Genomic DNA, 72,089 nt, shown 5'->3' with positions numbered 1-72,089 from the left:
TGCCACCGCCGTTAGTTACTTTACCCAGTCGTGACTCCTTAGGTTTTACCTACTGCGCTAGCCTCCACAAGAATTCTTGCTTCTACCGCCAGTGATAGTAGATCTGTTCTTGAGCCTATTCATCTTCTCCAATCTTTGGCTTGAATCCCTAAAACCTGGCGGCGCCCTCTTCGCTACAGACTCAGAGCCCCCGAGTGCATGTGTGGGAAGAGATCTTTGAACTTCCGCATGGCAACCAAGAAGTCGACCGGAAAGGGGAAGGAGAAGGAGGCGGCGACCGGCGAGGAGCAGAGCCCCGTCGTTGGATGACTGGTGGCTAGCAAGTAAGTGCACCAAATCTGACATTCACTCTCTTGTTGATGAATGTCTTCTGCAACACCAAGAGACTATCAAGCGGCGCTCTGCTTTAGGTCACACTCGTCCGTTCCAAGAAACGAATGAGATAGTTCTCTTTACTTATTTTGTTGAATGCAGATTTGAAATTCCAACATCAGATTTCTTCTGTGACCTTCTTTTTCACTGGGGGATTCAAGCGCATCACTTGACCCCAAACTTCATCCTTCACATTTCTATTTTCGTCCATTTGTGCGAAGCTTTCCTGGGGATCAAACACCATTTTAATCTTTTCAAATACTTCTTCCACCTCAAGCCCCAACCCAGCAAGAAAGATATAGCAGCGGTAGGAGGCGTTGGTATTCAATTGTGCCTGTAACACCCCAGTGTTAATCGCGATGCTAATCATGTGCTTAACCCGTTAATCATGGACTTAAGCTCATCGTTAGCGCTAATCAAGTTCGCATAGTGTTCCTCAACTTAGCTGTGTTCGATCTCGTTTTTCTCCATGATCCGAGCCTCAAATCAAGTTCTGCCCAAAAGCAAAGTTGTAGACCTTCTCTTCCTCTACAACTTTTATTTTGGCCGAATTTCAAGTTCCTTTACAAAATTTTGAGTTTTACCCGGTCAAAATCTAGTCAAAATCGTTTAAACGCATCACTGTGCTTCTCTGTTCTCTACTGTGCCCGACGCCCATACCGCGACCGGCGATCGCCGGCGACCTCCACGCGTCAGCCATCGCGGCGATCCTCATCCTACGTGCGTGCCGCTCTTATCAACTTCCCGCGCCGTCCCTATCCATTCCCCCTCCCTTCTTCTTCCTCCTCGGGCTCACACGTGGCAGAGCACGAGCTGAGCCCGCCGCCGGCGCCCTCCGGCCACCCCTCGCCGTCCTGCCCTGATTCCCCACGCCCCAGCCTCCCTAGCCACACCCCAAAGCTCCACCACCCCTTCTCGAGTTCGATTGAGCCGCACCCTGGCCGAATCGGCCTCCAGACCGCCGGCCGCCATTGCCATCTACACTGAAGCTCTGCCCTCGCCGTCGATCTCCTAACTCCGGCCACCCTCCGTCCAAATCGAGCCCGCGGTGAGCTTGGACACGATGCCCTCATCCTCCCCAACCCCTTTCCCTTCGGGTTCTTGCGCTTCCGGCGCTAGAAGACCGCCATGCCGCCGTCGACCCGACCTGCTCCCGCCGCCACACGCCGCGGGTAGAGCCCGCGCGGCACAGGGCCGCGCCACCGCACACGCCGGCACCGCCCGGCCGCGCTGGTGCTCGTCCTGCCCCACACCGCCGATGCCTGGCCCTGCGCTGGCCGGAGTGGCCGCGCCACCATGCGCCACCGCAAGCCACCACCGCCCCTGCCCCGCGCGTGCCCCGGGCCACCCCACGTGTGCCCTGCTCGGCCGCCGGGCGCCCCCGCTCCTCCGGCCCGCCCTGGCCGCGGTCGGCCATTCCGCGTCGCCGGCCGGCCAACATCGGGGGGGGGGGAGAGCCGCACCGCCGCCGCGCCAGCCATGGCTGGCCACGCGCGCGTGCGCGAGCAGAGAGCAGGGGAGGGGCTGGGGGCTGGGCTCCTACTAACATGTGGGGCCCGGCTGTCAGCCCTATTTAGGTTTTGATTTTCAAAAATCTTTTATTTCGGTTAAGTTTTCTAAATACATAATAAATCATAGAAAAATGCTAAAAATGTAAACTAAATTTTGTTAGGTTGCTTAAGCCTAGATCTTCAGAGGAAAAATACTCATGCATGTGAAATATCAATTTTACCCCTGCTAAAATTTGGTTTGTGCTTAAGCTAGTTTATTTTGTATCTGTTGTTCTCTTTGTCTAAAAATCCTGAAAATTTTGTGGTAGCCTACTCTTTGCATGTGTATTTCACTAAAAAAAATTTAGATGCATATCCTATGTGCATGTTGTGGATCTATTATTGTTTGATTTCCATCCTACAGCAAAAATAAATGTTTCCGGTCATCGATAAATGTTGATAAATTTTTTGTTACACTCTTTACCAATATCATATCATGCTAGTTAATTTTTGTTACTAAAACATGGCTGCAAGTTAAGTTTTTATATTTGTTTAGTTCCCAGTTATAGCTTTCACTTTCCAAAAGCTTTGCTAAGCAATTACTTTCTGCATGATTCAATCCATCAAGTTATGTCATTTCTGGGTGAATCCTTTTAACTCTTTTTGACTAGACAGGTTTGGCTAATTCTTAATTGGTGAGTGCTTGCAATGATTTGATTTAAATTAACTTGTATGTCATGATGGGGTTAATCTAATTACTTCATGTTATCAATAAATGCTGGAAAATCATGGTTGCTTGTTAAATTCAACAATTTGTGTTAGTCCTGTATAAATTATGTTGAACTCTTGAAAACTAGCTCATGGGTTGCTTTTATTTAATCTACTTTTGTGACTTGCTAGTTAAATAAATTGTCCTAATTGTTCTTTCTTGCTTTATATCTTTCCTTAATCTTTTCTAAGCAAGCTAGTAATGCTTTTTAGTAGGAAACACTTCAGGCTAAAATACTTAATGAACTATCATATTGTAGCACCAACTCGTTTTTGCCTTTTAAGTTTGTTTGTGGTGCTTACTCGATAAATGATTGCCCAGTCATGTTTTTCTTCTTAATCGTATTGCCTTGCGTTGCATCATGAACACTCATGTATCAGGGTTGTTTTCCTGAAGTTCATGTACTTGCATTGTTGCCTATCATTTAGGTATGGTAGACGTACAACGTGTGGATGTGGAGCACGTGCTGACGGAACTGAACCACAAGACGGTGTTGGGTGGACGTGTCCTGAAGAGTGAAGGACCCGCTGGAGCAACTGAAGACCCGGCTTAAGGTCGGAAGGGCCCAAGGCCTTGTTAGTACTAACATTAGCTTAGTGTTACTCCCAGGCAAGCCCCGGAGCATGACCCCTAATTTGAGTATTCAATGGTTTATCTATGTATTTGTGCATTAAGTTTTCTAGGAGTTAAATGACACCATAGATGCATGATCCCTAGGTTTCCTCAGTTACTCTACTAGTGTGCAGGCCGTTAGTACTGCCATGCTTAATTAGGACTCGGTAGAAGTCGAGTGATTCCTGTCACTCGCGAACTATAGGTCCTTGTTACTTCTGGCAAAGTACTTGAGAATGAATCAATGAGGAAAGAGAAATGGAGACCATACGGAGATGAAATTTGTTATAGATATGAAATGGATGGAAAGTAAGCCTCCGCCTGTGTCAATTGAGGACCGTACCATTGTTGGCACATTGATCGAGGATTGAACAGTACTAACCACATGCCGGAAGTAGGAGGTAGTCGAAACCGGTAAGCTGTAGACCTGGTTTACAACGATAGCTTGAACTGCGACCTGCTACTCTGGGAGTGGAATGATGATGGGTGTTGGAGTGTATGTCGCCTCCGGGTACTCTGGAAGTTCATCAAGAGGGGCCCTTCACCCGGGTTTTGGCAGGCGTGGTTTAGGTGTCGTGGTAATGACGAGAACAGTTGATGCGTGTGACCCGGCGTGGTTTGCATGTGTCGTGTGAGTTAGGTCCACCTTGAAAGGTTAAATCGGATCGATTCGCTGTGACTCGCGGTTATGAGAACCTTGATCTCTCTGTCACATCGTAGTAAACAAGTGGAACGAGAATGGCAATGTGATGCGATATGTTTAGTGTACTCTTGGAAAATATAATGTGATATACCATGTTTGCTCTAGATGTTTATGCAAACCTAGTGATGTTTGTACATTAAACTTGAGCTAAAATATTGAAAGTTAGGATCCACTATTAGTCGGTTTCCAGCAAAAATAAACTCCAGAGCAAAAAAAAAGCTGAGCATATCTAGATAGTGGACTAAGTATACCCATGGTCGGGTAAGCCTTGCTGAGTATTAGTATACTCAGGGTTTGTTATTATCCTGTGTTTAGGTGTCTGCTGCTGGTTGGAGCTAACCAGGATTCACATCGGTGGGCTCGATGTGACATCCTCACGTCATCGTAGTTATCGTTGTTTTTCTAAACTAAACTTCTATTTAATTTTTGCTGCATTTTGAACTCTGATATATTACGTAAACTTGTTTGTAAAACTCCGCATTGTAAATTAAATTTGAGAACTTTTGTCTGCTTGTAATCATCTGTGCTCGTCTTCGTGCGTGACTTCCAGTGTTTTTCGATCCTCAACCCGACAGACGACCGGATTACACCGTTTTAAGTGTGTGGTAGCTTGATTAACCATTAAGATGATTGTTAGCGCACTTAAGCCAGTTTAATTTGGGCGGTTCTGCTACAGCTGGTATCAGAGCTGAAACACACTGGGGATGATTACTTGCATGCTAAATTTGGTTGAAAACTAACTTTTAGTTTGCAAAATTGTCGGTTTTGAAAATCTGACGCTAGTTATGCTAAGGAATAAGATAGATAGCTCGTATGCCCGATCTAGGTTTTATTAGTCATGGTGGCATCTATGTATCTATTTTATTCCAGCATTTCCAGCACTTTACTTTCTGTTAAAACTTACTTTCTTGCACACAACTAGTATTTAATATTTTGCAACGACGCACTTATGCTCAGGTGAGCAAGGTAAGCATTCTTGGTAGTCCTTTAGAATAGGCCACGTGTTTCATACGTGCGCAGGTCCCATATGATGAGCATACAAGGAGGTGATAAGGCTCAATTCAAATGAGCCTGTCGCTATCTGCCGCCTGATATGGAGTGTGGATTTCCTACCGTGTGATTGTAATCACGACCATCTCGTAAGTCAATGTTACGAGATGTAGACCTATCATGCGGTTGGCCCTGTCATGCGGTTGGCCATGACCGTGTACCTTGGGACACGTTTACCCTTAGATGTCCCGTAAGGCGAGTGTATGGGAAGTGAATATGTTATTATGACATATGCAGCGCTGCCCATTCAGCGTCAAATGTTTGGGTGCCATCTCTATAGTGGGTGGTAATGTATGTGTGAATATGTGAGATACTGCATATGCATTACCCGTGTGGCGTAGGACACATGGGGGCCGTTCGTGTGTGCTGGCACGAAGGGTCCAGACGTGGATATATCTTGTGTTCTTCTGTAGGTACCCTAACCACGTTACGTAAGTTATGAACATAAGAACGACTAGTATATAGGGAGAGTACGTATGTGCCACCAATTGTCCCTGTATGCCTAGTTTTGGCAATTGTTTGGGTGAGAAACGAATAGAACATGCATGCATCATGTTGTCTTGGTTTGGTTGATCGCCTTGCTTGTTACGTCGTTTTACTAAAATGTGTTGCTTTTACATGAATGCCTGCTTAGTTTTTGGTGCGATTAGTACTGGGGCTAACATATACTCTGCTAAACTTTGGGCTGAGAAGATCTCTTGCAAGTCAGTGGCTTGGGTCTTACGGGAACCTTACATTTCAGCTTGTCTATTCCGATCAAACTTTTGATCAAAGCCTTGAATCTATTCTAGCAAAAGCATTGTTGCTTTTCTCTTTAGTAACTAACCCTTGATGTTTGTCACAAAAACTCTTGAATCCATCGTTCAATGATCATTCTATGCTCTCGTGATGTTGTAACTTATGTTGCTGGCTATTTTGATTCCAACATCTGAAAACTCGTACCTTCAGTTAATTTTTTGGTAAACTAAAAAGTTTCATGGCAATAATAACTTTTTGAATACAATCATTGCAACAATCATGCATCACATATTTTCACGTCAATGTTCAGTGCATAGTGTCGTATCATCATCAGGAATCCGTAGACTGACTAATGGGTATGCGTCCAAGTATAACATCATGGGTTGTCTTCGGTTCCCTCTAACCTATCTTATTGTGGCTGGCACTATTGGGTTGTTGCTCTTGATTTCTTTTGTGGTGGTGTTTATTCATGTGACCATGATGCCGCGACGGAACCTAGAACCTCATGTGCGCTGCAGCCACATGATTGAGCCACTAGGAGCGCGCTGGTGTCTCGGTATATGTGACCTACCTCACCTCAATTCCTTCTTGTGCAACCCTTACTAGTGTCCTAACTTCTAATACTTACTCAAGGGTATAGGGTTAACGCGAGGTTAGTCAAGAGGGAACGGTCATAAGGCGCGTGCTGCATTGTGTGCCTCATAAACTCATGTGTGTATGAATCATACTTTATGCATCTCACACGTGTGTCAAACACGAGCATCATCATCCTTGCATCATGGTGTATGCATCATTGAATCAGCATCATGACAATTGCATTGTGTCATATGCACCATTTCAGTTTGCGCATGGAACATCCCATCATTGCATTGCACCACCATTGCAATCCTACATCTCATGGGTGCATCAATATCATGGTTATCGAGCATTTGCACTCTGAGTTGGAATATTTTGTCATTATCCCTTGATTACATTGGCATAACTAAGCATGTTTTATAACTAGCATCGTGCAACTCATTAGATAATAAATCCTGAGCAAGGATGTTCCACAAAATTCCTCTTAAATCATTCTTCCACACTATCCTCACTTGTTATCCATAAGCCTTGAGATGAATCTCACCAACAATTGTTCTCACGTGGTGATCTCAGCTCTATGCAAACTTGGCCACCCTGTTTCATCACCATTCCTTGTTTGGTTTAACTTTTCTTTGGGGTTGTTGACGCTCCTTAGCGCCCCCGATTTATATACCGCAAGCGCACGGTTTCGTGTAGCTTTTCCCTTAGAGTATTCCCCCAAGGTTTATCAATCCATGGAACCAAAGAGACAAGAAACAATGTACTAGCATAGAGATTCCTTTGTGTTGATGTGGTGAAAACGAATATAATCTACTAAAAACACGACAAACACCGAAGGTAGCAAGAGAAAATTAGAGATAACCAATCTAGATCACCTAGATCATGCATATGTTGTAGTTCCAGCTAGATGAAGTGAAGTAAGGTAGATGTGAATCTCAATGAAAAGCCTCTTTAAACCCAAAATCTCCAATCCGATCCCTCGATACTCCGCCTACTCTGTGGAGACGGCCTGTCACGACGCCCCCCTTTTGAACGAAATACCCTGAAGCAAGTCGAACCCCCTTTGGTAGTTCCGTCATGAACCTCTAGCCACCATGACTACAAGATCATGCTAAGCGATCTATCTCGATAATAGATCTATGATGAAGCAAACCCAAAGAAAAGAACGAAATCGAAAGAGAGAACATGGTCGCTAAACATTCGGAATCACAAATAACTTCACCATGAATGATAGTACATCACAAGATCACAACCGGGGCCCTACCTTGATCTTGATTATCCTAGCTCCAGAACTCCGATGTGGTCTTCCTTGCATGGTTCCCACATCGGCTAGGGCGAACCCTAGACAACTAGCACGACCCTCGGCTCTCCGAGAGGTGTCCCTCTATCTTCTCTGCTCCTTGACATCGTCTCCCGAATTGATCTCTGCGTGAACTTTGGGGAGGGGTCTTTAAATAGCCTCAGGGAACCCTCGGTCAAAGAGGAGGTCAAACCGACCTAAAAAAGGGCTGGGCCGGCCGGCCTGGGTCTTTCCTTCGCCGGCTCGTGTTCATGTTTCTCCCCAAGTCTCCTGGAATCTTCTAGAGTTTATGTCTTTCACGATTGCACCCCATTAGATGTCGTTATCTTCGAGATTTCTTCGAGGAGAAGGAAAGGATGGAAAATCCTTCCTTAAATATCTCTTTGCTTTGCTTAGCCCCGAAGTATCTTGATCTTATCTTGTGGGCTTTGTCTTTTGGGCTTCATTGGAGGCTGGATGTGCATGAACGGGCCTCTAATCATCATGGCCTTCGGTCCTTTGTTCGGGCTTTGGCCTTTGTCTTTCTTCGTGTCATCGCGTGATCGTGGGCCTCGCCATTTCATGCTCCAAAATTGGTCAAAAACCTGAAAAACGAAGTACCTCCAAAATATATGTGCAAACGCGAAAACGACCAATAATTGGGCCGAGGTTAGGACGGTTAGTGATTTTGATATTAAATTCATGCCATTATCAAAGCTAAACAGGGGATAAAATGGATACTTAAGGAGCGCCAACATTCCCCCCATGCTTAAACCTTGCTCGTCCTCGAGTAAGTCTTTGATAAAAATCAACGCTGCCTTTCAGTGTCCTATCCCTGCACTCGATCATACACGATAAAACACAATGCTCCCAAAAATATTTTGCGGTTAATAGTTCAAGTTGTAACCAGCTTTTTCAATGTGGAAGGTAGATACAAGTTAAATGCTTCCCCACAATTATTAAGCACATGCTCTCAAAATTAAACAAGTCTCAGAATTAAGAAAGTAAGTTCCATAAGTAATGCTAAACCAAGATCAATAATTCAAACCTCATTGCAATTTGCTCATGGAAACTCTCAGCTCATCTTGTCTCTCAAACTTGCTAGAACTCTCTCCTTTCTTTCTCTCATATGTATGTGTGAGGCTTTATCTGGAGCTCTGGAAAGGTTAGTCCTAACAAAAGATATTATAATCAAGATATTATTAAAACAAGAAATACTTCTTATGGATTTACCGAGACTCGTCAAAAAGACCATTGGAAAAAAATTTCTTTGTGGAGAGGGAGAGAATGGAACACACACTTTGGATGGTGGACATGTGCAAATGGCAACGGTTGATCCCAAGGCACAACTGAAGTCCTCGTTATCGGATTGCACATGGTTGGAATAATTGAGTATAGAATAATCTTCAAAGTATCTGGAGTTTAATGAAGCAAACGGGACCGAGGAGCTTTTCATCATCATTCATTTTTTTTTTCTTTTCTCTCTTCCTCTTTTTTTTCTTTCTTTTTGCTCCTCAGAACCATTGGCAACACAATGCACTTACTCCACCTCCCCCATGCTTGAACGTTTGCTTGTCCCCAAGCAATGAAGTGATGATAACTTTATGGACTGAGTGCACAAAACCTTTATCAATTCTCTGGACTCAACTTTGGAATTCAATGGAGCATCTCCTCGTGAAAGATTGAAGCCAACAGAGGAGGAAAAGGGGCAGGCCGGCTAGCCTAGGGGTGTTGGGCCGGCCGGCTTACTGCCTGTAGGCCTCCGCTTCTTCGGATTTTTCTTCTGCGAACTCTTTGATGCTTCCCAAGCTTATGTTTTCCTGAATTTTGCTCTTGATTCCACTGTTTTGCCGTCGAAATAAATATATACTCAATATATAGGTTGTGGTCAAGGAGGTGTTTCACAAAAAGATATTTTTGGTTAGGGGTGGATGTCCAGCGAGGTTTGCGATGTTCCCGGTGTAGAAACTCACAATGCATGGATAGAATGGCTAGCAAAAGAGAGGTACGCAAAAATACGGAATGGTCAGCTTCTTAGTCTCGTACCAAAGAAGATAAATTCTGAACTAATTCACCTAAAAATAATTCTTGCTCTATGATTTGTTATGATATATCATTTAGGCTTGTAGAAGGTTAGAGCAATTGCAAAAGGTATCATTGACAAGGTTAGCTCAGAATTAAATCCAAATTAAATTTTCCTTGACAAGCTTAAGTAAGAGAGCAAGAGTAAAAGATATGGGTCTTAATTTATCATAACCTCCACAATTGAATTAGCCGGCATTTAATTAATTTTCAGATTATGTTAGAGAGAGCATTAGTTTAATCATGCATAAACCAAGCACAAGAAATTAGACAAAGCGGCAACGATCATCATATTTTATCATGGCACAAACTTTCTATCATCATTACTAACCATAACATTAAAGCGTGGGTGATGCATTTATTTATCATGGTGATGAAAACAAAAGAAAGAAAATTGCACACATGCTGAAATAAATAAAATAGAAAAATTGCTACGCACACACAAGCTTGCACACATGCTGAAAATAAATGAAAAGAAATAGAAAAATCCAAACCACAAGTGCGAGCATTTTATTCATGGTCTTGCCGTCGATCAATCTCCTTGATTGGCTCTTGCGTTGTATCCTTGGACATAATACTGCTGAAATGCTCCTCCATTAAATTGTTCCGGTGGCGCCAGGCCTAGAAGTCCCATTTGATATGCAATTCCCGCGGTTTCATCTTCTAGTTGGGTTGTATGCCTCCGGATGGCGTCTATATCTTCCATGTTTCTTCTCGCATAGGCACTCATGATTCTCATTCTTTGTTCCAGTTGAGGGAAGTCAAAATATTGTGCTCCAAATGACGGGTCGGGCATCTCTCCTTGGTATGACAAGGGTGGGTAGCCGTAGTTGCTAAATGGTGGGGGTGCCGCCGCAGTGTGCCCCCATGCTTGTTCTTGGCTTTCTTCCCATTGACTCGTCCATCCTTACGGGTATCCCTGTCCACTTGATGCACCTTGAAATTCATTCCTCCAATAAGCGGAACTTGGCGGTGGAAGGTTTACTTCCAAGTCTTCTTGTTGTGCCGATGCCGATGTTCCTTCAATTAACCTTCCTCTTTTTGATTTCTTCACCTTTTTTCCAATATTTTCAACTCGCCAATCAGTCCTCCCTCTTGCAAATAATTTCAGCCTTTGATCGGGGAGGGAAATATCCATCTCAGAAATAGTGAATCCTTTCTTTTCATCCCCTCTGATATATTGACCTTGCCTCAAATGATCAATCCCAATATCTCTTCCCGGGACATAAAATTTTTGGATCACTCATAACCTCGGATTCATGGCTCGGGCTATCATTGTGAGATAACACCTCGAACCAACTTCTCTCGTACCGGATGATGCTTCACAAATCCACCTTTCAACCATGATGTAGGTGGGATCAATCACTTGTTTCTTCACCAATGCAGCATACATCCAATTTAATTCTTGGTCGGTGACCTTCAATTCTCTCATCCTCCCGAGAATTCTCTTGCTCAACCAAGAGTGGAATATTTGGAGGGTCACATTACTTATATTTTTCCTTTGGCGGTTGACATCTTTTGCTATTTTTGTCCAAAATTCATCGAGCTCTCCATCTTCAACTTGCACCATTTCATATGCATTATTTTTGAATCCGAGCAAGCTTCCTATTTCTCCATAGGTGATTACTTTCTCTTCATTCTTGAGCCTAAATTTCAGACATGGAACTTCTTCATCATCCACCACTTCCGTTGATTTTTCTAATGTCATGAACATCTCAAGAGCCACTTCTTCTTGCATATCAACCGTGACACTGTCGGAAAATAACTTCCAACCGATGTTCTCCAAGAGCTCATAGATGTCATGATGAAATCCCAGCTTCACCAATGCTTCATCATCAAAATCATAATTTGCTCGTAGTCTTCCCTTCATGAACTTGAGCCTTTCTTCTTCTTCTTTTGAGAAGATAATAAACCCATATTCTGAATTCTTGGGCTTGTATCGTGGTGGTGCGGATGACCTTGTCGAACGCCGTGGAGGAGGTGGCATCCCTTCAGTGAATCTCATGGAGGAGCTTCTCGGGTCTCTCATCCCACCAAGGAGCAACATGTCGCTCCTCAGTGCGGGATTATCTTCCACCATGCTCCGCGGAGACTCGGAGACCAAGTGCCTCCGCGAAGAACTTGCCGATGCGCCGGATGTTGATGAACGCGTCCTTCTCCTCCCGGTGATGAACTTCATGAGGCCACTCATGGTGACTCCTTGCTGCACACACCCAAAAACAAACACACCGGGGGTTTCTTGCCAGCGGGAGAATAATATATCGAAGAGTGGAACAAACTAGGAATTGTGGTGAATTTTCTGAGATTTTTGGAGTAGATTTTGGTGAACGAATTTTTCAGAGCTCTAACTGATGTTTCTGGGCGAAGAACTTGAAAAACATAAGCAAGGAACTGAGTGAGGAGTATACCTGCCAAAGGGGAGCACCAGAGGGGTTAAATAGGGGCCAGGCCGGCCGGCCTAGGGCCTTGGGGCCGGCCGGCCTAGGGGATTCCTGGCTCCTCTCCTCTTCAATTTTCTCTGGTGTCTTCCTGGTGCAATTATTCGCTTCTGTCCAGTACGTCTTGCATGCTTTGCACCGTCCAAATCCTGTAAACCACTCCTTCTTTGCCTTTGATGTCCACTTGCAACATTATTTCTCCACTTTGTGTCATTCACCTTGTCCCATGCTTAATCATGCATCACATGGTGCCATCTTTGCTGAAAATCACATGTCCTTCCATGCATGGCTGCTCCCTCCTTTGAATTATTTGCATGTGGTGGTAGGTAGAGAGCACAACTCTTTCCCGTGAACTCACTTTGATCAATGGATGTTAATCAAGCACATAAACCCTTTCCAAATCATGCTTAGATGTTTAATCTTCCTCTAACTTCGAAATTTCAGAATTGACTCAAAGCATGCAATGAGTTTAAATGAATAATTAGAGGGGAATTGAAACATCTTTACATTTGTAAGTCGAAAAAATATTTCCCGACTTCATTAATTTTGGTTGCACCGGAACCGTTCACTTTCATGAATTGATAGCGAACAATCTCGAATTCAACCGTGGGTCTTGGGTTTAGGTTCTAATTTTTGCCAAAATGAGAGAGAGAATTTTGAAAAAGAGAATAATTAAGGTTATGAAAATTCTAGTCCTATGGTAATGAAACTGAAAATTCTCTCTATGTTTGTGCGAACATACGCATCAAGAATTGAAGTAATATAAACATAGCGCGGCTCTACTCATGTGTTTTATCTCAACTTGGTCCGGCCGTCATGGACAGGGCGGTCGCCAAAAATAGGTATGGAATTTTGTATGTGGCTTTCTCAAGAAGAGGCAAATAAATCATAGGATGGCTCATGTCATTGGTTTAGAATAAGAGATAACATCAGAATGAATGAGCGAATAAAATCCAAATCGAATTGTTTGACCGAACTACCAATTGTTCAAAAGTATATCATGTTCTTGCGTAGCAAAATTCTCGACTCACTTACCTAAACCTTTCGTGGGTTGTCCTCCCGACAGCTTATTCTTGAATCGACGAACGGGTTGAACTCCCGGCAGCTTTATTCTTGACTCGACGAACGGGTTGCCTCCCGCAAAGCGCTTCGTTTATAGTCTATAGCTAGACTTTCTTCTTCTTCACTTCGGACCAACGCTCGGTGATGGCGCTGTAGTCTTGGGTACCCACTTCCGCACAATCCTTGGTGCGGGCTTGTCTTCTACGTTAGTCATCTTTTTGGTCTTCACAGGCGGGCTTTTAGCTTTCTTCTTGACGGGTGCAACGATCTTCTTTGTCGCGATGGACGCGACGACTTCTATCTCCTTCTTCGCTTCTTCTTGTTCGGCTCCTCTTCTTTCTTTGGCTTCTCCTTTGTGACACGGCGGTGAGGCGGAACATATTTGACATTGATCATGTTGCATACCTCGAGACATGGATGAAACTTAAATTCGCTTGTGGTGCCATTGATGTCGAACTTTATCTCTCCCTTGCCAACGTTGATGTTTGCCCTTGCGGTCTTGAGGAAAGGCCTCCCAAGTATGAGAGGAGCCTTGCTCCCTTCTCCCATATCGAGAATTACAAAGTCAACGGGGACTAAGTGTTCTCCAATCTTCACGGGCACGTCTTCGGCGATTCCCAAAGGATAGCGAACGGAATTGTCCACTAACTCTAGGCACATGGCGGTGGGCTCCGGCTCCGGTAAGCGTAGCTTCTCGAACACATTCTTGGGCATGACGCTCACACTTGCACCGAGATCACAAAGTGCTCTTTCGAACATAAGAGATCCAATGGAACACGGGATGGTAGGACATCCGGGGTCCCTCTTCTTTTCAGGAGCTTCATTAGCGATTGCCGTGCTACATTCCTTGGTTAGCTTGACAGTGCTTGGCGGTATCTCGCGCTTGTTTCCCATGATGTCTTTGAAGTAGCGAGAATACGTCGGAACATGTAGAGCGTCCAAGAGTGGCATATTGATGCTCAACCTGCGTACCATGTCAACAAATTTGTTGAATTGCTCATCTTCATGTTTACCTTTGCGGTATCGTGGCCTTGGCGGTAGAATCTTGGTGTCTATATCATCTAGCTCAAACTCCCGCTCTTCAGTGACTATCTCTGGCATAGGAGTAGGTGCCTTCTCCTTGATGATGGTTTCCACTTCAACTCTTGGCTTAGTCTTCCTTGCTCCTGCCGCATGTTCGGGTTCTTCGGTCTCCTTTCCCGAGCGAGTTTGAATTGCCTTTGCCGTCTCCGGACTTTGAGGTTGCCCGGGCAATTTTCCTTCGTTGCTAGATAGGCGTCCGGCGAGCTGGGCTACTTGCGTTTCTAGCATCTTCATCATGTTGAGTACTTGAAGGTTAGAGCTCCCGACCTCCGTCACCTTGCCATCAATGTTCTCCAAGATCTTGTCCATAGCCTTGAACTTGGTGACGGTGTCCTTGTTGATCTTTCCTTGCTCCTCCATGAACTCCTTCAATTGTATATGAAGAGGCACCGAGTCTTGAATGGAAGAGCTTGCATTAAATTGGGGTCTACCTTGCCCGTAGCGGAAGTTGGTTGGCGGAATCCATTCTCCCTTCTTCATGTAGTCGAGCATCTTGGCTTCCTCCGGGCAATTCTTTTGGACATGGCCGTACTCTCCACATTCTTCACATGTAGACCTCGCTTCGGCCGCCTTCAAATCGATAGCTTGGGCTTCTCTCTTTTCCACTTCCATCTTCTCCAACCTCCTCACGAGCGAGTCAATCTTCCCTTCTAGCACTTCTTCGCGTTCCACTTGTAATACAATCTTCGCAGCGCCCATGGCTTGGAGTGGTTGTAGGCGCCCCGATGATGCCCATGCGTCATTGTCCGCCACCTTCTTGAATAGCTTGAAAACTTGAGTAGGCGTGAGCTCAATGATAGAACCTCCGGCCGATGCGTCAATGATCCCCCTTGATGCAGTAGTGAGGCTTTGATAGAACTTCTGGACCACATCCTCCCTTGAGAACTTGTGATGAGGTACGGTGCGGATGTAGTCGTTGCAGCGCTCATAGGCTTCCGCAATAGTCTCCGTCGGGGCTTGCGCGAATGTTGCAATCTTGTAGCGCAGAATCTGGGTCTTGCCCGGCGAGTAGAACTCCGTCATGAATTCTTTCATCAAGGACTCCCAATTTTGCACCGTGCGCAGTGGTAGAGAATGAAACCATTGCAACGCTCTCCCAAGTAGAGAGAATGGAAAGAGCCTCGCTCTTATTTGATCTTGAGTCTTCCCTTGCATGTCGAAGGTGCGGCATAGTTGGAGGAACGCTTGAAGATGTAGATTAGCGTCTTCTTTTCCAGTGAAGGGCGAGCTTTGCACCATCCTTATGATTGAAGTCTTGATCTCGAACAGAACTCCGATGTTGTCGAGATTTTGGATCGGCAAGTCCCGAATATCCGGAGTGCATAGCTCTCCGATCGTATGCTCCTGCTACGGTAGCGACATCCCTTGGTGAAGTGGCGCCTCCTTTGGACTTGTTGGTGGAGTTGCTTGAGGTGAAGACGATGAATCGTCGGCTTCAACTTCTGGATCTACTACTTCCGGCTTCCTTGATCGTGCTTCTCGTCTTCTTTGCCTGTAAATTTTTTCTGGATCATCCACAAAATTTTCGGGTTTGTTGGAGAGGCTCCCGTCCATCTCCTGTTAAGGGTTAGTGAAAAAGAAAAAATATATACGAGATCTAAAAGATGAATATACAAGATCTAAAACATAAAAGAAAAATAAAGCAAAATAAAGAAAACTCTAGATTAGATTGATTTTCGTGGAATAGATCCGTTTTTTTTTTAGTTAGCTCAGAAAAATAAGAGATCTAAAAAAAAGGTCAAAAAGAAAAATCAAGAAATATTTACGAATGCAAGTAAGATTGGATCTTAAGTCGATGGTTCCCCGGCAACGGCGCCAGAAAAGCTTGTTGACGCTCCTTAGCGCCCCCGATTTATATACCGCAAGCGCACGGTTTCGTGTAGCTTTTCCCTTAGAGTATTCCCCCAAGGTTTATCAATCCACGGAACCAAAGAGACAAGAAACAATGTACTAGCATAGAGATTCCTTTGTGTTGATGTGGTGAAAACGAATCTAATCTACTAAAAACACGACAAACACCGAAGGTAGCAAGAGAAAATTAGAGATAACCAATCTAGATCACCTAGATCATGCATATGTTGTAGTTCCAGCTAGATGAAGTGATGTAAGGTAGATGTGAATCTCAATGAAAAGCCTCTTTAAACCCAAAATCTCCAATCCGATCCCTCGATACTCCGCCTACTCTGTGGAGACGGCCTGTCACGACGCCCCCCTTTTGAACGAAATACCCTGAAGCAAGTCGAACCCCCTTTGGTAGTTCCGTCATGAACCTCTAGCCACCATGACTACAAGATCATGCTAAGCGATCTATCTCGATAATAGATCTAGGATGAAGCATACCCAAAGAAAAGAATGAAATCGAAAGAGAGAACATGGTCGCTAAACATTCGGAATCACAAATAACTTCACCATGAATGATAGTACATCACAAGATCACAACCGGGGCCCTACCTTGATCTTGATTATCCTAGCTCCAGAACTCCGACGTGGTCTTCCTTGCAAGGTTCCCATGTCGGCTAGGGCGAACCCTAGACAACTAGCATGACCCTCGGCTCTCCGAGAGGTGTCCCTCTATCTTCTCTTCTCCTTGACGTCGTCTCCCGAATTGATCTCTGCGTGAACCTTGGGGAGGGATCTTTAAATAGCCTCAGGGAACCCTCAGTCAAAGGGGAGGTCGAACCGACCTAAAAAAGGGCAGGGCCGGCCGGCCCAATGAGCCTAGGCCGGCCGGCCTGGGTCTTTCCTTCGCCGGCTCGTGTTCATCTTTCTCCCCAAGTCTCCTGGAATCTTCTAGAGTTTATGTCTTTCACGATTGCACCCCATTAGACGTCGTTATCTTCGAGATTTCTTCGAGGAGAAGGATAGGATGGAAAATCCTTCCTTAAATATCTCTTTGCTTTGCTTAGCCCCGAAGTATCTTGATCTTATCTTGTGGGCTTTGTCTTTTGGGCTTCATTGGAGGGTGGATGTGCATGAACGGGCCTCTAATCATCATGGCCTTCGGTCCTTTGTTCAGGCTTTGGCCTTCGTCTTTCTTTGTGTCATCGCGTGATCGTGGGCCTCGCCATTTCATGCTCCAAAATTGGTCAAAAACCTGCAAAAACGAAGTACCTCCAAAATATATGTGCAAACGCGAAAACGACTAATAATTGGGCCGAGGTTCGGATGGTTAGTGATTTTGATATTAAATTCATGCCATTATCAAAGTTAAACAGGGGATAAAATGGATACTTAAGGAGCGCCAACAGGGGTCTGAAAACATTACATGACTCAATGATCCTATCTAGTTGAAGGGTCGTGTAAGGATCGAGTTCGGGTGTTCACTTAAAAACAATTGCCATCATCGGGAGGCATCCCCAGTTGCATGCAAAGAGGAAGTTCCTTCCACCTTAGTAGGAAATCCTAGTTTTGGACTGCATGCGTAACCTTGAGTTCCCTAAACCACCTTGCTCAAGTTGGAATTAGAAACTCTTGTATGCAGTGTTAGTTATGACTGTTTGTGTGTATGTTGTTTATGTGATCTCTCCTGAAATAGAAGTTTTCATACTGCTAAAGATGTCTCCAACTTTATTCTGTTCCTTAGGTAAATAATGGAGTATTCAGCGGGAAGCAGTAGCTAGGACCCTGGCCAGGGGCACATTAACCTTCTACCCTCTGACAGCATGATGAATGAAGCACCAATAAGGCAACATGAGTCTTGTCACTGCTGTAAGATGTATAACCGCACTTGTTTACAAGGCAGCTCCAACAAAAAGAAAAGTAATCGCAGTGACTTATTGGAAGAATATACTGACCCAAGACCCGAAATGACTCGGAAGCAAGAGGAAGTGCAGGATGTTTACTCAGACTCCCTATTATCGCCATCACAACTTCCGATGGAACTTAAAGATCCCCATGTAGAGTGTTTGGCTCCCACGAGCAGCAGATACGACATAGAATTAAGTGGATGGGAAATTACATGCATAGAATTCCTTCCACATGGTAGAAGGCAAGCTAGTAGTACTACTGATGTCGACCCAACCATAAGAGCAAGAACTCGCTCCCCTGTTCGGTGTTCAATGAGATCAAAGAAGAAATGTCGCTGCACCGGTTGCCAACCTTGTTTCAAGTGTGGTGAATATAGCCATTTTATCCGAGATTGCAGTTCATCCACTTGGAAAGATCCACCGAATTCTGTTAGCACATCTAATAATTTGAACTGGACAAAGATATTATCCGGTGTTCGTATGTTGGGAGGCGACTCAAGCAATCAACTTCGGAAGTTAGCGGCACAGTACGAACCATCTATACAAGGTCAGAGGTCAAATAAGCAATGCGATAGAGAAAAGTCATGTATAAGGTACCTTCGGTAAGGGATGATTCACGCTGAATGCGCTACCCCCAAGAAGGATTCCGAAGGTAAGTCAGTTTGAGGGAGGTAATTTCAGGATAGTGTTAATATCCTTGGTTAACGAACATCTTCCCTCCTTATCTGTCACTTACGCACGTGAATCTCGGGACGAGATTACTTTAAGGGGGGAAGGCTGTAACACTCCAGTGTTAATCGCGATGCTAATCATGTGCTTAACCCGTTAATCATGGACTTAAGCTCGTCGTTAGCGCGAATCAAGTTCGCATAGTGTTCCTCAACTTAGCTGTGTTCGATCTCGTTTTTCTCCATGATCCGAGCCTCAAATCAAGTTCTGCCCAAAAGCAAAGTTGTAGACCTTCTCTTTCTCTACAACTTATATTTTGGCCGAATTTCAAGTTGCTTTACAAAATTTTGAGTTTTACCCGGTCAAAATCCAGTCAAAATTGTTTAAACCCTTCACTGTGCTTCTCTGTTCTCTACTGTGCCCGACGCCCATACCGCGACCGGCGACCGCCGGCGACCTCCACGCGTCAGCCATCGTGGCGATCCTCATCCTACATGCGCGCTGCTCTTATCCGCTTCCCGCACCGTCCCTATCCAATCCCCCTCCCTTCTTCTTCCTCCTCGGGCTCACGCGGGGCAGAACACGAGCTGAGCCCGCCGCCGGCGCCCTCCGGCCACCCCTCGTCATCCTGCCCCGATTCCCCACGCCCCAGCCTCCCTAGCCTCGCCCCGAAGCTCCACCACCCCTTCTCGAGCTCGATTGAGCCGCTCCCCGACCGAATCGGCCTCCAGACCGCCGGCCGCCATTGCTATCTCCATTGAAGCTCCGCCCTCACCGTCGATCTCCTACCTCCGGCCACCCTCCGCCCAAATCGAGCCCGCGGTGAGCTCGAACGCGATGCTCTCAACCTCCCCAACCCCTTTCCCTTCGGGTTCTTGTGTTACCGGCGCTAGAAGGCCGCCACGCCGCCGTCGGCCTGCCCTGCTCCCACCGCCGCACGCCGCGGACAGAGCCCGCGCGGCACAGGGACGCGCCACCACGCGCGCCGGCACCGCCCGGCCGTGCTGGTGCTCGCCCTGTCCCACACTGCCGATGCCTGGCCCTACGCTGGCCGGAGTGGCCGTGCCACCGCGCGCCGCCGCAAGCTGCCACCGCCCTTGCCCCGCGCGCACCCCTGGACCGCCCCACGTGCGCCATACTCGGCCGCCGGGCGCCCCCGCTACTCCGGCCCGCCCTGGCCGCAGTCGGCCATGCCGCGCCGCCGGCCGGCCAACGCCGGCGGGGGAGAGCCGCGCCGCCGCCGCGCCAGCCATGACTGGCCGTGCGCGCGTGCGCGAGCAGAGAGCAGGGGAGGGGCTGGGGGCTGGGCTCCCACTGACATGTGGGGCCCGGCTGTCAGCCCTATTTAGGTTTTGATTTTCAAAAATATTTTATTTTGGTTAAAGTTTTCTAAATGCATAATAAATCACAGAAAAATGCTAAAAATGTAAACTAAATTTTGTTAGGTTGCTTAAGTCGAGATCTTCAGAGGAAAAATACTCATGAATGTGAACTATCAATTTTGCCCCTGCTAAAATTTCGTTTGTGCTTAAGCTAGTTTATTTTGTATCTGTTGTTCTGTTTGTCTAAAAATCCTGAAAATTTTGTGGTAGCCTACTCTTTGCATGTGTATTTCACTAAAAAAAATTTAGATGCATAGCCTATGTGCATGTTGTGGATCTATTATTGTTTGATTTCCATCCTACGGCTAAAATAAATGTTTCCGGTCATCGATAAATGTTGATAAATTTTTGTTACACTCTTTACCAATATCATATCATGCCAGTTAATTCTTGTTACTAAAACATGGCTGCAAGTTAAGTTTTTATATTTGTTTAGTTCCCAGCTATAGCTTTCACTTTCCAAAAGCTTTGCTAAGCAATTACTTTCTGCATGATTCAATCCATCAAGTTATGTCATTTCTGGGTGAATCCTTTTAACTCTTTTTGACTAGATAGGTTTGGCTAATTCTTAATTGGTGAGTGCTTGCAATGATTTGATTTAAATTAACTTGTATGTCGTGTTGGGTTTAATCTAATTACTTCCTGTTATCAATAAATGCTGGAAAATCATGGTTGCTTGTTAAATTCAACAATGTGTGTTAGTCCTATATAAATTATGTTGACCTCTTGAAAACTAGTTCATGGGTTGCTTTTATTTATTCTACTTTTGTGACTTGTTGGTTAAATAAATTGTCCTAATTGTTCTTTCTTACTTTATATCTTTGCTTAATCTTTTCTAAGCAAGCTAGTAATGCTTTTTAGTAGGAAACACTTCAGGCTAAAATACTTGAATGAACTCTCGTATTGTAGCACCAACCCGTTTTTGCCTTTTGAGTTTGTTTGCGGTGCTTACTCGATAAATGATTGTCCAGTCATGTTTTTCTTCTTAATCGTATTGCCTTGCATTGCATCATGAACACTCATCTATCAGGGTTGTTTTTCTGAAGTTCAGGTACTTGCATTGTTGCCTATCATTTAGGTATGGTAGACGTACAACGTGTGGACGTGGAGCACGTGCTGACGGAACCGAACCACAAGACGGTGTTGGGTGGACGCGTCCTGAAGAGTGAAGGACCCGTTGGAGCAACCGAAGACCCGGCTCAAGGTCGGAAGGGCCCAAAGCCTTGTTAGTACTAACACTAGCTTAGTGTTGCTCCCAGGCAAGCCCCGGAGCATGACCCCTAATTTGAGTATTCAATGGTTTATCTATGTATTTGTGCATTAAGTTTTCTAGGAGTTAAATGACACCATAGATGCATGATCCCTAGGTTTCCTCAGTTACTCTACTAGTGTGCAGGTCGTTAGTACTGCCATGCTTAATTAGGACTCGATAGAAGTCGAGTGATTCCTGTCACTCGCGAGCTATAGGTCCTTGTTACTTCTAGCAAAGTACTTGAGAATGAATCAATGAGGAAAGAGAAATGGAGACTAGGCGGAGATGAAATTGGTTATAGATATGAAATGGATGGAAAGTAAGCCTCCGCCTGTGTCGATTGAGGACCGTACCGTTGTTGGTACATTGATCGAGGATTGAACAGTACTAACCACATGCCGGAAGTAGGAGGTAGTCGAAACCGGTAAGCTGTAGACCTGATTTACAATGATAGCTTGAACTGCGACCTGCTACTCTGGGAGTGGAATGATGGCGGGTGTTGGAGTGTATGTCGCCTCCGGGTACTCTGGGAGTTCACCGAGAGGGGTCCTTTACCCGGGTTTTGGCAGGCGTGATTTAGGTGTCGTGGTAATGACGAGAACAGTTGATGCGTGTGGCCCGGCGTGGTTTGCATGTGTCGTGTGAGTTAGGTCCAACTTGCAAGGTTAAATCGGATCGATTCGCCATGACTCGCGGTTATGAGAGCCTTGATCTCTCTGTCACATTGTAGTAAATAAGTGGAACGAGAATGGCAATATGATGAGATATGTTTAGTGTACTCTTGGAAAATATAATGTGATATACCATGTTTGCTCTAGATGTTTATGCAAACCTAGTGATGTCTGTACATTAAAATTGAGCTAAAATATTGAAAGTGAGGATCCACTATTAGTCGCTTTCCAGCAAAAATAAACTCCAGGGCCAAAAAAAAACTGAGCATGTCTAGATAGTGGGCTAAGTATACTCATGGTCGGGTAAGCCTTGCTGAGTATTAGTATACTCAGGGTTTGTTGTTATCCTATTTTCAGGTGTCTGCTGCTAGTTGGAGCTAACCAGGATTCACGTCGGTGGGCTCGATGTGACGTCCTCACGTCATCATAGTTATCGTTGTTCTTCTAAACTAAACTTCTATTTAATTTCCGCTGCATTTTGAACTCTGATATATTACGTAAAGTTTTTTGTAAAACTCCGCATTGTAAATTAAATTTGAGAACTTTTGTCTGCTTGTAATCATCTGTGCTCGTCTTCGTGCGAGACTTCCAGTGTTTTTTGATCCTTAACCCAACAGACGACCGGATTACACCGTTTTAAGTGTGTGGTAGCTTGATTAACCATTAAGATGATAGTTAGCGCACTTAAGCCGGTTTAATTTGGGCGGTTCTGCTAAGCGCCAAGGCAAGGAAAAATTTTATATCCCATATAATCCGCCTGGCAAGGTGATTGACTAGAAGCACAAGTGGTTCTATGCCGAGAATCACGCCCCATCCCTTCTTCCGAAGAGGACACCCGGTGCTCCACGACATTGTGGAGAATCATGAGTTGTTGGATTGGATCAAGGATCTGTGGAAGAAAAACCTGACTGGGGCGTCTGTCGTGATGTCCTAGATAGTGAGAAGTATTCAAACTCTGCAACAAAGTAGCCATTTTGGCTTTCGCTATAGAGGAATTGAGGATCCGTCTCGATTTTCTTCAGAGAGGATATCAGGGAGTAAAGCGATGCATCGAGTACGTCGAGTACTCGACGTGGGATATGGTGTTCCAGTGGTGCCAACATCATATACCATAAATAATCTGCCAAAAGAGGTATGTAAAACCTTTTGATTTGAGCAAGTCAAGTTCTTTTCATTTGTGTGTTATGTGTTGATGTGTACATTTCTATCACAGGATGATGATACAATTGTATATTGCAGCAGCCCTCCTCTTCCAGAGATCACGCACCCGACTCAACTTCTTCCAAGTGCGCATGATCCAATTGTGCAAAGAAGGCAGCAGCGCGCTGTTGAATCTGTTGACATCACAATAATCTTTGATTCTGATCAAAGCTCCCCATCTGTAGGCATTGAGGAGTCTGGTGCTGGAGGAGGTGGTTCTTGCACTGAAGGGGATTCGGCGAGCAGCCATCCCATAGCGCCTAGGAATACTACGCACAAGCGTAAGGCGTCTTCATCTGAAGAAGCCAGGTATGTATCTATTTGCATATAAAGCTATTCATCGACTTCTTTGAAATTTGTGAGCTTTATTTGCCTATTCTGTTTTTCTTTTAATCCGAGGGCAACGAGACCGAGGACAGAAGATACTGGGGATGATAATGGAGTGGGTATCGATGTATCCTCCACCTCCAGTGGACCCGTCAAGAGATAGTGAAATCATCTTGCCGGAGAAACAGACTCCGGCGGGTGGTATTAGCACTGGGCTGTCGCAAGACCCGGTACAAATAGCAGCTCCATTAGCACAACGTCATGCCACGGTCTGGTGCCTTTGGCCGGAGGAACATTTGGCATCGGGCTACACCTAATGCGAAAGGCCCTACTTGGGCACCCCGGCCATCGGCCTAGGCCAAAAGCACCAGCTGTTGTTGTCTAGCATCAGTATCAGTTGTGACAACAGCCGGTATTTTTAGCCTGCTAGACTCATGGTCTGTTTTCTAGCAGAGGAGTTAGGGTATAGATGTATCATCAACATTCGGGGTTCTACCTCCAGTCACAAATGAGTGAGATTTTCAGCATAGATGTGATCCTTAAAATACAATTTTGGCTACTAAGTTCTTATACAAATATATTTAGAAAATGGAACGCAAGTACATTACTAGGAAACTACACTTTGGAATAAAGTTACTCATATTTTTCTGTATATCAAAATTTAACAAATAAAATTAATCTGCAACTAAAGTTTAAACTTGTAGAGTTATGACAACTATTAAACATCACTTATTTGTGACTAAAGAAAATAAAATAATGGTCTGTCTCACTTAAAATAATGGTCTGTCCATCACTTATATTTTTAAAATATAAAATTACTAACTAAGCACTAAAGTAACGCACAATTTAGGAGTGGTAACGGATCATGACACTAATGGTCTCTTCACAATCCAACTTAATTCTTATATATTTTTAACTTAAAATTGTACTTATAAAATTAAATTATATAGGCTAAATTTTAAGGCCCTTCACCACCCCGTACCAATCTCTCCTATTGGGATCAGCTCGAATAAAGCAGACCGGTTCAATTATTATTATGTGCGCGCTAGCTGTGATAGACGATATTCTCTCATAGATTTGGTCTGGTAAATGCCAAGCAGGATGCATGACACGTACGTCATCCATCCACACCTGCTGGGCGCTGCGAAGGAAGCGTACGGAATACGTATTCTCGTGACCCCAATGATTTTGGGCTTAGATTTGCATTTGATTCTGTGTTGACTGTTGATACCCCCCCCCCCCCCCGGGGGGGCCGATCCATCAGCGATTTGCAACGGTATATATATTTGCTGATCTCGTGCTGATGCTGCTCCATTTTTAATTTGCTAGTATTTCTGTTTGTGTCGTGTGTGCGTACCACTAAGGCTGTGTTTAGTTTCCCATTTTTGGAATTTTGAAAGGAAATCTTTTCATATTTGAAGTACTAAACATAGACTAATTACAGAACTCGTCTGTAAACTACGAGAAAAATCTAATGAGTCTAATTAATCCATCATTAGAGTATATCTACTGTAGCTTTACTGTGGAAATTTAGTGCCTAATCAAAGCCTAATTAGATTCGTCTCGTGATTTACAATTCATTTGTGTAATGCGATTTTTTTTCCGACTGCATTTGATACACCATTCAAGCGATTTACAAAATTTTTGAAATTTTGAAGTTTGAAACTAAACACGGCCTAAGGATATGCGTGTCATTTGTGTATCGCATCATTCGATCCGTCATCAGTCATTTGTGTCTCCCAAGTGCATGCGTGTTCGACTGGATAACAAGACATGTCATTTGGATACTTCTCTTCAACTTGGAAGTATTTCGATACACATGTTGCGTTGCATATCTATCTGTGACGCCAGCAGAAGTGTGTGTGTGCACGCGCAGGTGTACGTCCATCCCCGATACCAGGTAGCAGATATTATTCAGCGTTTTACACGTTCAAATTACCATTGACCGCAAGGTTTGGCGATTTTATAGTACACAAAAGACTTGTGTAAAAGAGACGTGAACTGTGAACGGTGAATCAAAATTACATATCTTTATTCCCACTCTTATATATGTTTGTTTGTTTTCTATCACAACCTGCTATATATACATAGATATTATGTAACCTTTATCTGGTTGTGGTAGACTATGTGTATAACTATTTTTTACCTTAATGCTCGAGATGTTTGAGTTCCTCTATTAGTGTAGTATGAGTGGTCGTATGTTTTTTAAATAACTAGTTGAATTGCCCGCGCGTTGCTACGGGAATTTGAGATTATAGTTAAGATGATAGTTTGACGTTATAGTTTAGGTAACATATTTGAAGATTAATGGAGAAAAATATAAATAAAATATTCATAAGGATATATATATACAACAAATTAATTTATGAATGATGAATGATAGATGACTATATTGAGTTTCAGAATACAGGTGGTTTTAATAGAAAAAGGGAAAAGACTCCATCTCATAATACTTGATTTTATATATAGTACTTAAATTGTCACATAATAACACTATCAGGATATGATTCTTGCCTGATTTCGCCTGTTGATGGATCCCATCACAAGCGATGACCAACACCGTCGGCACGCTCGGCCCCAGGTCAAGCTATATCTATACCGTCTCCACCTGCTTCATGCCTGGCATGTCTCCATCAAAAAATCTATTCTACTTTGTATTGCAAGAACAATCCTTTTTTTCCCACGACACAATGAAACCTTCTGAAGTTTATGCATTTGACGTTCTATCATCAAACATAATTTTACCTTTAAGATGAGCAGATACAATTATTGTAGCGATCTTGTGTCTGCAATATATGTGCTGCATTATCTATAATAATTTTAGAATATATTTAGCGCACAATAGTTTCAATGGCTTTTGGCAAGTGGTTCACCACATATTTCATGTAAAATAATGCACAATAGTTTCAATGGCTTTTGGCAAGTGGTTCACCACATATTTCATGTAAAATAATTTAAGGGAACAATTTATAGGTGAGGGAAGAGTGACAAAGAACTTGCCTAGTAGATGTGCACATCAGTCAAACTAGGTCAATTGTAAAAATCGTTTGATGCATCTTCTTCATTGACTGATTAGAATACGCCGAATAGATAAATTATTTTTGCATCATTTCTACATCAAAACAGCACCCACCATGATTAGTTTACTTCTTTACTTGAAACTGAATTTAGCAAGATGACGAAACTCTGATTGAAATCAGCACACAATTTAAGAACAATTTATAGATGAGGGAAGAGTGACAAAGAACTTGCCTAGTTGATGCGCACATCGCTGTCTAGTGCATATATACAGAAGCACAATGTTTTATTTCAGAGAATAACCACCTGCAGTATCAGCGTGCTTCCAGTGACGGGAAAGGAAAGAGGGTGTGTGAGCTAGTGTGGTTGAAGCTGCTATATGAATATATATGATCATCCATTTCTCCCACCGTTTCGGCTACTCAATGACATCCTCCATATTCCGCCAGTTATAGTTTTGGAGGAGCACCGCCCATGCTTGCTTTTATCTTGCCATGATTAATCGAATGAGTTATTGAAATAATAGGTGAGCAAGTGGAGAAATGGTAACGGTAGTTAAGCACTAAAGCGAGACGTTGAAGGGTCATAGTGGGAACTATTCTCAATTCTGTGTGAGCATGCACTATATGGCTTGCCTTGTGCTGTTGGATCAAAGATGGGAAGGTTAAAAAATATTAAGGTGATCGATGTGGCTGCACCACATGCTAGAGAAATAGCAATTAATGGATTGTAGTGGGGAGCTTTTTTATAAGAGTTATAGATTAGTGCTTATGATTAAACTATCAATGCGGATATATTTAATATTTTAGTCAAAAATAAGATGAATTTATCTAAAATAACACTTACATAGTTCTATGTCATGAAGTATTAATAGTTTAATATGGATATAGTTGTTGCCATTGATATGTGGTGTAGTTAAGAAAACATGTTTTATGATTGCTAAACCGTGTGTATATTGATATGCGCATCACTCCCTGCATGCGTTATGCCCTTATACATTCAGTTAGTTTTCTCACACTACATATTAACAATGGCAGAAATGAGAAATATAGAAGCATGTATAGATAACACTTTGAGTTAGTTTTTTTATAATGCCAGAGGTTTGTAATATAGGTGTAGATGCTAGATTTTTTAATAGTGACAAGTAAATAATTTTAGATGTGGATTTAGGTGTCCACTTGATATTATCTTTTTCATGATGATATTGATGGGTACTTTATAAGCAATTCAGATTCATTGGCTATTGTTATCAATCTAAAATGTTAGTATTAGTTTTCTAATTTTCCTTTTGTCGTAAGTTTTATGATTTCTTTTTGGATATAGCAAGTCTCTGATTAGTCATGTCTTTGTTCAGTTTCATCAGTGTAACATCTCCAATAGTAAAGTAGCTATTATTCTGCGATGTCATCGCTAATTAAAGATCATCTACGCATCGTACAATGTAGCTATATCTCATTCTCCAAAGTTTATCTTCACTAACACAACCTATCACTGTGAGAGTATGTTAGGCTGTGCATGCATGGTTTTCTGACCAAACCGGCCCTCCATTCATTTCCACTACTTTAGCTTTGTGTGTTAATTAATTATCAGACAAGGCCTAGCTACTAGTAGCACATAAATAAATAATTTAAAACAGAGATGCCGAGATATTCCACCTGTTAGAGGTATGCTTTTCCAGCGCTATTTCCAGAAGTAAAATATCGAAGGCGATTCCAAAACTGATGAAGGCATAAGGCTTTTCCAGAACTAGAACAAAAAGGATTTTCCTACTAAATTTATGCACGCTGACGTCCCGCGGCCATACATCCATCTTGCCATGTGCTGCTGCATATAGCTAGTAGGTATGGAAGGGAACATAGGGAGAAAGATGTGTTCTCGAAAAAAGATTAGTTGCTGCCAGGCTAGCTAGACAGAAGTTCTTATTCTGTTTTATGTTTCTTTAGACTCTTATATTCTGTTTCGATTTTGACTAGCTGAGGGAATGACTGAACCAGCTCATGTGCAACGAACGGTACCAGAAACCCTAGCAAAGCTAGCAAGGCCTATATATTCCATGCTACAAATTTAATTTCAAAAAAAAAAACACTCCAGTAGATATTTATACAGGTTGATCGATTGATAATGGGAGTAATAATATACCCTTCAGTCAATCAGAAGCAAAAATGTTGAGGTCTTGTGCAATTAAGGCCCTGTTTGGCACTGCTTCTGCCAGATCTGGATCCATCACTGTTCACATACACACGGTAGTATGAAGCCGGTCAAGCTAGAAAAATTGGCTTCACCGGCTTCACATCTTTCCCAATTTATTTTGGACATCGAGATGTATTCCGGCTTCACGCTACAGCGCGAAACTATGCAGAACAGTGTTGTATAGCAAGAAGCTGATGCCAGAGCCAGCAAGAGCTGTACCAAACAGGGCCTAAATTATAACCATCTAGTCATGTGGCTATGTTTTGCTGCCACATTGTGCTTCCATACTTTTGAGCAAAAGAGCAAAACAAACGATATAAAGTTGACAAAAAAGGGTTTCCGAAATGTAACCAAATATGACGAGAAACATGACCCTTAATGTTAAACAAAACAACAAACAAAAATAAAAAATAAATACTTCATGTTTGGTTTGAGAAGAATGGAATGATCTTCCATGGAGTCATCCCATGAAATTTGGTGGGATGAACCCATTTCCTATTCCATTTCCCAAACCAAGCAAAAATATGAGGAGCGAGAAGACAATAGACCTTCCATTTAGTCAAACCAAACAACCCAAAAAGATCAGAATAAAGATCAGGCCATAATTCAAAAGGAATTAAAGAAAGACAAATGAAGTAAAATCACATCAATATGCTTTACATAAACAGCCTTCTTATATAGTAGTAGAAAATACGTGCAAGTAGTGTGGAACCAAATTATAAGCAACATATAGTAGAAAATACGTGCAAGTAGTATGGAACCAAATTATAAGCAACATGTACAACTAGATCAAAACAAAGGAAAAGTCCACATCAAAGGGGATAAGCTTTTGATATATATGAACCATTAGCAACTCCAAGAGACTTTCTATATATCCATTCCAATTGTTAGGAATAGAAATTTTGATAAAAAAAATATCCTCCAAGACCTTCTCTAAGTGGTTATCTAAATATAGCCATCATCTATTCCGGATTTCTCGCTAGCCAAAGATAGATAGCTAAAATTGCTCCCTAGAGTATAAACAAGATATAGAAAAGCTGAAAGTGAACATGTATAGAAAATGATTTTTATGTAGATGACTCTTCAAATGATGATTTAGAGAGTGAAATTTAGAAAGATTTTTGGAGATGCTCTTACAGCACGTGTTTCATTTCAGTTTAAAGAAGAGGCTAACATATCAGCCGATCAAGTCCTACTTCTACCAGAAAGCTTTTTCGACTGATTGGCTTTAGCGTGTAGGTAGTTACCCTTTTCCCATCTACATTAAAGAGCGGGAGAGAGGGTGACCGCGAGGCGATCTCAGTTTCCTGCGGTGATTCGGTGGCAGAGAGGGAGGAGGGGGTTGAATCGTCGCATAGATGTATATAGCTTAGGTAGTAGGTGGCCTAGGGCTAGGGTTTGCTCGCTGTCGGTCACCGGCAGTGGAGCTAGGGTTTCGGGGGTGGCCGTTGGGTCCCTCAGTCGAACAATAATGGTGTTCCCTCTACTGCGGCTTGGCGTTGGTGGTGCGATGGAGTGGATCTCGGTCTTTTATGTCGTCTGCTGGCGATGGTGTAGCGGTGGAGTGGATATTTCTACTCTGGGCAGATCTGGGTAGGTATCTTTCCTTGATTTGCTCTATGAGTTTTGTGGGTCCTTTGATTTGTGGTCGGAGGGATCCTGTGCTCTTCCAGGTCGTCTTCTTTGGTGGGGATGACTGCCAGATTTCACTCCGATGTTCACATCCCCGATGACGTCGTGGATGGCGGTGTTGGAGTACTTGGACTTGTTCGTGTTCTTCCTTGCTGCGGTTGCTAACTGGTTCTACGTGGTGCTTCGGGCTCACCTCTAAAACTCGGGAATGGGGAAAGACAGTTGAGGAGGTATTTCATGAATATATATTTTACACAATCTTACTGTGCTCCTGTTACAAATAAGTAATTGTGGACTTAAACAACGTATCGTCTTCAAAATACAACATGAAAATTAGTATTTATTTTCTTGTAACATATTTACCAAACATATCATAATTATATTCTGATAATTTTATTTTGAGACAAATCAATTCATGTCGTTTTAACCTATCGAAAACTCAACACATAAATATTTGTAAATAGTAACCAAAGTTTGAAATGAATGACTGCTGGAGTAATAAAAAAAGGCCAATTGTTTGTAACGGGAGGGAGAATACCTGTTGACGACCAAAATTGGCACTGGTCGAACAGACCGGTCTGACCGGTGCTTTTGAGCGGTCTGACCGGTCTGGACCATGTAGCCGGTCTGGCAACACCGACCGGTCTGACCGGTGGGTCTGACCGGTCAGACCGGTCTACCTGGAATCCGAGTACAACTAGAACTCTTTGTAGATTTAGATCTGTAATAGGATTTCTTGCGGGATAAGTCCACCCCACCCTATAAATATAAAGGGTCACGGCCGATTAGGGCATCCAATTGATCAAATCAATACAACTTTTATCTTTTTATTTTTCTCTTGCCCTAGCTTTTCCAATCTACTATTTGTTGTTCCTCCGTCGTCTCTACGTCGATTGAGGGCGTTCTAGGTGGCCTGCCGACCCTAGAACAACCCTACGTGCGCCTGCCCCGACGGGTCTTCCCGGGCTAACGTTCGTAGGCTTCGTCACCGATCTGCCGGCGGCGACCGGTCTGACCGCTCCAAGGGACCGGTCTGACCGGTCTACGCAGGAGGCGCTGCAGCGAGCATCCTCTTCGCGCCGCACGTTCGAGTACATTCGTATGTTGATCCTGAAAGGCGTCAACAATACCTTACAACTACATTTATCAAATATACTCCCTCCGTCCCTAAATAACTGTCGTGCTCGCTTTCCAAGAAATAACTTTAATTAATTTATATAAAATAATATTAATATTTATGATACATAATTGATATTATTAGATAGATTTTTAAATTTAGTTTTTTAATAAATTTATTTAGAGATACAAATGTTGTATATATTTTTTATAAATCTGATAAAACTTGTGGCACGAAAATCAAAAATAACTATTAATAAGGGACAGAGGGAAGTAGTACACAGCACGGCACAGTATTCCTATACGAGAGGCTGGCGCTTGAATTGATTGCACGAGATGGCCGAGAATGCATGGAACAAGGGTGCTGGCGGTCTATGTCATGCATGCTCACTTCAAAGTTGAGCATGCGTTCATGCCATGTTGACCCAACGTCAAGTCAAGAATTCTAGAAATGGAGACTGCTTGCTATTGTACGGGCCGGGTGTCCCTCCGTGACATTCTGAGGCAGGCCGCGTGCGCAGGTGTGGTTGGGTGGAAGTTCAGCCGGTCAAGATAATATACTAGTCCCCATGATTGCACAGTACATTAAAAAGGTATCGTATCCTACTGGAAGAGAGTATACTGCCATGTAAAAACGATAGTAAACGATCGGCGAAAGGTTCCACCACTTTCATTTTCATATTTTTTCATTGGAAACGAAAATAATACGATATTATCAGAAATGAAAACAGCGTCAATAGTGCCATGTTTAGATCATGAAAAATTTTGGACGAAATTCACTATAGCAATTTTCAACCGAAGATTAGAAGGACTAAACATAATTTAATTATAAAACTAAGAGTAAATTGCACTCACCGTACAATAACTTGGCAGGTGGGTGTAAATTAGTTCAACAACTTATAAAATGCCCAATTTAGTACAACAACTTGACAACTGTGTGCACATTGATCCAACGACTTAGAAAATGCTTAATTTAGTGCAAAATAACTTGGTAAATTAGTGTATTTAGAGTCCAAACATTACACGACAATATATTTGCTAACGTCATGTCACAATAAACAGTAAACAGTATATTCACTTGAGAACATATTATTTGACTATAATTTTTCATGTCGCAATGGACCTCAATAATTTTGTTCTCAAAATAAATTAATTATGATTTTATTAAAAATAATGTATTATTTAACCACCATTACAACAACAACATATTAAGCACAGTAGATGAACATCAATAATTCTTAAATTTAATAAATGGAAATTATTGATTGTGATCTGGTTATTACATTTCAACTATGTATAATTTTTTATTAGTTTAAATTCAATCAATTTTTAGAATTACACCATTAACATCATTGAAACACTGAAGTCGATAAGAAAGACCCTGAAACTCTAGGTTTCTTCTGCGCTTCTGCTCATGTATTCAACTATGCTCATATTTATTTCTGTTTATTACTTTATTTAGCTCATTTTCCATTCTAATGAATATAGGAGGCTTTAAAAATATATGTACCAAGCTCCTAAAAGGTATCAATAGTTTGAATCAATATATTGATTTTTTTAGCTTAACAGTGCATATAATCAAACATATCAAAAAACAATGAGGGTGAATTTTTCAATATTGAATTTCAAATTAAATAGTTTAGTCAAATTAAATCACTATATAAAAATAATTAATGTAAATATATAACATTAATATCTAAACACTTAGGGTTCTTATCTTGGCCAAATACATTACTACATAGGCGCAACTCAAAAATCAATGGTCAAATCATACTTAATAATTTGTCCCAACATACTATTTATTGAGATCTTGCGTTAGTTATGTAGCTGTGTAATATTTCGACTGTGAATGCACCTATTTGCCAAGTTATTGCATTGAATTGAGCATTTTACAAGTTGTTGGGCCGATCTACACCCGCCTGTCAAGTTATTGCACTAAATTGAGCATTTTACAAGTTGTTGGACCAATTTGCACCCATCTAACAAAATTATTGTATGATGGGTGCAATTTACTCTAAAACTAATTACATGGGTGGATGGAAAATCACGAGACGAATCTATTAAGCCTAATTAACCCGTCATAAGAGATTGTTTACTGTAGCACGACATTATTTAATTATAGTCCAATTAGCCTTAAAAGAGTTGTCTCACAATTTTACCCGGAGATTGTGGAATGAGTTTTGTAAGTTATCCACATTTAATACTCCTAATTAGTGGTAAAACATTCGAAAGTTACTTTAGCGTTGAAAAAAATTGAGAACTAAACGAGGCCCTTCCACAAGCATGCAAAGACCACGACGTCAATTGCATTCCTCATATATCGCATTCAAAGTCATCAGTCATATTTCCAGGCAGCAGGACGCAGAGGCAGACCTAAACCCTTGTGCGTTCAAACGGCGTTGCAGTCAGGGACGGGCCCCACGTGTATTCATAGGTATTCAGTTAAATATCCAAAATTTTGGCAAAAAATTTTATACATATAGTGGTATATAGTATGTATATGTATCATAAAATGCGAAAATACAACTTCAAAATAGGCTTTTCAGCTCTATTGGATAACTTGGGCTCAATTGGCCCACTATCCAACCCTTGTAGGCCGGCCCAACTGGGGATCTCACTATGCATGTTCTGTTTTTGTATCCTTCAATCAAAAAAGTTCTCTTCAGGATTGGGAAAGAAAGTAAAGGGTCCGAGGCTAATGGAGCTCAAACTATGCTCACAGTATTAAAGTCATTTGAGTTCGTTTTCCTCCTACACATGATGAATGAAATATTTGGCTACACAAATGACTTTTGTGTTGCTTTGCAAAAGAGAGCAAGATAATGTAAATGCAATAGATCTTGAGGGTGGAAGTTCAACCGTCGTGAAGGGGCACGTGCCACCCGCCGGTCAAGATATTGTAAATGCAATAGATCCTACTGGAAGAGCATAACACGACGTCAATTGCATTCCACATATACCACATTCAAAGTCATCAGTCAGATTTCCAGGCAGCAGGCCGCAGAGGCAGACCTACACACTGCGTGCGTTCAAACGGCATTGCATGGGGATTAGTATTGGTTCAAGATCAGTACAGCGCCAACATACAGCCACAGCACAAACCAAGCTCTACTTGCAGCCCGGCAGTAGCTGTCATGACCTCAAATTCCCATTTGGACCGGAGCTGCTCAGCTCCGTCATAAGATCTGCCACATGACTGCCAAAATGTATGCTGGAATGGTGTTGGATCATGTGGACCTTGCTGCCGCTGCACTAGTCGAGTTCCATTGGTTTAAGGGAACTGCATTACTTGGCCGTCTGCCCAGTATTCCCTTGCCAGGGTGAGGACGAACTCCGGATGGAAACTCAAGCGATAACCCATAGCCAAAACCAGAAGGGATTATACGAGGCCATGGAATAATGGGCACAAACCGATGAATATTGGTGCCTCGATCATATACCGAAGGAAAGACCTTGTTAGAAGCAGGAGCAGGTAACGAGTCACTACTAGTTGTAGCATCACCACCACGCTTTGCTCTCTTTTGGAATGCATATCTTCCCTGCGGGCAAAGTTCCCACTTCCTCTTTCTCTTGCCATGCTTCAAACGAGGTTTGCTGACTATATCATCTGGACTAAGCTGCCCACACAAAAGGGTCTTCAGTTTTGGTGTGTCCAGTTTCCCCCTCATGAAATCCAACAAATTCAAAGCACATTGTCTAAGGCATGTGCAGATCTTCTGCATCTGCACCTTCCCCACAGACCTTGCGAAATTTTGCGACCTGTCCAAGAAATCTTCAACCTGCATATAGGGAAGCAAAAATATTGTTGCTTGCTTTTACAGGGTAAGAGTCCAACCTTTGCTACTTGTTAGTACTCAATGCATGAATACCTACACTTAAATTGCCTACTCCTTTCTTCCAGGTCTTGGAGATCCATGACGCTTCAAAGTTGCTAGCGCACAGCCCATGCTCCCATAAACTCTCTGCTGATAACAGCTGCATGACAGGGCAAAATTTTGGCCTTACTAGTGAGCACAATTATTTGCAATAATACATTGACAATAAAAAATGAAACCTGGTATGGACGTAAAACAAGGGCAAACTAATAGGAAATACAAATCACTAAATAATTCTTAACATACAGACCTCCACAGAATGACGGTAAGGAAGTTAAACTTGCTAAGGTTCAACGGTACATCATATTGCCATAATGACGGTAAATGCAAAAGCTATCAGATCATAATTCCTGGTTACAATGTCAAGTAGACAAAATAACATGTCACCATGGGTAAATAATGAGAAATTCTGCAGATAAAGTTTGAGCATATCTGGCTCAAATATACTGTGTGTTCTAAAAGAACCTAGGTAGTGTATGTTAGAAGAACACATACAATCTTTATCTAAAAAAAAAAAGAACACATACAACATGACAAGGTACAACAAGTTCTTATAGATTCAATTATGGAAAGTAACCCCAACCTCAAACATAAGTAGAAGGTGAACCTTATAGTTACTCACTTTACTTATCAATGATACAAACAGTTCAGCAACTGATTCTGTATTTCTGCTCCCAAACCCCTTGAACGGTAAAATGTTCCTCTCAACACTTGCACAGTCTAAACCATCTGTAAGAACAAGAATTAAGAATGCTAGTTATCTCCAGTCTCACAGTGAGAAAGTTAGAGAAATGATGCCAGTAAAAGGAAAAACAAAGTGGAAGCATGATAAAAGATAACCTTTTAACAAGGCAGAGAATGCAGGCAATATTGGAGGATGTCGGGTCTGCACTGCACATTGCACAAAGATTGAATTTAAACTTATTCAGAAAAAGAGAAAAAGAAGTTCAAAATACTAGTGCTTCTTATTAGACATGCATCTAATGAGCCAGGGCTCCAAAATACGCACTACCATAAAGGTGAATTGGAACAAAATCCAATTTCTGATACACAAAATGTAGTAGTTCGGAGTGTAGCAAAAGGATCCAGACTGAGGAAGTTTAGTAGAAGGGACTTCTATCATGTTGGCAAAAGGATTTTATCATGTTTTCTAACCTAGAATAAACCCTATCAAGCATTTCTTTTAATACAAAAGATAATTTAAATTCAAACGTACAAATTGATTAGCAGGTCAAAAAATGTAGGGGAACAGGTACTTCAATTTAATAACTAGACAAAAATATACAAATAAACCCACGGTACCTGCAAATGGAAAGCAACTAATGAAATGATTGACATGGAGCTCATTGTTAGTTCTCTTGGGCTATTCAAATCATGTATCTTAGCCCAGAACTTAATCTGAAGAAACAATGGGAAGGACAAGATTGTTGTTAAATGACTTCAAGGTGATCGCATGGCTTTGCTAAGTTACTAAATAGAAAGAAAAAGAAGATTGAATTACCAAGTAACTTAGTATATGAAACCTCTCATCAAGCAAGGAAACATATTTGAAGATCATTGACCTTATCATGCCATCTTTATTTTCAACCGAAATATCACATTCAATCCCTGTGCCACAATCAATAACCTTCAGAATAGGCACCCTAGCACTTACAATAGGTAAAACCCCACAGCAAATTCCATTACCTGGATAGATCGTATAAGAAAAGGATGAGTATATTCATAAAGATCCATGGGCATGCAATCTGAAAATACTCTGTTTAAGGAAATACTTACTCTGATGAGAATATAGAACTTTGGAAAATTTCCTGATCACTGAGATCTTTTCCTTGCGAGTGTATCGATCATCAGTATTAGCACTGAAATTGACAGAGAGGTCCAGGTCACTACGAGAAGTAAATATATCCATCGTGAATGATCCAAATGGTTCCACAACTGGAAACCCATCGTTGTTACCTGTAAGTTATGTTAAATAAAGGTCAAATCAACATGTAAGAGGCATAAGTTAAACTAGCAATCAAAATAACACTTCTGCGAACACACGATGGACTCGGTTTCTTTGTATTAAGATAGAAAAAGGTTCAAACATAACACACCAACACACTCCTCGTTAAAACACCACATCATATGCGACTAATATAAGATTTTCTGAAGTGTTGAACATCAACAAGAGACATGTGCTCATTGCTTGGTGCCATTGGTTCATTGCTCGGAGAGTTTTACGAACCAATAAAGTTGTATGCTTGTGCAGCTGATCAGAAATAGACCAACACATCATGTCTGTGTTTTCTCTTTTTTTTTCTATTTTTTCAAGAACTCTTCATGTTTCCTAATACTCTACTTCTTAATCAGTAGTACATGGTCAAAAAACATTTGGTACATGATGATATTATCCAATTACCCCAAAGATATTTGATACATCAGGTCAGGACATAATTTATTATTATAAGAATTGTATTGGTGTTGTGCCCCAGGATGGCAGGACCAGCTATATTTAGGGTGATTGATTTCACAGAGTAAAAAAAATGAAGAGCTGTTGGAAGAGCACAATCGTAAATAATAAAACCCGCAAAAAAATCGTAAATAATAAAAATAATCACTGGTGAGCATTTTTATTGCTTATTAGTAGGGTTGAATATGGAGGCTAGAAGTTCATAGCGACATTCAAATATACAATAGTCACAACTGCAAGAAATAGAAATATACCAAATATTTGATTGGTAATCTTTCTAAAGACATCAACCAAGGTGTTGCGCTGGTCATAGTCAAGTGGTTTCGGGCGCAGAATGGCATACGCCTCGAGAAGCAAACCATTGAGAGTTGGAAGCAGACTAGAATTGACTGAGATTGCTGCCAGCTCCTCCAGCTCCAGACATTCAGCTTGCCTGCGTAACTCTGCACAGGATATATGATACTTACACGTATTGTGAAATATATGTGCCTAGAAAATAATAATTCCCCACTGCCAAAAAAACAAGTTGAATTTGCATCCACCATCCCCTCTGTAGCTCGTGTTAAAATAGTTCCGGGATGGATCGACATTTACATATAAAAAAAATAAGGAAAAGAGGAAATCCATTCTGGCGGTTTAATTTCTGCCGCAGCAGGGTCCGTTTGCGCATGGAAGCATGAACGGCAAAGCAGACCAGGCAGGCAGGCACTGCATCCCTGTACTGCAATGCGAACATCGGGCACCAAAATCACAGGCACGCAGGGAACAAAACAAAGGGGGACAGAGGAGCGGAGGGGACAGGAGAGCAGAACGTAGTAGGAAGTACCTTGAGAATCCCATATGCTTGCCTCGCTGCACCTGCGAACATCGGAAGAGCGAGACCAATCCGCAGAACATCGGAAGGGTTGGGCCGTTGGGGGCAGGGAGGAAGAGGGAGAGACTAACTGAGAGGAGTCGGAGTCGGAGTCGTCGGACACGGAGGTGCTGGTCGCCGGAGTCGCCATGGTGGAGGAGGATCGCTCACTCTCACTAGGCCATTTCCATCTGTTAGCTTAGCGAGCGGCGAAACTTGCCCTCTCCTTCCCTTCGCTCGCTCCTCCCCGCCGCTCTCTTCAGTCTTCACCGTGGGAAATTGAACCCTGGAGGCTGGAGGCCTGGACCGTGCTCTCTCCTCCTTTACTATCTCTCTCACTGACAGGATGGGCCCGGCCACCGGTGCTCTGCTCTTGCCGGTGCGGCCCGATCTTCATGGGCCACAATGGAAGACGTAGGGACCGCCAAACCATTTTGTTTGGCCTGCAAAGAAATCGTTCATGGGCCAGAATGGAGTGAAACTTTGTTCAGCTCATGGGCATTCTTGGCCTTCACCTGATCGCTTTGTCTCATCATCAGTACTTGCTCTGGATGCTCCCTCAAAAAAAAAAAAACTTACTCTGGATGCACAATACAAAGCATCACTAGCACATCCATGTAGTATCAAGTACCATATAGTATCAATATCAAGTAGGCACATCAAGGATTTGCCGGCTCAGTCTTTAATGATGCCCATAGAGGTAAAATTTACATACATGTATTCATAAAGGTGTGAGTGTGCGTGCATTGTGAATGTCCGAGTTGTACTGTGTAATCTCAAAAAAAAAATAGGTACATCATACATGAAATACCATGTCTAAAGGAATAGAAGGAAATCACAAACGCAACATTCCGAGGCGACCAAGCTGCACTGCACAGTACAAACAAGCAATAACTTGCACCTTTTCTCCACCTCATGTTTCAAGTTTCAACGAACCCCCAACCCCATTAGTCGTTGTGAAACAAAATTAGTGGTGACCCAACCCAAGTCCCAATCGAAGGCCACCTCCCCGATCTGCCACCACAACCAAAACCATAACACTACTTACACCGCGGCAGGGCTGGGCAGGCCAAAACGAAAGGAACCCAACGAATTAGATAGAATGAACAAAATTGAATACAATCATACACCACCCACTAACAACTCCACATTTGAGCCCACAAACATCACATGTATTCCTCTATCTCCTTGACGTCTTCCTTGTATCTACATGATGAAGTATGCTCGGATCACCTCGATTATGGGCGCACGGCACAGCGGGCATTTCCCTCCGCCCCGAACCAATTCATTCGCACATTTTGAGCACGTGCACATGTGCCCGCATCTGATAGTCAACACCCAAACAAGTTCATAGTTAGCACAACAGACTTTTATTCATGTAGTGCTATGATTCTACCACTTCCATCCAATAAATAGCAACACGTGATCAGTGCAAGCCAAACCTGTACAAAAGGGAGTCAATTGGGGTCTCACAGCATATACAGCAGGTCCCTTTTCTCACATTTATCCATTTTGAACCATCGTCAATTATTTCTTTACTCTCCCCTGAAATTTAAGCACATAGCTTAGGCAGATGTATGGAAGTGTCATTGCTACTGAGATGCAAAGCTAAGCATTATGAACATGATTCCTTTCTTTTCAACCATATAAACTAATACCAACTCAAGTATGACCTAATCACTTACGTGTGGGGCCAATTTGATTAGTAGTATATCACTTGCCTTGCCATGTGGCTGCAAACAAGTTTTACATAATATCACAGAAAAGTGCTGTGCAGTGCAGTCGAATGCAGATACAGGTAATGGTGATGCATATCACCCTAAGCTATGTGCCAATTCAAAAGTACGTTTGGTAACACAAAATATGGAACATCCTACCTGTATGTTTCAAGAAAGCAAACCATAGTTGGGCCCCTAAAGATTTTGTACACCAAGCCTCTCCAGCAGATTACTCATACCTCTCACCCAAAAATTCTCCCTCTCCATTACCAATAACTAGTTTTGCGTTTTTGGTAATGGTCGCTGCAGCAGACTACAAAAAAAAAAAAAAAAAAAAAAACTCGACCAGGGGGAGAGACGTCCCCTGATTTCATCTTAAGAAGCTTGTGCCGTGACTCGAACCCGGGCTGGCTCAGCAAACCGCTTCTTTGGCGTGTTCGGCTGACCAGTTGCACCGTGAGAGTGTTGGTAATGGTCGCTGCAGCAGACTACCAAAACTCAATCACCAAGGATAGGGTTGAAGGATGAATCCCCTTCATTTAGGTGAGAGGGAGGTATGTTTTGGTGATTACCAAAAACTTCTTTGGTATTGGGGATTAGATTGGTAATCACCAAAAGAGTACTTTTTTGGTATTGGGAAGATAAATGAGTAATCTGCAGGAGATGCTCTATCGCTACTATGATTGACGCCCACAACAGATCAGTTAGGAGCTACATCAAGAATCAAAATGTTGGCCGGCAAATTTCGAAGGCAAGATTACATGCAAACGTGTATATATGCTCTCTGGATTGTTTCACTGACCTCTTTTAAAGTCAAACAACCAACATACCCTGGAGAAAACGTAGGAAACAGGAGGTTGTGGATTTGCTAACCTTGCTCCCCAATGAAACGATTCAAGGCTGCTGAAACTTCTTGCCTTACAGAACGCTGTAACTCTAGCTGCATATCCATGCAAGCTTCCAACATCCTTTGCATATGGCTCATGCCTTGCTGAAGTCTAGCCATATCAGCCCTTAAATCATTGATGGCCTCCCATTCCTGGACATCAAAGCCAAAATAAATGAGCAATTACCGCACAATAACATATAAGCTACTGTGAAGTGCACATAAAAAGTACCCCAAGAGCAATCTAAAACCAAGAATTGAAAGCAGTCAAGTACAAAATATGCTCGCAAAATATGCTCACAATAAAGAATAGAAGTATTCCGATCTCCAAAAATATGAATTGAGAAAAGTAAAAAAAACTAAATGTATGTGTGGAAAGAATATCATAGGGAATAACTCACAATGTCAGAAGAAGAACGATGAATGTTTTGTCTGATCCAATTATTACGATGCAACTCTGAATGCCAAAGTGGCAGACGAGGAGGGATAGGTGGAGGTGGTATCACTAAAGGAGGCCTGTCAACAGTGTGCTGCAGTTCCTGGTCATCATCATCTCTTTGCTGCTCCTGATTTTGATCTGGTGAGTTAGGGGTAGGAGTTGTTCCTTCCAGATCCCAAGGGAGAGGACCACGACCTTGCCGTTCAACATATGACCGGATAAGCCGGTCTAAGTTTTCACGAAAAGCACTATGAAGAAGATTAGAAACGCTCCGTCTGCGTGATTTAAGACAATTTCAGAATTTAGACCAACACCAAATAAATTGTTTGTACCAACTTTCTTTAAGCAAGAAACCATCACCTGCTTAGAAGTTCCCTCAATTCTGTGCTGTATACATTATCATCATCCCCAGGGATGAATGTATTAGCTCTTCTAATAAGAGCAGCATCATGGTCAATTGGTTGGTCAGAAGTATTATCATGCCAATTGTCTGCAGTATCATTAGATTCGTCATCATCTTGCCACTCTTCATTGACTTCAGGGAGATGATCATCACTCTGCCACTCATAGACTTCTATAGGGTGATCATCTCTGCGCCACTCCCCATGTGATTCCTGAAGGTTATTATTGGCATGCAACTCTTCAAGCACTGCAGGAAGATGATCACTGTCAAGCTGCTCTTCATGCACTTCAGGAAGACCATCATCACTGATTGACTCTTCGTGTTGTTCAGGAAGATTATCAATACCGGTTGATTCTTCATTTGCTTCTGGAAGACGATCTTCGTGATCAACCTCAACTGCTGTCCCCTCACGGGATGAGATATCTGCATTTTCACGCCAACTTCTTTCAGATCCCTCTCCAATCACAGCACGGGAAAATCGTTGCAAATCTGTTCTCTCCTGTTCCAAATCTTCCTGACTTTCTGCTTGACTATGAGATTCACATAAGGCTTCAGCAACACTTGGGGTGCCACTTTCAAATCCTGATGTTACTGCTGCACCTTCAATTTGCTGAAGACTGATATTCTCACTTGTTTGTTCTGGCCTCTCCTGAGTAGTTTCAGAAGTAGTAGGTCTTGATTCCGAACGATCATTTGTAGATAGCTCAACATCATGAGTTGAAGAAGCATCTGCTTGGCTAACTGCTTGACCACGGACAAGATTCTCCAATCTGAAGCGGAACTCTTCTCTAGTTATTAGAATTAATGAGCACTATTATTTTACTTAGACACTTAGCGCACAATGAAAAACATTACAAAAAGTACATTTTAACAGCAGCAATTAGACTCATCCATTTAGTTAGTGAATGCGCCAGCTTGAAATTACCAAATGTGATAGGAGAAAAGGGTGATAAAGTACATAACAAAAGTAATCAATTGTGTGGATAGCTTGCAACTTGCATGTCTACATCTAGCTGATATGTAAGGTCCTAGCAACCTATTCAAAAGAATGTATCATATATTTGGACTACCAAAACCAAAATAACTACACATATACATGTCTTGCACTAAAATGGCACCAAGTGTCAAAGATGGCAATCAAGTAAGTAAATTACAAAATATCTGGATAGCTTTCAAGTTTCAACATTGCGAGTAAAACTATGATGTGTTTTAAACAAAGATAAAACCGGTCTTCATTATATTAACCAAGTCAGGCAAGTGAAACTGTTGTGCGAGAATGGCATGACATTTAAAAATGGACAATATAGACAGTACTAATATACAGCTGAGCTGAGCATTTACAGCTTGGTTAGTAAAAGTTTGTATTACTAAAAGTACACTACTTTTAATTGTTTACCAGCATATATAACAGTATAACCTTATTATGTTATATAATTCTTTATATACTAGTAGTATCTTTCTTCTTTGTGAAGCAGAACATTTGCAAATCAACGAAAAGCTAAATGCAGCAACTGCTGAAGCAATATCAAGCATCATGAACTCCTTATAAGATGTAACCCCTCAACTATAGCATCAGAATGTTGCGACAGTGACACATTGGTCCAGTACACACTTGCATTTATCGCAGAAAAAAAAAGAAAAAAACTAGAATATATCCATTAAGCAGCAGTAGAAGCCTCAACATTCATGTATCAGCACGTGAGCTGACGCATACCTCAAACCAGAGACAGGATGCCGTTGCCGCAGCTGACCAAGCTCCCTTGCGGCCACGGATGGGGGCCTCCTCTCCTCGGGCAGACCGCCGTTGCGCAGAAACCGACCCCGGAGCAGCGCCTACGGTAATGAGGGGACTCTGATCTTATCAGAAATACGAAGCGAAAGGCAAAGCGGTGCGTAATAAGCGAGTAATGGAACAGTGGGTTGAGAAACGAAGAAGAAGCACCGACGTGGATTCGATTGCGGTGCGGGAAGTCGGAGACGGCGCGGTGCTGGGAGAGGCGGTGGAGCTCGGCCTGGCGGTCGGCGGCCATGCGCATGACGAGCTCGAGGCGCGCCTGGCGGCCGCGGATCCGGGGGCCGTCCCTGCGCGCGTGGTCAGGGACGGGGGACGGCGGGGGCCCGGTGTCGTCGTCGCGGTCGCGGACGGCCATGTGGACCCACTCCCTGACGAGGCGCACCCGGTCGCGCTCGATCTCGCGGAGCCAGGAGGACGAGGGCGAGGAGGAGGAGGCGGCGCGCGAGATCTGCGCGGCGGGCGCGCGGCGGAGGAGGTCGGGGGAGCCCTCGCGGCTGGATCCAGCGTCCCAGTCGCTGTCGCTGCGCGGCTCGGAGGGCTCGCGGCGGCGGCGCGAGGTCATGTCGCTGTCGGGGAGGGGGGGAGCCGGGACGGGGACGTCGCCCATCGCCGCCGGTCGCGCGGAGGCATGGGGCGGCGGGGGAAGCTGGTGTCGATTGGATTGTGCTGCAGCCTGAGCCAAGTCAATCCCTCAGCGCAACGCGGCAGAGCCTCAGCATTGGAGGGGTCGAGGAGACGCCGATGACGGAGGGGAGAAGGCGGAGTCGAAGCAAATCCTGGAGGGGTTTCGATTTTTTTCTCTTTTTAATAAAATATAAAATGCAGGATAACAAATTCTGGAGGGAAACTAAAATTCTAAATTATTATAATTGTTATGTTAATTTTTTGCAATGTTATTGAATATACATTGTACCATTACGGGTGTCAAACAATTATTTTGATCTTGGGCCGTGTTTAGATGCCAAAACAATTTGGCAAAAAATATCACATCAACCGTTTGGACACATACATAAAGTATTAAATAAAGTTTATTTACAAATCTTTTTGCACGGATAGATTATAAATCGCGAGATGAATCTAACGAGCCTACTTAACCCATAATAGTGGATGGTACTGTAGCATCACTGTTGTAAATCATAAATTAAGTAGATTCGTTAGGTTCATCTCGCGATTTACAATTTATCTATGCAAAAAGTTTTATAAATAGACTTGATAGAGAGTTTGAAGAGTGGAGTCAAAAAAAAAACTCTTTAGATGCACCTAAAGAGTTTTCTGACCTCATTGTAGTAACCATTGTGTCGTGTGCTACCTATGGCAAATACTTGTCCTCGAAACCAGTATTCTTCGTCACTTGAATTTTTATTTATGATTCTTACACCAATATTTGATTAACCGTGTCAAATACTTGTCCTCGAAGTCACCACTCAACTCTTCTCTAGAAAATAAACTTCTCAAAATTATGCACGTTTGACAAATTGGATTAGTTCTTATTAAGAGATGATCCACTAGATTCACTATTCTGTGTAGATTGTTATAGTTCAACCATTAGCTACAAATAACCCCTAAATTTAAGGTGAAAAGTCCATTTCACTCTCAAGCCCACCCCTCCCACAGCCACAGCCCACCCACCCTTCCATTTTTTAAGTCAACGTTTGAAATCTGATCATCTATCGGGTCAGATCGGGCCAAAAGATATCATTAGCCTGAGCCCGACCCAGCACGCGGTCGGGTCGGGTCCGGTAAAATCTGATTTTTTGTATGTATAATTTTTAGGTCGGTCGGACTTTTCGGGTAAGAAATGCAGTCCGAGCCCAGTCCATACAGTTCTCGAGTCAGGTCAGGCTGGGGGTTTTTCAAATAGGTCGGCTTGGGTTCGCCGGGTCAAACGACCCATGATCAAATATACTTTTAGGCCCTCTTTGGGAGGCCGCTGAGAGAAACTCATCGGGTTGTCCAGATTCCCACCGCTCCACATTAGGTTTATGTGTCTTCCTTGGAGACAACTTGGTGCCCTGGTCGTCAAAACAGCAAACCACAGTGTCCCGGTCTAGTGCGCAGGCCGAGTACCGGGTTGTTGCTCACGTCGTCGCTGAGTGTTGTTGGCTACGCCAGCTTCTGCATGACCTGCACGTTCCTCTGCGCGTCGCCATCATCGACTACTACGACAACGTCAGTGCTGTCTACATGACAACCAACCCGGTCCACCACCGCCATACCAAGCACATAGAGATCGACATCCACTTTGTCCGCAAAAAGATCTCCTTGGGTGAAGTCCGCGTTCTCCATGTGCCGTCACAGTTTCAGTTCGCTGATATCATGATGAAGGGTCTCCCGGTACAGCTGTTTCACGATTTTCAGTCCAATCTTTGCATCCGGAATCCTAATGCTTCGACTACATGCGGGTATTAGGCATGTATAGCTGTGTATGTGTACACAAGGCCCGTATTGGGTGTGTAGACCCAATGAGCATGTACATCTTGTACTCCAAGCCATATTAGCGCTATATAATGAAAGGTATCCCCTGATTAGGGTGTGTAGTGTTTTCCATCTCTCTACCTTTCTACAGGATGAATACTTCGCAAAAGAAAGTCAAGGGGCTATCTATCCTAAAGGATATGAAGCCAAAACACCTTCGGTCAAAAAAATAGTCGGGTGATGACCCGCAAGCTCACTTTTCTACAATATCACTTTTTGTAATCCGTGTCCAAAGACAGTTTTGAGAAGGATATTAGTTATGCAACTTATGTTCACTGACAACTTTGAGAAATGGTCGTCACACCATTTTGTACTGTTGCAAATACATCACTTTCTCCGGACTTCACCTTCGCCACTTCACCTTCGAGGGGCTCGCCGTGACCTTCGGCATCGTCAAGCCGCTGTCTACCAAAATAGCACAAATCTCTTCACACCAACAAAATGCAGAACATAACTCCACAAGGCAACGTGAAAGAGCTTCGGCTCGCCAAAGTGGAAGCATTTCTATCTCCGCACGGGTGGCCGTGTAGGAGCGAAGCTTCCAAAGCTCCCAGATCTTCGGGTGACATATGACGAGACCTAGCAGAGCCTGACTTCGCTTGCGGATCGAATCTAGCAAAAGAGTGACCTATGACAAGTCTGCAAAAAAAATGACAAACTTGCTGTAAGAACCGCCTAATTTGATATTATTTTAAACGAACCGCCGGTCATTATCATCCAGATGAAAGTTAATACGTACTGGCCGGAGAGCGTGCCACGTGTTATTCCACATCTAGAGACACGAATAACCGATACGTCATCCGTCCAAAATAACATCAAATCTGGTAGTCCCGGTATGTGTTTGCCACATGCCCAGAATTAAGCACACGTACCATTATACAATCGCATACACAATGCCGATAAACCACAAGAGCAGTTTTACATTACCAAAGTTCCATGCAGGTTTAACATAGGAGGGTTCAAACTAACTTCAATTACAAGCCTTGGGCTCACGAAAGCCATATTAAACATAAACTTAAAGTTTATTGAATTTATATGCTCTCACGGAGCTCGATTACGATAAAGACATACTAAGATAATGATGCCTTGCTCAAGGACATCATCACAGCCACAAGCCCACAACGACCTACTTCTCCCCCGCATTTGGATCAACGGGGTAGAAGTGGCCGAACACCACTTCCGGCTCACCTGCAACTAGGTTTAGAAAGCAACCTGAGTACAAAAGGTACTCGCAAGACTTACGCGATTAAATAAACAAGGATCATGCAATGGCTCAAGTAAAAGCTTTAAGGTTAAGTAATTATTGCATAAGCATTAACTCTCTGTACTATCACCTATCAGAATTAATTAATATTGCCCAAACCCCCATTAAATTTTAGTTAGTTAAGAGTATAAAATACAAATGACCATAGACGTAACAAGAACCATTTCCATCACAACCGGATTTCTACTGAGAGTTCATGGGATAATGAGCTTCCTCATAACCGAAAGTGCGGCAATTTGAATTGATTAAAGTCTTGCAAGGGTGTACTACTTTACCCACACGACATAAGGACCATGCGGCTCATCCAACCGGCCAAAGTTGGATAAGGGGGTACTCGCGTCAACCGTTCCCAACGAGGCTCAACCGTTGAGGGTACGCCCAGCTTGCACGGGGAGTAACTTAGTTCCACCGGGGACACCCACGCATCTGGGACCGGGCCTCAATGATCAAGTCAAAGAACGTAATTGGCTCATCCGTACCATAATTTGGATATGTGGTAGTACGGAAAGTTGCTCAAAACCAACGTCATCCACTGACGGTCCTTAATCGGTCCAAGCGGACTATGCCCATGTGACTTCATTCTCTAGGCTCTACCATTCTGCTCGAACCTCGATACTACTAGACCATACGACAAAGCCGAACCAGTGCGATCAACGGTAACCGGTAAATGTGATCCTCCAAACTATTCCTGTCTAGCAAGCAACATAAATATTCTAAGCAGGGCTAAGTATCTAGTCAAGTTAAGTGATTAACTGACTAACTAGTGCCAAGAATAAGGATAACAATTCAAGGAAGGATAATGCACGTAGATATGTACAAGAATGCAATACATACATAATATATAACCCCACATTACCCGGTGAGATAACTAACTAACTCAGATTAAATAAGAGCAAGGAATCATGCTTAGCTGCTTGCCTTGGTTAACTTCAGGCTCGACCGCGAACTGGACTCCGGGTTCAGGCTCCATGGACTCGGCAGCCTCTACGGGTTCGACCTCCGACGGTTCGGTCACTATAATGCATGATTGCGATGCAATAATTAAGAAATAAACTTTCATAGCAAGCATAAATCATGGAACAAATTGAACAAGCGGAGAACATTACAAAGAACTCATGAAAATTGGCTTTGCAGCAAAAGCATTTTTCTACAATTAATAATAAATATATTAAGTTTCAGCTAATCAAAAAAAGATAAATCAGAAAAGGCATGTAAACTTAACTAAACAAATCCAAGAAAATTATCATAGATACCAGGCATGAGTACAAAGGTAACAAAACTTGTTTCACCCTTTTATCACTTTTCAGAGAACAGTCCTACATTAAACCATTTTCAGACAGAGCATACGAAATCACACTAAAACCTTAACAAACAGTAAAGAAACATATGAGCAAGTTGCACCACTGGAAACTACACTTCCCAAGGAGTCTAGAAAAATTCGGTTTGGCATTTTTAGAGCAATATACAAATAACTAAGCATTTTAATCACTTTTGCAAGATAAAACTATAGATTAATCTATAGCAAGGTAACATACAAAACAACATTTTTCCTGTGTAGATCTAAGCTAGTGGAATCCAACAAAACAATTTTCATATTTTTCGGAGCTATACACGAATTGCTATGTGTTTTGCAAGATTGCTGCTCAAACAAACACGCTTGAAAACACTAGGTGCACCCCGAGGGCAGCCTCCCCGGCCACCGACAGGTGGGTCCAGGGGGCCGGGCGGCACCACCAGGCCGGGTCAAGGCCAAGGCCTGCCTTGACCTAGCGCCTGGGCGCGCCCACGTGAGCGGCGCGCGCGCCACGGCGCGACGTGCGCAACGCGGCGGCGAGGCGAGGCCGGAGGGGCTCGGGGCGAAGGCGCAAGGTGATGAGGAGGAGGCAGCGAACCTCACCGGCGACCAGGACGGTGGGGACAGTAGTGGGCGGGGTGGCGCGACGGCGGCGGGCGGAGGGCGACGCCGGCGGCCCTGCAAGGAGAGGGGGAAGGCCGGGTAAGGAGGGGAATCGAGCGATGAGAAGGAGGAGATGCTCCCCATGCGAGGAATCGAGAGGAGGTTCACCGAAGATGACGAATCGCGGCAGCGACGGAGCTCGCGGGGTGGCACAGCAATGGGGATTTGGGCTAAGGTCTGAGGGGAAATGGGGACGACCGGACTTTAAGGTGAGGAGAGGAGTGAGAGGGCGGCATGGCACTCGACAATGGCCGACGCGTGTCCTAGAGATGGCCGGCGGCGGTGGCGACGTGTGGCGCGCCGAGGCAGAACAGGGAGGAGAAGAAGAAGGGTGAGGATGACAGGTGGGCCCGGGCGAGGAAAAGAAAGAGATCAAGTTTGAAATTCGAAACAAAGGTGTTCGCGGGCTAAAAAATTCACCAAATTTTTACTATAGACAGATAAAATCACCAAGAACACAATGCAATAAGAATCACTCAAAAAGCTTTTGTAATTTGGTCGCAGCAAAAAGAACAAAGAGACTCTTTTTGAAATTTTCCAGAATTTTGTGGCTCTGCTCAAAAGTCATAAAATCCTGCAAAAATATTTTTAAATCAACATTTGAAATCTAGTATTTAAATAATATTTTTGGGAGCCAAGTTGCCTAACAAAATTTGAACTTTCTTAACAAGCACATATTCAACCACACACAAAATTGAATTCAAAACAAAGCACACATGCACATGATGCTCCTTTATACCTTAATGATGCTCATGAGGATGTCATTAACATGCTAATCATGTTTAAATTTTTGGAGTCATGACAACTCTCCCCCTTGACAAAACTCCGGGTGGATTGAGGCCATATTCACCTAGACAGGGTAAATATGTAAGAGATGATGCACAAAGGCAGGGATGATGTGATCTGATGAGACATTCTTAGAGTTTTCTTGATGGTGACTGTGTCCACATATAACCATATCTAGAAAGATGAACTTCATTAAGGAGGTGAGGTGTGGTAGAAAGAAAACTTACTCATCGGAAAAGAATTCTGGGTATTCTTGACGTAATTGATCTTCACGCTCCCAAGTGGCTTCATCTTCGGAGTGATTGCTCCATTGAACCTTCACAAACTCCACCATGCTACGCTTCACTTTTCTTTCATCACGATCAAGAATGGCAACTGGGTGTTCTTCGTAGGTAAGACCCGGTTGAAGTTCAAGTGATTCAAGGTCGATGGCGTCGGTTGGAACACGAAGACACTTCTTCAATTGAGAGATATGGAAGACATTATGAACTGAGGAGATTGATTGAGGAAGTTCCAATTGATAAGCCACTGCTCCAACTCTCTTGATAATTCGAAAGGGTCACACATAGCATGGCGCTAGCTTTCCTCTTACTTGGAAATGGCGAGTGCCCTTAAAAGGAGAAACCTTGAGATAGACATAATTGCCAATCTTGAGATGGAGTTCTCGGCGACGACGATCGGCATAAATCTTTTGACGAGATTGAGCAATGCGAAGATTCTCACGAATAATTCTGACTTGATCTTCGGCATCTTTTACCAAATCCGGGCCAAAGAAAGGCCTTTCTCCAGATTCGGACCAGCAATTGATCGGAGTTCTGCACCGTCTTCCATAGAGAGCTTCAAAAGGAGACATTTTGATACTTGTTTGATAACTGTTATTGTAGGAAAACTCTGCGAATGGCAAGCAAGTAACCCATTTCTTTTCATATATGAGAGCACAGGCTCGTAGCATGTCTTCCAAGATTTGATTGACTCTCTCAGCTTGACCGTCAGTTTGAGGATGATAAGCAGTACTATAGGTGAGATCGGTTCCCATCGCTTTATGAAGACTTCTCCAAAAGTGAGTGACAACTTGAGGACCACTATCAGAGACAATTTTCTTAGGAACACTATGAAGACAAACAATGCGGGTAAGGTATAACTCTGCATATTGTTTGGCGAGATAAGTAGTCTTCACTGGAAGGAAATGAGCCGACTTTGTCAATCGATCCACGATTACCCATATAAGATCGTATCCCTGAGAAGACCTGGGTAACCCGGTGATAAAATCCATTTCAATTTCTTTCCACTTCCATGATGGAATAGGTAGCGGTTGAAGAGTACCGGCTGGCTTGAGATGCTCAGCTTTAACTCTTTGGCAAACATCGCACTCGGCGACATATCGAGCAGTTTCTCGCTTCATGCGAGTCCACCAAAACCTTTGCTTGAGATCTTGATATATTTTGGTACTGCCCGGATGAATGGAGAATTGAGAACTATGGGCTTCATCAAGGATAATTCGCCTGAGGTTATGATCCTTAGGCACCACAATACGCTCCCCAAAGAATAGAACTCCTTGATTATCAGTAGAGAAGCATCGAGCTTTGCCCTTCTTCATTAATTTCTGAATTCGAGCCATACCCTTATTTTTCTTTTGGGCTTCCTTAATTTGATCATAAAGGTCAGATTTGACCGTGAGAGTAGCAAGATAGCCTTCTTTGACTATGGAAATTCCAAGTTTTCGGAGATCATCACAAAGAGTATGCGCAGAAGGAGCTATGGTCAAGCAGTTGCATTGAGCCTTCCGGCTTAGTGCATCGGCGACGACATTCGCCTTACCGAGATGATAGTGCACTTCAATATCATAATCCTTGATTAATTCAAGCCATTGACGTTGCCTCATGTTGAGATCAGATTGAGTGAAAATGTATTTGAGGCTCTTGTGATCGGTATAGATATTACAATGATTACCAAGCAGATAGTGACGCCATATCTTTAGAGCATGGACAACAGCCGCAAGCTCTAAATCATGGGTAGGATAATTTTCTTCATGTCGCTTGAGTTGACGAGAAGCATAGGCCACTACTCGGCCTTCTTGCATAAGAACACAGCCCAGACCAATGTGAGAAGCATCGCAGTAGACATCGAAACTCTTAGAAATATTTGGCTGAGCAAGAACGGGAGCGGTAGTGAGACGATCCTTGAGGGTTTGGAAGGCTTCTTCACAGGCTGGAGACCACTCAAACTTGACCTCATTTTTCAGTAACTTGGTCATGGGCTTCGTGATTTTAGAAAAGTTCTCTATGAACCAACGGTAATATCCCGCAAGTCCAAGAAAACTCCAGATCTCGTGGACATTCTGAGGTTGCTTCCAATCAAGAACATCTTGGACCTTACTAGGATCTACAGCAAGACCATCCTTGGAGAGGATATGACCAAGAAAAGATACTTCTTCAAGCCAAAATTCACATTTGCTAAACTTGGCATAAAGACGATGTTCTCTAAGTTTTTGAAGGACAGTATGAATGTGACGAGCATGATCTTCTTGGGTCTTGGAATAAATGAGAATATCATTAATAAAGATGATCACAAAGATATCATGTTCCTCCATGAAGATGCTATTCATCAGATACATGAAATAAACTGGTGCATTGGTGAGGCCGAAGGACATAACAGTGAATTCATAGAGACCATATCTAGTAGAGAATGTCGTTTTTGTAATATCTTCTTTCCGGATCTTGATTTGATGATAACCTAACCTTAAATCAATCTTGGAGAAATAACGAGCTCCCGAGGGTTGATCAAATAAGATATCAATCCGAGGAAGAGGATATTTGTTCTTGACAGTGACCTCATTCAACGGACGATAATCAACACACATTTGTAAACTATCATCTTTCTTCTTTACCAAAAGAGCCGGGCATCCCCAAGGAGAGGAGCTCGGATGAATGAAACCTTTGTCCAACAAGATCTTGAGTTGCTCCTTCAACTCCCTTAGCTCATTAGGAGGCATTCGATAAGGCCGTTTAGAGATAGGAGCTATTCCAGGCTTGAGCTCTATGACAAATTCGACCTCACGATCAGGGGGCATACCTGGTAGTTCTTCTGGAAAGACATCTGGATACTCACACAACATGGGAATATCTTCCAATGTAGTGGCTTTGGTACTTGTCAAAGCATACAGATGAGATTCCATCTTGGAAAGAGAGAGGAGAACTCTAATCCCAGAGGGGTGCAAAAGATCGATGGTGCGGGGCCCACATTTGATAACTCCATCATGCTTACCCAACCAATTCATCCCAAGAATCACATCTAACCCTATCTTGTCTAGGATAAGAAGATTAGCACGAAAAGTAGCTCCCTCAATGAGAATTGGGACCCTATCTACAAAAGTGCTAGAGATGATATCTCCACCCAGTGATTCTATATGGTATGGCACTTGTAGGTTTTGCATCTCAAGTCTAATATGCAGCATAAATTTCTTGTTGATGAATGAAAGAGTTGCCCCGGAATTAAAGAGAACAATTGCAGGGTGGGAATTGATTAGAAGCGTACCCATGAGTACTTCGGCATCCTCCGGAACTTCTTCAGCGGTGGTGTAGTTAAGACGGCCACGCTTAGGAGCTTATTGTGGCTTGACTTCCTGACGCGGTGCTTGAGGTAGAGGATTATTGGGCCTAGATGCATTGGAGGCACCGCCACGCCTCGAAGAGGGGCAATTCTTAGAGATGTGGCCTATGCCACCACAATTGTAGCACGGACCCTTTGCGGCAACACCTGGGTTGTTCCAATAGGTATTGGCCGGCCTAGAAACTTGTCCTTGAGGAGGTTGAGGGTGGTGCACAATCCACATAGGGCGTGGAGGTTGAGCACCCAGCGCCCAAGATAGAGGAGGAGGTGGAGGCCCCAGATGTGGACGTGAAGAGCTACCGCCTGCCGAGGTAGGAGCGGGACGCTTGTTCTTTGCCTCAAGATTCTTCATCTTATGCTCGGCTATGATGGCGATATTCACCAAGTCATTGAAATCCGCAAACTTAGTAGTGGAAAGCTTATCTTGTAACTCTTCGGAGAGCCCATCATATAGGCGTTCTTGCTTCTTGGCATCGGTGGACACTTCTTTAGGTGCATATTGGGAGAGGGTGTTGAAGGCATTGACATAGGCCATCACATCTGTAGCGAAAATGGCCTCTCATGCCATATTTCAATATAATGTTTTGGCGATTGATGACACACACAACACTTGGACTAATGTGATTGTTAAGATGACTATTCTCAGGCTTTTAGGTTCAAGTGATGACAAAGAGAAGAGAGGCGTAGCAAAGCTCTTCGGTCCAAGGGACAAGGATTGAGGCATTTTGCAATCATCGGTTAAACCGACGTAGGGCAAAATGAACTCACCGGTGCAATCACAGAGAAGGTCTGCGGGCTAGGGTTTTACACCGGATGAACCGACGCTACGAAAGTTATATACTTCGGTGCATTGGCAGATGAAGACCGAGGAAAATACCTACACCGGTTGAACCGACGATGCATCGGTCAATTGCATCGGTTCAGTTGTCCAGAGAGGTGGTTTTTGGAGGAACGTGAAGAAGTTACACTCACTGGTTAAACCGACGCTAATATTACATACACCGGTTGATTACATCGGTTAAACCGGCGATACACCGGTTGATTGCTAACGGCTAGTTTTTCAAATAGCAGTTTACATACACCGGTTGAACCGATGATGGCTTTTGAGGTACGTCGGATTAACCGGCGTTACGCAGTTTTCTGGCAGCTTTTCTCCAACGGCTATATTTGCTTATGCTGCCTATATACCCCCAAGGCCGGGTCATTTGAGAGTGCTGGAGTTCAAGGAAGTATACAAGAGCTAAAGATCATCTCCAACCACCATAGAGATTCATTGTACATTATATAGGCTTAAGCACACTTGTTAGAGTGCTTAGTGCTTGATTAGGGATTAGTTCTTGCGAGAGCTCCCTTGAGAGAAGTCTTGCTGCGGCAAGCAAACACTTGTACTCGTCGTGTGACCCTCCTACTTGGTGTGGAGAGGCAACGACACTTTGTGCGGGGAAGGAGACCCCTCTTGGTGAGAAGCTCCGATAGTGAAGACGGTGCTGTGGTGACGCTTCGAGATAGACGGTGGCGGTGACCTCGTCTTGGTGACTTGGTGGCACTTAGCCTTTGCTTGCCGGGTGCCTTGGTGGCCAACGCAAGATGGTGATCAAGCGAAGAGACTCGACATCACACTTGTTCATGTTGGACAAGTGGCCGTGGACGTAGGGAGGGACTTGGTGTCCTAACCGAACCACGTTAAATCGTGTGTCTTGGTGTCTTCACGGAAGTTTGCATATCCTCTCCCTTACCTCTTTACTTACCGTATTACGTTTCTGCATTTACTCTATCTTGTGTACCTTTACTTTCCTAGTTAGTTTGATTAGGTTTGGCTATAGGTTGCAAGTCTTTTAGGGGTAAGTAGAGAGTAGCATAGATAAACCTTAGTCATAACTAGTATGTGTAGGACGTGTTAGGTTTATCTTATGCTAGTAGTTTGAGCCCTAAGCTAAAAAGCGATTAGCGACCCTATTCACCCCCCTCCCCATCTAGGGTCGGACACCCCGGTGATCCTTACAACATCACGATTTCCTTGAGTAAGATTCAAAAATTCCTTCTTCTTGATATCCATTATGCCCTTGGGGATATGGAAGGAGCAAAAAGCTGTGCGGACTCCTCCCATGTGAAATGGTGGTTTGCAGAATTCCGCCACCAAGCCCCATGAGCGTCATGAAGTTGGTGAGCGGCAAAAAGAACCTTCTCATGTGGCTCACACTCAATAAGACCAAGCTTTTCTTCAATCACATTGAGCCAGAAATCCGCATCAAGAGGATCCTTGGAGCCATGAAAGATGGGAGGATTGGTACGGAAGAATTCCCCGAACCTGTTCACTTGAGGCTCAGCTCTTGGACCATGATTACCGGCATTGCCCATTTGATTGACTAAGGTCGCCATAAGTTCAGTTTGTTGAGCCAAGACGTCAGCGAGGGTTGGGTGAACGGGAGATTCAGGAAGGGGGACCTCGTTGTTGCGATTGTTATTGCCACCCGAACCATTAGCACCATCCCTCTCAGTTCCCAAACGCGACACCATCCTGTTAATAAACAAAAATGGTTAGCGGTCAGGAATGAAAGATAGAGGATACTCGAAGGAAGAGTGGAAAGACAATGTGTAGATAAAAATCTAACACACGATCAATACAGGAGTAGCAATTCCAAGAGGAAAAACAGATTTGGTCCACTACGACAAACCAGAACCAACTAGGCAAGATCTTGACAGCAACACATTAGATTGATTCAATACAGATTTGGAGATCAGAAGAGAGAGAAAGTATGCATGCATGCGAGGTATGAATGCACATGACGTCTCCTCACATCGTGAGCACGCCTTAACGTTCTAGCACTCACTCACGACCCGAAACAACCGCATTGCCCAACAGTGCTACAACCCTCCTACTAGCACTTAGGACAATGGGTGATTTTCATCCTCTCAACCTCGGTAAATGGCTCAAAAGGTTTCCAGCAGGTGAAAGGGTTTTTCTACGCTCCTGCTACTCATGAAGACAAGAGGAGTGAAGCATATTTTAATTAAACAAGTGAAGCAATAAGGAAGAATTAGCTCTAAGACGAAGGAAGAAAGGTAGCATTTTACCTTAAGTTTAAATGTTTAACAAAAATAAATCTTAGTGGAAGTAATCAAATTTTATTTTACTCTCAACCCACTAAGCAAAATTTAGGTTCACTTTATGGAACCTCGGCTCTGATACCCGTTGTGAGAACCGCCCAATTTGATACTATTTTAAACGAACCGCCGGTCATTATCATCCAGATGAAAGTTAACACGTGCTGGACGGAGAGCGTGCCACGTGTTATCCCACATCTAGAGACACGAATAACCGACATGTCATCCGTCCAAAATAACATCAAATCCGGTAGTCCCGGTACGTGTTTGCCACATGCCCAGTATTAAGCACACGTACCGTTATGCAATCGCATACACAGTGCCGATGGACCACAAGAGCCGTTTTACATTACCAAAGTTCCACGTAGGTTTAACATAGGAGGGTTCAAACTAACCTCCATTACAAGCCTTGGGCTCACGAAAGCCATATTAAACAGAAACTTAAAGTTTATTGCATTTATATGCTCTCACGGAGCTCGATTACGATAAAGACATACCAAGATAATGATGCCTTGCTCAAGGACATCATCACAGCCACAACGACCTACTCCTCCCCCGCATTTGGATCAGCGGGGCAGAAGTGGCCGAACACCACTTCCGGCTCACCTGCAACTAGGTTTAGAAAGCAACCTGAGTACAAAAGGTACTCGCAAGACTTACGCGATTAAATAAACAAGGATCATGCAATGGCTCAAGTAAAAGCATTAAGGTTAAGTAATTATTGCATAAGCATTAACTCTCTGCACTATCACCTATCAGAATTAATTAATATTGCCCAAATCCCCATTAAATTTTAGTTAGTTAAGAGTATAACATACAAATGACCATAGAGGTAACAAGAACCATTTCCATCACAACCAGATTTCTATGAAGAGTTCATGGGATAATGAGCTTGCTCATAACCGAGAGCGCGGCAATTCAAATTGATTAAAACCTTGCAAGGGTGTACTACTTTACCCACACGACGCAAGGACCATGCGGCTCACCCAACCGGCTAAAGTTGGATAAGGGGGTACTCGCGTCAACCATTCCCAACGAGGCTCAACCATTGAGGGTACGCCCAGTTTGCACGGGGAGTAACTTAGGCCCACCGGGGACACCCCTAAGCCTCCCTACATAGTCCCTTGGCCACGCATCTGGGACCGGGCCTCAATGATAAAGTCAAAGAACGTAATTGGCTCATCCGTACCATAATTTGAATATGTGGTAGTATGGAAAGTTGCTCAAAACCAACGTCATCCACGGACGGTCCTTAATCGGTCCAAGCGGACTATGCCCATGTGACTTCATTCTCTAGGTTCTACCAATCCGCTCGAACCTCGATACTACCAGACCATACGACCAAGCCGAACCAGTGCGATCAAGGTGTAGCGAAAATGGCATCTCATGCCATATTTCAATATAATGTTTTGGTGATTGATATAGACAACACAACACTTGGACTAATGTGATTGTTAAGATGACTATTCTCAGGCTTTTAGGTTCAAGTGATGACAAAGACAAGAGAGGTGTAGCAAGGCCCGAAGGGCCACCCCTACGGGGGTTCTGCTACATAGCTTGTGTTTAAAAATGCATACATTTGTTTAAAAAGTGATTCAAACACTAATGCACACATTCAGGGGGGGCTAACTCTATAGCTTGTGTTTTTGTGACTAACTTGCTTTACAAGTGATATTTGTTGTAGTCACACCCCCTTAGTTCATTTGGTAATCCACTCAATCCTTTGATATCAAGATGATGCACATTGCAATTAACCTTACAATGGTATCAATTGATCAAGAAAGATTGGACAAGGGAAGAAGACCAAGCCATAACTTCCAAAGATTAAAGAGATAAATGATATAGGGAGGCATGGCTAGGTATAACACTTTATCACTAGTGAATTTCTTTTGCTACTAATGCTCTTTGTTGCTAGTGGTTATATGAAGCTTTTAGGTGTTTGATGACAAAGGGGGAGAAATGTACCCTAAAAGCAAGCAAATGATGCCATTAGCAAGGGGGAGGAATGGAATATGCAATGTAAAAGGATGCATGGTGATAGGGGGAGGTACTTAGTCAATATGGGGGAGAAGTGCAATTTGATGATCCCATGGACTAAGGTACAAATTTTTCATTGCTCATATGGTTCAAACCACACACAAGCCATTGTTCTATAATTCTTTCTACAATTGGTATCAAGGGCTTTTAAAATGAGCATTGAAATATCATCCAAGCAAGCTAAGTAGTTTCTAACTTTTCAAATTAATATCAATTTCATATTCTAGTAATTCATCTTGCTTGCTTTGGTTGTGTTGTCATCAATCACCAAAAAGGGGGAGATTGTAGCGAAAATGGCCTCTCATGCCATATTTCAATATAATGTTTTGGTGATTGATATAGACAACACAACACTTGGACTAATGTGATTGTTAAGATGACTATTCTCAGGCTTTTAGGTTCAAGTGATGACAAAGACAACAGAGGTATAGCAAGGCCCGAAGGGCCACCCCTACGGGGGTTCCGCTACATAGCTTGTGTTTAAAAATGCATACATTTGTTTAAAAAGTGATTCAAACACTAATGCACACATTTAGGGGGGGGGCTAACTCTATAGCTTGTGTTTTTGTGACTAACATGCTTTACAAGTGATATTTGTTGTAGTCACACCCCCTTAGTTCATTTGGTAATCCACTCAATCCTTTGATATCAAAATGATGCACACTGCAATTAACCTTACAATTGGTATCAATTGATCAAGAAAGATTGGACAAGGGAAGAAGACCAAGCCATAACTTCCAAAGATTAAAGAGATAAATGATATAGGGAGGCATGGCTAGGTATAACACTCTATCACTAGTGGATTTCTTTTGCTACTAATGCTCTTTGTTGCTAGTGGTTATATGAAGCTTTTAGGTGTTTGATGACAAAGGGGGAGAAATGTACCCTAAAAGCAAGCAAATGATGCCATTAGCAAGGGGGAGGAATGGAATATGCAATGTAAAAGGATGCATGGTGATAGGGGGAGGTACTTAGTCAATATGGGGGAGAAGTGCAATTTGATGATCCCATGGACTAAGGTACAAATTTTTCATTGCTCATATGGTTCAAACCACACACAAGCCATTGTTCTATAATTCTTTCTACAATTGGTATCAAGGGCTTTTAAAATGAGCATTGAAATGTCATCCAAGCAAGCTAAGTAGTTTCTAACTTTTCAAATTAATATCAATTTCATATTCTTGTAATTCATCTTGCTTGCTTTGGTTGTGTTGCCATCAATCACCAAAAAGGGGGAGATTGTAGCGAAAATGGCCTCTCATGCCATGTTTCAATATAATGTTTTGGTGATTGATATAGACAACACAACACTTGGACTAATGTGATTGTTAAGATGACTATTCTCAGGCTTTTAGGTTCAAGTGATGACAAAGACAAGAGAGGTGTAGCAAGGCCCGAAGGGCCACCCCTACGGGGGTTCTGCTACATAGCTTGTGTTTAAAAATGCATACATTTGTTTAAAAAGTGATTCAAACACTAATGCACACATTCAGGGGGGGCTAACTCTATAGCTTGTCTTTTTGTGACTAACATGCTTTACAAGTGATATTTGTTGTAGTCACACCCCCTTAGTTCATTTGGTAATCCACTCAATCCTTTGATATCAAGATGATGCACATTGCAATTAACCTTACAATGGTATCAATTGATCAAGAAAGATTGGACAAGGGAAGAAGACCAAGCCATAACTTCCAAAGATTAAAGAGATAAATGATATAGGGAGGCATGGCTAGGTATAACACTTTATCACTAGTGAATTTCTTTTGCTACTAATGCTCTTTGTTGCTAGTGGTTATATGAAGCTTTTAGGTGTTTGATGACAAAGGGGGAGAAATGTACCCTAAAAGCAAGCAAATGATGCCATTAGCAAGGGGGAGGAATGGAATATGCAATGTAAAAGGATGCATGGTGATAGGGGGAGGTACTTAGTCAATATGGGGGAGAAGTGCAATTTGATGATCCCATGGACTAAGGTACAAATTTTTCATTGCTCATATGGTTCAAACCACACACAAGCCATTGTTCTATAATTCTTTCTACAATTGGTATCAAGGGCTTTTAAAATGAGCATTGAAATATCATCCAAGCAAGCTAAGTAGTTTCTAACTTTTCAAATTAATATCAATTTCATATTCTTGTAATTCATCTTGCTTGCTTTGGTTGTGTTGTCATCAATCACCAAAAAGGGGGAGATTGTAGCGAAAATGGCCTCTCATGCCATATTTCAATATAATGTTTTGGTGATTGATATAGACAACACAACACTAGGACTAATGTGATTGTTAAGATGACTATTCTCAGGCTTTTAGGTTCAAGTGATGACAAAGACAAGAGAGGTGTAGCAAGGCCCGAAGGGCCACCCCTACGGGGGTTCCGCTACATAGCTTGTGTTTAAAAATGCATACATTTGTTTAAAAAGTGATTCAAACACTAATGCACACATTTAGGGGGGGCTAACTCTATAGCTTGTGTTTTTGTGACTAACATGCTTTACAAGTGATATTTGTTGTAGTCACACCCCCTTAGTTCATTTGGTAATCCACTCAATCCTTTGATATCAAGATGATGCACATTGCAATTAACCTTACAATTGGTAACAATTGATCAAGAAAGATTGGACAAGGGAAGAAGACCAAGCCATAACTTCCAAAGATTAAAGAGATAAATGATATAGGGAGGCATGGCTAGGTATAACACTCTATCACTAGTGGATTTCTTTTGCTACTAATGCTCTTTGTTGCTAGTGGTTATATGAAGCTTTTAGGTGTTTGATGACAAAGGGGGAGAAATGTACCCTAAAAGCAAGCAAATGATGCCATTAGCAAGGGGGAGGAATGGAATATGCAATGTAAAAGGATGCATGGTGATAGGGGGAGGTACCTAGTCAATATGGGGGAGAAGTGCAATTTGATGATCCCATGGACTAAGGTACAAATTTTTCATTGCTCATATGGTTCAAACCACACACAAGCCATTGTTCTATAATTCTTTCTACAATTTGTATCAAGGGCTTATAAAATGAGCATTGAAATGTCATCCAAGCAAGCTAAGTAGTTTCTAACTTTTCAAATTAATATCAATTTCATATTCTTGTAATTCATCTTGCTTGCTTTGGTTGTGTTGTCATCAATCACCAAAAAGGGGGAGATTGTAGCGAAAATGACCTCTCATGCCATATTTCAATATAATGTTTTGGTGATTGATATAGACAACACAACACTTGGACTAATGTGATTGTTAAGATGACTATTCTCAGGCTTTTAGGTTCAAGTGATGACAAAGACAAGAGAGGTGTAGCAAGGCCCGAAGGGCCACCCCTTCGGGGGTTCCGCTGCATAGCTTGTGTTTAAAAATGCATACATTTGTTTAAAAAGTGATTCAAACACTAATGCACACATTTAGGTGGGGCTAACTCTATAGCTTGTGTTTTTGTGACTAACATGCTTTACAAGTGATATTTGTTGTAGTCACACCCCCTTAGTTCATTTGGTAATCCACTCAATCCTTTGATATCAAGATGATGCACATTGCAATTAACCTTACAATTGGTATCAATTGATCAAGAAAGATTGGACAAGGGAAGAAGACCAAGCCATAACTTCCAAAGATTAAAGAGATAAATGATATAGGGAGGCATGGCTAGGTATAACACTCTACCACTAGTGGATTTCTTTTGCTACTAATGCTCTTTGTTGCTAGTGGTTATATGAAGCTTTTAGGTGTTTGATGACAAAGGGGGAGAAATGTACCCTAAAAGCAAGCAAATGATGCCATTAGCAAGGGGGAGGAATGGAATATGCAATGTAAAAGGATGCATGGTGATAGGGGGAGGTACCTAGTCAATATGGGGGAGAAGTGCAATTTGATGATCCCATGGACTAAGGTACAAATTTTTCATTGCTCATATGGTTCAAACCACACACAAGCCATTGTTCTATAATTCTTTCTACAATTGGTATCAAGGGCTTTTAAAATGAGCATTGAAATATCATCCAAGCAAGCTAAGTAGTTTCTAACTTTTCAAATTAATATCAATTTCATATTCTTGTAATTCATCTTGCTTGCTTTGGTTGTGTTGTCATCAATCACCAAAAAGGGGGAGATTGTAGCGAAAATGGCCTCTCATGCCATATTTCAATATAATGTTTTGGTGATTGATATAGACAACACAACACTTGGACTAATGTGATTGTTAAGATGACTATTCTCAGGCTTTTAGGTTCAAGTGATGACAAATACAAGAGAGGTGTAGCAAGGCCCGAAGGGCCACCCCTACGGGGGTTCCGCTACATAGCTTGTGTTTAAAAATGCATACATTTGTTTAAAAAGTGATTCAAACACTAATGCACACATTTAGGGGGGGCTAACTCTATAGCTTGTGTTTTTGTGACTAACATGCTTTACAAGTGATATTTGTTGTAGTCACACCCCCTTAGTTCATTTGGTAATCCACTCAATCCTTTGATATCAAGATGATGCACATTGCAATTAACCTTACAATTGGTATCAATTGATCAAGAAAGATTGGACAAGGGAAGAAGACCAAGCCATAACTTCCAAAGATTAAAGAGATAAATGATATAGGGAGGCATGGCTAGGTATAACACTCTATCACTAGTGAATTTCTTTTGCTACTAATGCTCTTTGTTGCTAGTGGTTATATGAAGCTTTTAGGTGTTTGATGACAAAGGGAGAGAAATGTACCCTAAAAGCAAGCAAATGATGCCATTAGCAAGGGGGAGGAATGGAATATGCAATGTAAAAGGATGCATGGTGATAGCGGGAGGTACTTAGTCAATATGGAGGAGAAGTGCAATTTGATGATCCCATGGACTAAGGTACAAATTTTTCATTGCTCATATGGTTCAAACCACACACAAGCCATTGTTCTATAATTCTTTCTACAATTGGTATCAAGGGCTTTTAAAATGAGCATTGAAATGTCATCCAAGCAAGCTAAGTAGTTTCTAACTTTTCAAATTAATATCAATTTCATATTCTTGTAATTCATCTTGCTTGCTTTGGTTGTGTTGTCATCAATCACCAAAAAGGGGGAGATTGTAGCGAAAATGGCCTCTCATGCCATATTTCAATATAATGTTTTGGTGATTGATATAGACAACACAACACTTGGACTAATGTGATTGTTAAGATGACTATTCTCCGGCTTTTAGGTTCAAGTGATGACAAAGACAAGAGGGGTGTAGCAAGGCCCGAAGGGCCACCCCTACGGGGGTTCCGCTACATAGCTTGTGTTTAAAAATGCATACATTTGTTTAAAAAGTGATTCAAACACTAATGCACACATTTAGGGGGGGCTAACTCTATAGCTTGTGTTTTTGTGACTAACATGCTTTACAAGTGATATTTGTTGTAGTCACACCCCCTTAGTTCATTTGGTAATCCACTCAATCCTTTGATATCAAGATGATGCATATTGCAATTAACCTTACAATTGGTATCAATTAATCAAGAAAGATTGGACAAGGGAAGAAGGCCAAGCCATAACTTCCAAAGATTAAAGAGATAAATGATATAGGGAGGCATGGCTAGGTATAACACTCTATCACTAGTGAATTTCTTTTGCTACTAATGCTCTTTGTTGCTAGTGATTATATGAAGCTTTTAGGTGTTTGATGACAAAGGGGGAGAAATGTACCCTAAAAGCAAGCAAATGATGCCATTAGCAAGGGGGAGGAATGGAATATGCAATGTAAAAGGATGCATGGTGATAGGGGGGGTACTTAGTCAATATGGGGGAGAAGTGCAATTTGATGATCCCATGGACTAAGGTACAAATTTTTCATTGCTCATATGGTTCAAACCACACACAAGCCATTGTTCTATAATTCTTTCTACAATTGGTATCAAGGGCTTTTAAAATGAGCATTGAAATGTCATCCAAGCAAGCGGACGGGAGTCGAGGGGGAGCCGCCCCTCGCGGGTCTCAGGGCAGCGCCCTGAAAGCTCTTCGGTCCAAGGGACAAGGATTGAGGCATTTTGCTATCATCGGTTAAACCGACGTAGGGCAAAATGAACTCACCGGTGCAATCACAGAGAAGGTCTGCGGGCTACGGTTTTACACCGGATTAACCGACGTTGAAGAAAATGCATACGTCGGTGCATTGCCAAACGAAGACCGATGAAAATACATACACCGGTTGAACCGACGATGCATCGGTCAATTGCATCGGTTCAGTTGTCCAGAGAGGTGGTTTTTGGAGGAACGTGAAGAAGTTACAATCACCGGTTAAACCGACGCTAATTTTACATACACTGGTTGATTGCATCGGTTAAACCGGCGATACATCGGTTAATTGCTAACGGCTAGTTTTTCAAGTAGCAGTTTACATACACCGGTTGAACCGATGATGGCTTTTGGGGTACGTCGGATTAACCGGCGTTAAGCATATTTCTGGCAGCTTTTCTCCAATGGCTATATTTACTTGTGCTGCCTATATATACCCCCAAGGCCGGGTCATTTGAGAGTGCTGGAGTTCAAGGAAGTATACAAGAGCTAAAGATCATCTCCAACCACCATAGACCTTCATTGTACATCATATAGGCTTAAGAACACTTGTGAGAGTGCTTAGTGCTTGTTTAGGCTTAGTTCTTGAGAGAACTAGCTTGAGAGAAAGCCTTGCTGCGGCAAGCACCTTGTGTACTCGTCGTGTGACCCTCCGACTTGGTGTGGAGTGGCAACGACACTTTGTGCGGGGAAGGAGGCCCCTACTTGGTGTTAAAGCTCCAAGATAGTGAAGACGGTGCCGTGGTGACGCTTCGAGATAGACGGTGGCGGTGACCTCGTCTTTGTGACTTGGCGTCACTTAGCCTTTGCTTGTCGGGAGCCTTGGAGGCGTGGCAAGACGGCGATCAAGCGAAGAGACTCGGCATCACACTTGTTCGTGTTGGACAAGTGGCCGTGGACGTAGGGAGGGACTTTGGTGTCCTAACCGAACCACGTTAAATCATGTGTCTTGGTGTCTTCACGGGAGTTTGCATATCCTCTCCCTTACCGCGTTACTTACCGCATTATGTTTCCGCATTTACTCTTTCTTACTTACCTTTACTTTCCTAGTTAGTTTGATTAGGATTGGCTATAGGTTGCAAGTCTTTTGGGGTAAGTAGAGGGTAGCATAGATAAACCTTAGTCATAACTAGCATGTGTAGGACATGTTAGGTTTATCTTATGCAATTAGATTGAGCCCTAGGTTAAAAAACGATTAGCGACCCTATTCACCCCCTCCCCCTCTAGGGTCGGACACCCCGGTGATCCTTACACAAGGGTAACCGGTAAATGTGATCCTCCAAACTATTTCTGTCTAGTGAGCAATATAAATATTCTAAGCAGGGATAAGCATCTAGTCAAGTTAAGTGATTAACTGACTAACTAGTGCCAAGAATAAGGATAACAATTCAAGAAAGGATAATGCACGCAGATAGGTACAAGAATACAATACATACATAATATATAACCCCACATTACCCGGTGAGATAACTAACTAACTCAGATTAAATAGGAGCAAAGAATCATGCTTAGCTGCTTACCTTGTTTAACTTCGGGCTCGACCGCGAACTAGACTCCGGGTTCAGGCTCAACGGACTTGGCGGGCTCCACGGGTTCGACCTCCGACGGTTCGGTCACTATAATACATGAATGTGTTGCAAGAATTAAGAAATGAACTTTCACAGCAAGCATAAATCATGGAACAAATTGAGCAAGCAGAGAACATTACAAAGAACTCATGAAAATTGATTTTGCAGCAAAAGCATTTTCCTACAATTAATCATAAATATATTAAGTTTCAGCTAATCAAAATAAGATAAATCAGAAAAGTCATGCAAACTTAACTTAACTAAACAAATCCAAAAAAAATTATCATAGATACCATGCATGAGTACAAAGGTAGCAAAACTGGTTCCACCCTTTTATCACTTTTCAAAAAATAGTCCTACATTAAACCATTTTCAGACAGAGCATACGAAATCACACTAAAACCTTAACAAACAGTTAATAAATATATGAGCAAGTTGCACCACTGCAAACTAAACATCATAAGGAGTGTACCAAAATTTGGTTTGGCATTTTTAGAGCAATATACAGATAACTAAGCATTTTAATCACTTTTGCAAGATAAAACTATAGATAAATCTACAGCAAGGTAACATGCAAAACAATATTTTTCCTGAGTAGATCTAAGCTAGTGGAATCCAACAAAATAATTTTCATATTTTTCGGAACTATACACGAATTTCTACGCATTTTGCAAGATTGCTGCTCAAACAAACACGCTTGAAAACGCTAGGTGCACCCCGAGAGCAGCCACCCCGGCCACCGACAGGTGGGCCCAGGGGGGCGGGCGGCACCACCAGGCCGGGTCAAGGCCAAGGCCTACCTTGACCCAGCGCCTGGAAGCGCCCACGCGCGCGGCGTGCGCGCCACGGCGCGATGTGCGCGACGCGGATAGTGCCGGCGGACAGCGGCGCGGCGAGGCGAGGCCGGAGGGGCTCAGGGCAAGGGCGCAAGGTGATGAGGAGGAGGCAGCGAACCTCATCGGCGACCAGGACGGTGGGGGCGGTAGCGGGCGGGGCGGCGCGACGACAACGAGCGGCGGCGGGCGGAGGGCGACGCCGGCGGCCTTGCAGGGAAAGGGGGAAGGCCGGGTAAGGAGGGGAATCGAACGAGGAGAAGGAGGAGATGCTTCCTATGCGAGGAATCGAGAGGAGGTTCACTAAAGATGATGAATCGCGGTGGCGACGGAGCTCGGGGGGTGGCACGGCAATGGGGGATTTGGGGCTAAGGTTTGAGGGGAAAGGGGGCCGGCCGGACTTTAAGGTGAGGAGAGGAGTGAGAGGGCGGCACGGCACCCGAGGATGGCCGGCGTGTGTCCCAGAGATGGCCGGCGGCGGTGGCGATGTGTGGCGCGCCGAGGCAGAACAGGGAGGAGGAGAAGAAGGGTGAGGATGACAGGTGGGCCCGGGCGAGGAAAAGAAAGAGATCATGTTTGAAATTCGAAACGAAGGTGTTTCCGGGTTCAAAAATTCACCAAAATTTTACTGGAGATAGATAAAATAACCAAGAACATAATGCAATCAGAATCACTCAAAAAGCTTTTGTAATTTGGTCGCAGAAAAAAGAACAAAGAGACTCTTTTTGAAATTTTCCAGAATTTTGAGGCTCTGCTCAAAAGTCATAAAATCCTGCAAAAATATTTTTAAATCAACATTTGAAATCTAGTATTTAAATAAAATTTTTGGGAGCCAAGTTACATAACAAAATTTGAACTTTCTTAACAAGCACATATTCAACCACACACAAAATTGAATTCAAAACAAAGCACAGATGCACATGATGCTCCTTTATACCTTAATGATGCTCATGAGGATGTTATTAACATGCTAATCACGTTTAAATTTTTCGAGTCGTGACACTTGCCACCTTCGCTCAAGTCAGCAAGACATGGAACACTAATCTTCGGCCCAAATGGAGGTCTAGCCCACGACCAAAAATCAGATAAGTACACTAGAACCTTAACTTTGCGACACCTTCGTTTGACTCAACCAAAGAAAAATACTTTTCATATACTGTAATAAAACAAGAGTGCAGCAGTTCTAATAAGCAGCACCTTTCAAAGTACTCCCTTGAACCTTCGATTCTATATCACACTGCACTAACGAGCGAGCAGTAGTACTATTTTGCTCTCTGCAGGACCAGTCAGCGAAGCAAGCTCAATCGCTCCATGACCTTTGAATGGAAAAACATTAAGTGTCTCCTTGCTATGCCCAAGAGAATATGCCTTTAAGAATTGCCATGTTAGCAAACCGAACTGAAGAACTTCCAAAGAAAATCCTGACATGCCATTGGTCAATATGTATGTGATGAATAAATCTGACTGCAATAGAAACAAGTTTGACATAATGTAAAATGTTTTTTGTGTTCTGAACTTCAAATTAAATGTTTCTGGCGGAAAGCTTTAACATCACATGTTTTTGCATTACCTTTGCAGAAACAGCACTAGCAAGACGGCTAAGGATATCCTTTGGCTGCGTGAAAGATTCTCCAAGCTGATCGAGTAGAGAACATGATAGAATGCTAAGGAAGAAAATATTTCCAACTAAGAAATAGAACACCATGCTGCAGGCCTTAATTTCTTTGGGAACATATCAGGTGCAAACCAACTTCTTTGTGCAAACTATGGAAACTTCAATCTGTGCCATCAAATCAACATCCAAGGGGAGGGGCGCAGACAAGTGGGAGGGAGAATTTACAAAAGTGTGATTACCCAATCCAAGAGCGGGTTCAGATTGTAAAATTACTCAATCCCCCATACCCCTTGGATGTTGATCCAGTGACTCAGATTGAAATTTCCATAGTTTGCACCTAGAGGTTAGTTTGCACCTGATACGTTCCCAATTTCCTTTTGGCTGTTGGCAATACAGTCTTTCGAACGATGCCATACCAATCATTGAAAAGGGAACCAAGTATATAAAGCCATTTAAGATCATGCTCGGAAGATACCCAATTACAATAGAATTCAAACCTGGTCTGCAAGATAACAGAAAAATCACCTATGGCATTATTCTGATAGCCTTAAGTGCAAACTGAATCATAATATTAATTCAAAGTTTCTGACACTTACATAAGGTGCACAGCTCTCGCCGGTGGAATTGCATGACTTTTGTTTGTAAAGTAGTGTCCGTCATTATGCTCTCATTCCTCAAACCCTTGTGAGAATTGCATGACTGGATAACCATTACATGAAATTTCATTTTTTTAGAGCATGGAACGTGCTTGCCCTGTAGTTCATGATGGATTACAGTATTTCACCATTGCTTCAGCAAAGAATTGAAGGTGATTTCTCATTGCCCCTTGAATATCTCTCTATAATTTTCTAGTATAAAAATTATTGTGGTCATAAGTAGGACCATTGGCTGGCATAGATAGATTACCACGAATACATATTTGTTAATGTATTGTTCCTACATGAATGTCTCATATTTGAAAGTTTGTCCAGAATTTGAAAGTCTCATATTTGTTAGTGAGCTTGCATCCTGGTGGCTTCCATTGAACACTAGATCAGCGGCTATGTTTCATTGAACACCAGACCTGCATCCCAGTGATTTGCTGATTTGTTCTATGGTGATTGTACTGCTTTTTATTTGTTAATTTACTTGGCCTTTGGATTAGGTACCGTGTGTTGCACATATTATTTGATTGACTGCAAGTCTTCAATCTAGGATAGTGACAAGGAATTTGGATGGTCTGATACAAATGTCACATTTTGTGTGTTTATTGTTAGGTCATTTTTGTAATAGTGCAAGTGATATTTTTAGAATTCCACAGCATAATTCCTTGTTGGATATTGAGGTGGCCCTAATACCTACTAAGTTGACGATCTACCCCTATGACACACCAACTCACTCCAGATTCGGTCAGCTTCTAGTTACTTAGTTTACCGGGTCCTTTTGACGGCAGAGCCGCCTTTTGCTTCTGGGAGGCAGAGCCTACCAACAGATGAACATGGCTTCCGGGTGACAGAGCCAACCTTCGATGAAGCCCAGACCCTTTTGTGATCCTGGGTGACAGAGTCAACCTTCGATGGATCACAACTTATACACTAAGTACTTAGGCTTAACCGGGAGACTAACACTTATAAAGACACTTACTTTATTGGAGCAACAAAGTTACAAAGGAACACACACCTTTAAGTGGCTAGCCTAGCACTCACCCTTCTAGCCCTACCACAACTCATCTACCTTGCTCATGGATGGATGCCATGGCAAGGAGGAGGGCTCTATTTATAGGTCAAGGGAAAGCATGGTATTAGGACAAGTGTCCCCCTTCTAGAGAATTCCAAAAATATTCTAACATTTTCAAAATTTTAATTATTACTAATTCTAGAGTACTCCATGGAAAATATCTCATTCTTGCTTAGTGGAGAATGTTCTAGAGGGTTGCCTTGCATTCCTTTCAATATTCCTTGTTGCTTGATATGTTGCAAGCCCATCTGTCTTGTTTGTAGTATGTACTATGGATTGATTCCAGTGATTTTACATTCTTCTCATGTTCCAATCTTAATTTACAACATCCCAGGCGAGCGCAGGACGGCCGCACGCAATGTTGCCCTGCCTGCCGCGGGTGTGCAATGCCGATTGCTTTGAGTGCATTTTTTTTTTGTTAGGTATGCAGAGGCCGTACCAATTTCTTGTGATCCATGCTAATTGCTATGCTGATTGTCCTCCATGCTAATTGGTTTGCATGAGGCCCTAGCAAAAGCATGGTCAATTTTTTCTTGTACCAGTATGCATATAATTGGTTTGCTAATGAAATTTGCTACATTATAATTGGTTGCAGTGGTAGTGTTAATTGGTTTCCACGAGTTGCTTTACTGAAGTTCTTATCAAATGCTATGTTAATTGCTGCTTCTACCAGTTTTCATGTAAACGGTTATTTCCTTCATATATATACTATGTTAATTGCTTTACTGAAATTCTTATCAAATGCTATGTTAATTGCGGCGGCCGGCACGGGCAAGCGGCAGCCCTTATTATCACTCTCCATTTTATTCTGTTTACTTATTGCTTATACTGAATGGACACTGCTATATATCTGCCATGAACTCTTGACAGTGACAAACAAACATTTTGATTTGTTTTCTGGAGATACATGGTTTCCTGCACATCTACTCATATTTCTGGAGCTTTAACCCCTCTCGCAGGTTACTGGACGAAGAGATAGAGCCAGGCCTTTGACATTCAAGATGGAATCAAGTGATGCATGGGGTTACTCAGGGGCAAGTTCTGGTAATCCTCAATGCTTTCTTTATAGTTTGGACTCAAGAACCAGCTGTGCGCCCAGATAATTGGATCTGATTGATGCAGTTAAGTCCAGGTAATGCATATACGCGTTGAAGCCTGCCCGCGTTCAATTCCTACGTTCGGCACGCGTCCCCGGTTCGAAACACACTCCCCTCTCTT

The 72,089-nt window shown here is 42.8% G+C and overlaps 1 pseudogene across 1 annotated transcript; it reads right to left on the bottom strand.

The window, feature by feature from the left end:
• Positions 1–34,376: 34,376 nt before the first annotated feature.
• Positions 34,377–44,633, bottom strand: LOC120671737 (annotated as a pseudogene). Its single transcript, XR_005673831.1, has 16 exons — positions 44,030–44,633; positions 43,798–43,916; positions 42,041–42,871; positions 41,643–41,955; positions 41,229–41,394; positions 40,080–40,182; positions 39,808–39,961; positions 38,611–38,632; positions 38,039–38,227; positions 37,109–37,288; positions 36,834–37,018; positions 36,635–36,730; positions 36,173–36,218; positions 35,955–36,061; positions 35,331–35,432; positions 34,377–35,236 (listed from the first exon to the last, which is right to left on the bottom strand). The product of XR_005673831.1 is annotated as an uncharacterized LOC120671737 (transcript).
• Positions 44,634–72,089: the final 27,456 nt, after the last annotated feature.

The sequence above is a fragment of the Panicum virgatum genome, chromosome 2K (assembly GCF_016808335.1).
Source record: "Panicum virgatum strain AP13 chromosome 2K, P.virgatum_v5, whole genome shotgun sequence".
Lineage (NCBI taxonomy): Eukaryota > Viridiplantae > Streptophyta > Magnoliopsida > Poales > Poaceae > Panicum > Panicum virgatum.
Note: the sequence above shows the minus strand (reverse complement) of the source record. Positions and strands in the feature narration are given on the sequence as shown.